Raw genomic sequence first — 71,606 nt, forward strand, 5'->3', positions numbered from 1 at the left:
TTTATTTGTCTCAAATTATACGTCTGCTTTGAGAACAAAATTTATCCCAAATTATATGTCGTTTTATAATATTAATGTTACATTTTTCTATTACATATCCTTAATATTTATTATTCTCTTCTTTTAATTTTAATTTATCTTGCCACATCATTTATTAAAGACAATTTTGTAAAACAACTCATAATATCTTTTTCTCATGCAAAATTAATTGCTACATGTCAAATGACCAAAACGTCATATAATTTAGAACGGAGGGAGTAACTAGTAGCGACTAATATTTAAAATTTTATACTTTTGGGAATGAAATTTCAGTCACTATCTCAGTCACTAAACACATCGGTGACCATTTTTAATATTTAATACTTTAGCGATCGAATTTTCAGTCACTAATTCAATTGCTAAACCTATTAGTGATAGATTTTTATATTTTATAGATCGAAACATCAGTCGCTAAATAAGAAATTTCAAATTAAAAAATTAAAAAATTCTAATGTGGCTATAGTCACACCATGTCATATGGTGGATCTGTCCATGTTAAGTACGAGATATAATTTGATAATACTTTTTTTTGAGAGAATATTATGATGTATAAAATGTTTGCTAAAGTCGGACATTTGACAAAAGAGTTGAGGTTAACTATCAAATAAGTGAAAAGCTCATATATTTAAGCCTTAAAATTTTGAACAATGAAATCCATTTGGGGTGGTCAAGTGGTATTGGTTTGGGACCTGGGAGTGTACTCCTCCTCAAGGTCTCATGTTCGATTCTCTCTGGTGTCAATTTGGATGGAATAATTTAGCTTCTTCTAAAAAAAATAAATTTGAACGATGATGTGATATCATTCTCACTTGTGTAGTTTCCCTTTCTTTAATGTGTTAATTCAAATCAATGTTGGGCCGTCCAAAAGGCTTAATGGTGGTATCATATCTTGATTCAACATCATGGGGGAGCTAGAGTGGTCCTTGGTCGTAAATCACAGACATGGAGAGTCTCATATCATGTTATATATATATATATATATATATATATATATATATATATATATATATATATATATATATATATAATATCTTAAGGTTTTGGTTGAAGATATGATGTCAATCTCACATATGATGATTCAACCCATTGTATGCTCCCCCAGACCTTTAAACATTATGATGAACTGTTTTGTTATTTTTAAGATGTCATTTGCTTAATTTTTTTATTCTAAATATAAATTTTTGGATGTCGTTCGCTTTCATTCAATATTTTTTTTATCCAACGTCTAATATTTCAAATACCTTCACTTTTAGTCTTTGGTGCAATCTGACATTAGGAAAGTACATATGTGTTATGTTGAGACGACGAAGTGACATTTTAAAATGATGAGTCATTTTTTTGAAAAAAATTACTACTCATAAATCTCCAACTCCTTCAACTAAACCATCAAATACGAGTAAGTCACCCTATTCCATATACTTCCACGAACAAAACACATAATACTTTTTTCCTTTACCATTTCCCTTATGATAAAAATTTATTTTTCATACGTTTTCTTTTTCTAAGTGAGAAAATGGTGGTTGAAAGCTTAAATCTTTGCTGGTTGAGTTGTTAAAATTCAACATCACCTTTGACGTGCGCAAGGTATTGAAAGCTTAAATCTTTGCTGGTTTCCATGCTAAATTTACTCCGGCTAGATGCGAACCATGCACGAGATGGACCGTTTTCAAAGATGGATCCTCCAACTCAAAAGGAAGCAAATCAGGCCTCATCCTGGAGAGCGACGAAGGAATGGTGGTCAAAGCCTCACCGTGGTTTTCCTTCCCTACAACGAACAACGAAGCAGAATATGAAGCCTTTATTGAAGGCCTCACTCTTAATTAACCTTGTCTTAGGCGCACGAGAGGTAAAAACTAGAAAAAAAATTATCAGTTAGTGGTCTCCCAAGTCAAAGGAGAAGCACAAGTGAAGGACCCGTTGCTCCACAAGTATCTAGTTGTGGTCAAGGAAAAGCTTGCTTTTTTAACTCGTATGAAGCCTTCCATGTACCTATGGAACATAACACAAGCAGGTGTCCTTTCAAATCCGACGAGCACGCGCTCGACTAGGATCAATCATTCTTTTATACAGGAAACTCCGGAGAAACATGATTACAATTTACAACCAGTTGAAGCAGGTTGCTTTTGTCACGGACGAAGCCTTTCAAAGATCATGTATTAATGATGTATAACCTTAAAGAGTGTCAAGTGTACTTTATTATAGAGAGAGAGAGATATGTTTTGATGTGAGGATCATGCTATTAGAAAATCATTAAGTAAGTAATTGGATTTGTAAGTGCTAGGTGTAATTTTCATTTCTTGTAAGGTAAATGTTTATTATACATATATAGATCTCAGAACTACGTAAAATTTAACTAGGAAAATACTAACATATTCTCTTGGTGTATTATTTAGGCAACTAAAATGAGTATCTTTTGCATTGAAATTTGTATAATTATTAACTTTGCTTTTGTTTGACTTATATTTTTAAGATAAAATTTCTTATGATGAATTTCTTAAACAATGCATTTAGAAAACTTGTTAGCATAATTCATTAAATTAAATATAAGAGTAAGAGTCTTGCTACGTGTGCTTATTAATTAGACATTCTCTAAGAATCCCAAATTTAAAAATATTTATTCAAAAAGTTAAATATTAATTTTAATGCATTGAATATACAAATTTTTATAAAAACTTATTATTAGAGGTTCTTAATGAGTGTCATTGGGACACTCGTTAGTATTTTCAAAAGAGTAATGTTGAAATTCTTATAGTCAATTTAAAAATTAAAGATGTTGTTAGATCATACGAAGGGAATTCTTGACTTCGAGGTCATGATGTCCACAAATACTAGACAAAACATGTCTTCATGTCTTGGGCAGTTACAACTTACACATCCAAAATTTATTATACCGTTTTCATTTGGCTAAAATCGTTGCATTCACCACAAGAAAATCAGGGATTTGCTACGACTCTAGCAGAAGCTAATTCATAGCTAAATCGCATTTAATATTCTTCCTAGCTATTTTGCAGCTAATCCATAGTTAAAAGTTGATTAAAATTGTTTTTTATAAGTTGGATATATCACAGCAAATCTGTAACTAAAATTTAAACTATATTTTTAGGTTATTATCAACCAATCCATAACAAACTGAATAATATACATAAATTTGTAGCTAAAACTAAACTTTTAAGGTTCTTTCAAATTGATTTAAGTAGATATGTTTCGTTAATGTGAGAGAGAAGTTACAAAAGTAAAAACACGAGATATATAGATCATACTTTATATCCGATCTAAACAATACATTTTAAAATTTTGTCACTTATCATATATAGCACAACATTGAGGCAATACAATTTTTTTCACATGTATAAAAAGGGAAACATCGACAAAGTTGCTTACTATAGCTCCATCAACATTTACTATAGTCTATCAAGTTGGCTTGTTCCGCCTTGTCTTTTACTCTCGGAATCACTTCGTAAGCTTCTTGAGGAAGCAAGATGGCCTTATTAGCTTTATAGAAAATCAAACAAGCATTTTGTGTGTCTGTGATCTCATTATTTGGTTATCCATTTGATAATCTTTCGTATCAACTGGAAAATGTTTCCACTTCTTGGCTGTGGTAGGCATCCTCATGATCACCCAAGATATTATATCAAGGTAATAGTTTGTCGAACAAATCTCTTGCAAGTGGGATATAATGCAAGCGAGAAATTCAAATCTAAATGAAACAAAACAAAGAGAGGCAGTGAATTGATGGTCCAATGCTAAAAACCAGCAACAAAAATAAGACTATACAAATCAGTAAATCATAGATGAAAATCATAAAAATGTATAGTCAACTTTGACAATCAAGTACAACTAATAAATAGCGTTAATGTATAGAGCACAGCCAGATGATGTATCGAATTTCTGACCTTTATTTTCAGCCAATAAAAATGGCAAATCTTCCTTAAACCAGTTGATCGAAGAACAATTCAGACTTCTAAATTCATTATCTTCCTATTCTACATTTATTTTAAAATGTAAATTTGAAATGTCTTTATGTTTCATCAAGCAAAGTCATGTGTACCTGAGAACAACTACAAGAATTTTCAAACATATTGTTTAAGGCGCTTCCTTATATATGAAGTTTTTGATCTTCTGCTACACCAAATTAAAAGAATCTTGATTTAAATTGATGAATACAAGACATAATGTATACAGTATAGAAGAGCTCCAAAAACAATAAAAATAATGCTAAAATTTCACTTGAGTATGAACTTGCAGTATGAACTTGTTCTCGATGATCCATTCAAAGAGAAAAACTAATGCGAAAAATTTCACCAGTATAACTTCTATTTATAGAACAAAGAAATACAGAAACGTGCAGAAATAGACCTACGAAACATAATATGAAAATGAGCAGAAATGTGCACAAACAAAACTACGAAAAAGAACAAGGCAAGATGCAAAAATAAATGGAGCAAAGCCAAAATCAAGCTTGACGGGATCACCAAAACAATAGCTATCTATCTATGTATAGTCCAGCCCTATCATATCAGAGATAGAAATATACTATTACACTGTATGAAACCAAAACATCAGCAAGTTGGAGTCAATCCTATTTCATCAAATTATACAATACTTTTGAAGATTTATGGTTGTCTCTCATGTGATATCTAACACATCAAAGTAACAAGACTCAACATGACTAATATCAAAGAAATCAAAACTGCATGTGTAGTGTCTTCATAGAGTAAGAAAATTTCAACCTTTCGACAATCCACTTACTGGAATCATGTTGAATCAGCAGAAGTCTGAACTCTGAACATGTATAATTAAAAAGAGAAAAATACAGTTAGTGATGGATTATTACCTATGGTGAGTTTCAGCTATATCAGTCACAGTAAGATAATGGTAAGATGTATGAACAAGAGTGAAAGCTTCTTGCATTTTTATATTTACAATTTACAAACACTCTGCCATAAAAAAAAATTGAATGCAATAATGATAACTATCATTTATCAACCATGATCTATGAAGTTCATCTGATTAACAAACACATCATACCTACTTAATATGCATATATTGGAAATGCGACTTTTTTTTTTTTAAAAAGCAAAAATGATATATATATTCACACTAGCAGAAGACATACCAAAGAGGACGCTCAAAAATAGAGTTGCTGTCAAACAATTACACAAACAGGTAGTCAGCCGATACCCAAACAAGTTAACGGGTCCGACCACCATTGCTGACAACCAAAAACCAAATCAGCATTATTAGCCTTCAACCACCAATATGAATGAAATTTAACCTTTTCAATAAGCTCCACATTATATTGGAAATGCAACTTATAGAGTAAATCCAACATGAATCATGTAATTCTATCTCAAACGGTAAAGTGAGTTTCCTGAACAAATTCAGCAACCTAAATTCAATTTTGCAAAAACTTAATTGAGAAATTGGAAAAAAAAATTACCAAAAAAGCATGCAACCTCATCGATGAAATTACAAGAAACACGCCGTATTTATATTAAGCAGAAACTAGAGTAAAGATGTGGGGTCAATATCCCCACCCCATGACCAAATTAACTCTTAGAAATGGATAATTGCACTCTTGTTTATCTTCTGCACAAAGAGAAGGTCTCAATAATCAGATCAAAACTAAGAAAAATTGAACTTGTGCAGAAACTTATTTCATAGAGGCTACACTAAGGGATGAAATTAAACTTCACCATACTCTACTTCAACTCCCTTGAACATAGTCTATTAATTGTGATTCAATTAAAACAACAAATTATTTTGTGTTGCAAACACATTAATCATTGCCCGAATTTAAACTTCGCACTAATCCAAAGGTCTCTAATCGAGTAAAGTCTCAAGTCGCCAAAACATCATCAGAATTTATTCAATATTCTTTGACTACCGGTAGAATCAATCAAGACAAAAATTTAGCATGGTTCACTAGCTAGATCAAAACAAGTTGATGTGAAAGCTTTAATACAATTTATTTCAATGGTTAACAAAAGATTGATTCCATCATTGGAATTACAATTAAAGTACAATCGGAAAAACTACATGAAAATCACAGCACAATTGGAAAAAATACATAACGATTAAAGCCCATATTACCAAAAGAGATAATAGGAGTATTACAGTGGGAGTATTCTTTATGCATGAATACTGAACACGTAACATTATTTTAGGGAAATAAAGTTTTCACACAATGACTCAAATATATTACTTTTATTTACTTGCTGGTAGGCCTCACTTGCAAGCTGCTAAAGGAGCACCACAAAGGCATTTATTATGATCAAACGAACTCTTTGCAAACTTGTTCAACCCAGTAGGTATCGCACCACACAGTTGGTTAAAGCTGACATTAAACTGCGAAAGAGACGGTATGGAGCCGAACGACGCGGGAATAACACCGGATAACTGGTTGTTAGACAAATCAAACTCCTGTAAGCCCTTCAACTGGCCTAGAAAAGTGGGGATCGGCCCACTAAGACTGTTGGAACCAAGGTCAAGTTTTTGTAGTCTTTTGAGTTTGCTGAAAGAGTTAGGGATTGGTCCGGTTACTTTGGGCATTTCAGCCAATGAGAGGAAGTTAAGATATGGGAGGTCGCCAAACTCTGCTGGAAGCGTACCAGAAAGACCCCAGCCACGGCTGATGGTGACGACGGTGATTCGGCCAGGTAGGGGTTTGCCACACCCGACGAAGCTCCAGTCGCTACAACAGTCTGTACTGTTGTCCCAATCGGAGAGGCGGCCGTTGGGGCCGCCGAAATGGTCTCTGATTTTGAGGAGAGTGGCTTTGTCATTGGCATTGCAGGAGAACTCAACATCATCAGCATTTGATGTGGAGAAGTAGATGGAAGAAAGGAAGAGAAGTGTTAAGTGGAGTAGGAGAAACTTGTTTGGAGGAGTCTTCATCTTAATTTTGGAGTTTTTTTCTTATGAAGAGGTGGTTTGAGTTTGGGTTGAGAGAGTACTCAAGTTTGGGTGATAAGTATGGTTTTAATCTTTGCTATTTATAGAATTCGTAGCAGCCAGGATGTATATCTGTTTTAGTGAAAGTTGGTCAAACAGAAAGGCTTAAAATAATGAGATATGACCCTTTGAATGCATCCAACCATATATACATTGACGTCTAGGGAGGTGTATGTGGAGTAAAGGGCTGCTACCACAATATATCATTAAAGAGAAGGGAACAAAAAGAGTTATGATACATAAACACCCTTAGGTGGTAATACACCTCTTGACATTCACATAAAAATCTGACATGTGGTCATATGGACCCCGCACAAGTACACTTTCTGTTTCTTCTTCTCTTCTCTCTTCCTAATATATGGGGTGTACAAGGATGTATGCAATTAAAAGGTGTCTATGTAACATTTTTCGAACAAAAATAACGAGGGGACATAAAGCCGCAACCTCCTAGGAATTGATAAACCTATAGTTAGGCACCAAGTCTATTCTTTACATAGTATTCTCTTATGTAATACAAGGCAAAAGAGTCTAAATTGTTAGAATTTGAATGTATTTACCAATGGAGGCTAACTTATGGGCACAAAGGTTGCCCTCTCTATAAATGTGTGAGACTATAAAATTCATGCCATTGAGCATAAATTTACAATTAATTACCATGACTTAAGTGTACTTTGGGTCTCCTAAGTTTAAAATGTTACGATTTTGGTATATTAATAAAAAGAACGACAAATTTAATCCCCTATGAATTAATCATTTTGTAATAATCATCATTTTTGCTAATTTTGACTTTTTTTCAACTCTTATGCGGCATGCCACATGTGTAGATACTGATTTTTAAAAAAGAAAAAATGCCAAATAATTAAGGGTCTTGCTAACAAGTACCCTTAGGGCATTTGATAAGGATACAAAAATAAAAATAATTGATAAATTTTAATTATAAAAAGTTACATTTTAAAATTTCAATGAATTAAATGCACCATTTCCAAGACAAAAATTATTTTTTAATCTTCTTAACAACTTAGGGCACTTGTTAGCATTTTCCTATAAATAATAATGAAATAAAATAATTGAAAAATAATATATATTTTTAAAAACCCATAATTTTTTTTAAATGCTCATCCTCTTCAAATCTTCAATTTCATCATCATCATTCTTCATACATTCATCGTCGGAAAATCCAAAAATAATAAAAATAAACTAAAATCATCATTTTCATACCAACACCTTAGTATTCTCACTATCAACCCTTCTTTCTCTGCCTTTTTTCTCACTACCAAAACCAACGAAGATAGTGGGATAGGTGATGCGGTGGTACGAAGGTGGTGGTCACTGGTGGTTTAGGGCGGCAGATATGATGGTTGGTGAACAAAGTGAGAATCACCACCACAAAGATTTCTAAACTCGGAAAAACAAAAAACTAAGAAAACAACAAAGATTTTTCAAAAATAAAACAACAAAGAACCTTAAACAACACAACACTCAAAAACGAAGGATGGCTCTTGGAGATTTTGCACGGATTACAGGGCTTTGAACACCATCACTATCAAAGACAGTTTTCCTATTCCAATTGTGGATGAAATCTTAGATGAATTGCTTGGTGCATAATATTTTTCTAAACTTGAATTAAGGTCTGGCTACCACCACATTCTAGTCACACCTGAGGATAGACACAAGACTTCCTTTCGAACACATCAAGGCCTTTATGAGTGGTTGGTCAAACCCTTTGGGTTATCTAAGGCCCCTGCTTCCTTTCAAAGTTTGATGAACCACGTTTTTCTGGCACAACTTCGCAAATCAGTATTGGTGTTTTTTTTTTACATTCTCGTCTATAGTCCCTCTTGGACTGATCACTTGAGCCATTTGAATGAAGTCCTACAACTAATGCGCACGCACTCTCTGTTTGCTAAAATGTCTGAGTGTTGTTTTTGTTTTCAAAAGGTAGATTACTTGCGTCATACCATTTCCAATCAAGGCATTTAGATGGACAAGACCAAGGTTCAGGCAATCCTTGATTGGCCTACTCCTACAAATCTAAAACAATTGTGTGGCTTCTTAGGACTCTCCGGTTACTATAGAAGATTTGTGTGCCATTATTCTACAATTACCGCTCCATTAACTAAACTCTTGAAGAAGGAAGCGTTCGTATGGAGTTCCTCTACAACTGAAGCCTTACAAGCTCTCAAGCTAGCTATCACGTCTGCACTGGTACTAGCTCTCTCTGACTTCACAAAGCCTTTCATTCTAGAGACAGACGCATCCGAAACAAGCATTGGTGCCATACTCAGTCAGGATAAGCCCCCAATTGCTTACTTCTCAAAGAAATTAAACTCCTCTATGCAAAAGAAATCTGCCTATGTGAGAGAAATTTATTTAGTACCAGAAGCAATGGCCAAATTCAGACATTATATTCTGGGTCACAAAGTTATTATACGAACTGATCAGAAGAGTTTGAAGGCCATGGAGGATCAAATTAATTTTGTCTCAGGTCAAAAGAGAAGAGCAAAATCATCAATCGTAAAATCGCAACCAAAATCGAATGGTTTTACTCAACTACTTTTGTATAATTGATATAAGAAATTGTAAAATCGCAATCAAAATTGATGGATTTTACCAACAAAAAAAAAATACTAAATATATGTTATAAATGATTTAGTTTATAAGAAATCGTAAAATCTCAATCAAAATCGATGGATTTTTCCTATTTTGGAATTCTACTGTGGATTTGAGTTGTTAAAGGTGAAGAAAGTCGCAAAACCTGGATTTTAGGATTTAAGTCAGGATTTTGACAACAATGTTTCTGGGAGATTGATGACGATCCAGTGTAGATTGAGAGGGCGATTGAGAGCTATTTGCTACAGATAAAGAACACAGTATGGACTATGGAGCTATACGTTGCAGAAAGCTTATAGAAATGCTCATTCTTACGAAACACATACAAACGAAACGCACGAATAGACATGGTCCGTTGATTTACGCAAACACACGGGCATGATTTCTCTTAAAATGGATTTAATAATTTCTTTTTTGTTAAAACAAAATGCACTCACATTCTAGTTATTATTATGCAAATTGGTTTGTAATATTTAGCATCGCTGTTAATAAACTGTTTTTTTTTTTTTCTTTTTTGAATAAAATTACTGAAAGAATAGTATCTTCCAAAATAAACAAAAACTCAAGAACTAAAAAAATGTTGTAAGAATGCAAGAATGGATTGTGGAAATTTAGAAAATTATTAATATGATATTATATTGCCAAAAAAGATAAAAGGAGTAGTATTACAGAGGGAGTATTCTTTTTGCAGGAATACCGAACACATTGCATTATTTTATGGAAATAAAATTGTCACATAATGACTCAAACATATTAAACTGCTAAAGGAGTATTACAGAAGGAGTATTCTTCATAATACTTTTATATATACTTGCTGGTAGGCCTCACTTGCAAGCTGCTAAAGGAGCACCACAAAGGCATTTATTATGATCAAACGAACTCTTTGCAAACTTGCTCAATCCAGTAGGGATAGCACCACACAGTTGGTTAAAGCTGACATTAAACTGCGAAAGAGACGGTATGGAGCCGAACGACGCCGGAATAACACCGGATAACTGGTTGTTAGACAAATCAAACTCCTGTAAGCCCTTCAACTGGCCTAGAAAAGTGGGGATCGGCCCACTAAGACTGTTGGAACCAAGGTCAAGTTTTTGTAGTCTTTTGAGTTTGCTAAAAGAGTTAGGGATTGGCCCAGTTACTTTCGGCATTTCGGCTAATGAGAGGAAGTTAAGATAAGGGAGGTCGCCAAACTCTACTGGAAGCGTACCGGAAAGACCCCAGCCACGGCTGATGGTGACGACGGTGATTCGGCCAGGTAGGGGTTTACCACACCCGACGAAGCTCCAGTCGCTACAACAGTCTGTACCGTTGTCCCAATCGGAAAGGCGGCCGTTGGGGCCGCCGAAATGGTCTCTGATTTTGAGGAGGGTGGCTTTGTCATTGGCGTTGCAGGAGAACTCAACATCATCAGCATTTGATGTGGAGAAGTAGATGGAAGAAAGGAAGAGGAGTGTCAAGTGGAGTAGGAGAAACATGTTTGGAGTAGTCTTCATCTTAATTTTGAGAGTTTTTTAGTTGAAAAAAATATGAAGAGGTGGTTTGAGCTTTGTGTTAAGAGAGTACTCAAGTTTGGGTGATTAGTATTAATTTTAAGCTTTGCTATTTATAGAATTCGTAGTCGCCAGGATGTATATCTGTTTTAGTGAAAGTTGGTCAAACAAGGAGGCTTAAAATAATAAGGTTATGACCCTTGAAAGACATCGTAATCAAAGATGTATACTTCAACCATGAATACATCCAACCATATCATAAAATAAGGAGGTTTACCTGGTTGGGGCTTTGCCCCCATTCATAAAAATGAAATAAAATAATGAGGCTTTTATTGAAAAGTTGATTGCGGACGTTGTTTCTAAGTTCATAGACTTTGTATAAACTATCTAATCTAATTTTATATACGATCTCTCCATAATTTTCATAGTGTTTACAAAATGTTTATTTTTATTTTTTCTGAAGTATCTTAGTTGATAGAATTCAACGTTTTTAAGGTGAATAAGTTAGATGTCCGGGATTCGAACCCCGACCCTACATATAAAAAATGTTTTTCTTTTACTCAAAGAAAAATGGTAAATGTATTTTTAGTTTGATAAAATTTTAAAATTAATATTTTGGTATGCTCCTCCTTTCTAACACCCTTGTTTTTCTCTCTATGCTCTCTCTTTCATCTCTTCATTAAGGGGTAGTTTGGATCAATTTTTTTTAGGCTTAATTACATTTTTGGTCCTTGCATTTTGATCAACTCACGAAATTGGTCCTACCTCTTTTAAATCGAACAAAATCGTCCTTAAACTATATGTTTTTTGCAGTTTTAGTCCTATCTCCCTATTTTCAACTCCATAAACGCACATAAATGACAGTTTTAGTCCAACCACCTATGCTCAACCATGAAATAAACAAGGAATAAATCTTGTGGGTACAAGGAATCTACTTTGTTTAACACACAAACCAAGAAAAACCCTAATTTCTAAGACATGTTTCAGGTATGTAACATGTCTCGGAAATTAGGTTAGTGTGCTGAATAAAGTAGATTCCTTGTACCACATGTTTTATTCTTTGTTTATTTCATGGTTGAGCATAGGTGGTTGGACTAGAATTGTTATTTCTGTGCATTTATGGAGTTGAAAATAGGGAGATAGGACTAAAATTGCAAAAAACATATAGTTTAAGGACGATTTTGTTCGATTTAAAAAAGATAGGATCATTTTCGTGAGTTGGTCAAAATGGTAGGACCAAAAGTGTAATTAAGCCTTTTTTTTATTATCTGAAATCACCCCTTGAAATTTATTCTTCATATTTAATCTAATAAATCATTTTTACATAGATCTAGATTTTTTTTCTTCTTAATTTCATAGTCTAAGTGCGATATTGTTTGTCAGTTGTTCGCAAATTTATCCTTTACAATTTTAACTATGTAAAATTAAATACTTTATCAATTTTAATGAATAAATGTCATTTTACTTTTGTCAAAAAAAAAAAATAGCAGAATATTATGTACTTTATTTAGGTCTCTATCTCAATCCAACTATCACTACTAGAAAAAGCGAAATTAGCGAGGGAAATTAGTGACGGAAAAAATGAAATTCCTCACAAATTCCTTGGTCGCAAAATTTAGAGACGGAATTAGAGAGGGATTTCATGTTTTACCTCACTAAATATCCCTCACTAATTTTTGATTTTTTTAGTAGTGTATGGACTCTCATATTTTTAGCAAATTTTTTATTTTTGTTATCTTTTTTTTTTGTTTATTATTAAATTCAATTGTTACTAATAATGGTGAAGGTCAACCATTGAAATATTTTTGAGAGGTTCATATTAGACGAACCTAAATTTTCTTTAATTAGGTCAACCATTGAAATATTTTTGAGAGAAAATTAACCCTACTTATATTAGTCCTACAGTTTTGTATTACGACTTAATAGCATCATTTTTTTTTATTTCAAATTCTATATGATCGCCCAACAAATGTGCTCTGCTTCAAAATCCTTTGTTGTTTATCACTTCTTGGTCATCAAGCTTAAGAAAACATACAAAAACTAAGGGGAAAATAGGTAAAATTGGCTTTAACTAGTAATAAAATATAAGGACTTTATATTTTCTTAAATTTCGGAGTTACGCGTAACAAGTTAATAAATGTCGTGAATAAATATGTAAAATAACTAAAGTTTAACACTTATCAGAAACCAGACAGGTCGGTATCACTCGAGATGGATGATGGTTGTAACGTGGTCTGGGTTTGGGTCAAACTTGCTGGTGCACCCAATGATGGGCTAGTCAATACAACAGTCCAAGTTATTGTTTCAATCAGAGCGTAAAACGACACATTTGAAGTAAGTTTTGATTTGTAGGAGGGTGTCTATCTCTTGGCCATTGCAAAATTCATTTCCTAAGGTCAGGGAGAAGGCTAGGAGAGTGTTAGTATTTAAGTCCATGAGGAGAGCTCAATTCGAAAGAGTTGGTCTATCTCTTGGCCATTGCAAAATTCATTTCCTAAGGTCAGGGAGAAGGCTAGGAGAGTGTTAGTATTTAAGTCCATGAGGAGAGCTCAATTCGAAAGAGTTGTCTATTAGGTGAGAATGTCTCATTGCTTAAATACCACATCAAGCATTTTTATCTACTCGATGTAGGACTCCTAACATTTTCAGGTCGTTTAAGAGTCAACATCTACGGCGGCTTTCACTCTATCGGCATCTACGCCCTTTAAGTTTCATTGTTGGAGGTTTGTCTCTTATTGCGACAATTGAAGACTTTTGGATTTCTGTTATGCTTCATTGTTGGAAGCATTGGTTTTGGCCTCTATTTGAGTGCATCCACATGGATTGGTTTTCTATGGTTTGAAGACACATCACATGGCTATGCATCTCCATTGGATCTTTTTTTTTTTTTTTGACATGCCCTGTAGTTTACAGGTTGCTTTTGGTTATTTTCTCGGCTCAGCATTGGAGGGCGTCCTTTTCTATATCTCTTAGAACCTAGGTCTTGTTGCTTCATGGTACCTTTGGTGTGAAGTTTGTTCAACATATGATCTCCTTCCATTGTAGATTTGGGGCCTTCCTTGCAATTGTTTTTCTCTTGGATATCATCATTGATTTTGGATATCATTGTTTTCTTGTCTTGTGCTTCTGTTCATGATGGTTCAGTCATGTTGACTTATAAATAAAAAAGAGAGTTTCTTTTTAACATATCAATTCAACGGTTTTTATTAAGTTGACTTTGGACGCAATAAATATGAATGTGTTCTATTTCAAATACAGTTTTTAAGTCGTTTTGTTAATATTTTAATCACGTCAATTATGCGGTCCATATTCAATATCTAAAGTAAGAAATTCAATATCTTACAAACTTCAATATTCAACAAAATAATAATTTGTGTTGAAATACTATTTGACTTAAATTTTAAATTATAGGGTCCAAGTTCACTGTGTAAATAGGAAGAAAAAAAGATACTAAAAATTGATATTAAATTTTTTTCATATAGAAACTGATATGATTGTAACTAAATACTTATAAAGATATGTGACAATATTAATAGAGCATATTGTCGAGGTTAGTGTTTAACGTAAGAGATTATTTTGACTAACATAGTGCACAACTAGGAACTTTTTTAGAATTTGGATACATTGAATGGCTGTTATGGTTATTGGTTACAAACTCGGACAAAAATATTAAATATTATCCCAAATATAAATAAAAATTAATTTAAGTGTATAAAAAATTCTAAAACATTGTAATCAAAGAAATAAAACTATGTCTTTGTATCAGTTGGTATGGACAATGCATAAAATATGCAAGGTCTAGGGTTCAAAGCCCGACCACCAAAAAAAAAAAAAAAAGTAAAATTATTAAATTGAAACACAATAAATACGGATGTGACCAATTCCAAACAATGTGTCCAAGTATTTTGTCAATATTTGTGTTATAGTATTTTTTTTGATAGAAATTCGTGATATAATTTATTTATTTTCAAAAATGTGATAAAAAAATATTATTTTTCAAAATAATTTAACATTGAATATTTATAAAAGAAATCATGGCAATCAACAAAAATAATTTGACATTTAAAATTATAAGGTCCATATTCACTATGTAAAGAGAGAAAAATAAGATACTCAAAATCTTTCAATTTTTAAAATTTCAAGAAGAAACTACAAAAAGTAAAAAATTTAAAACAAATCCCTAGGTAAATCCGCAGGAAAAAGGACAAAAACATTCCAAAATCTTCCGCGGGAAAAGTCTCAGCAAAAGTTACAGTTGCCTGCGGATATTCTTGCGGTTAAAGGATCCGCATGAAATGTCCTCAGTGTACCGGAAACCGCAGGAAATTCCTCAGCTATTCCTGTAGATATCGATAGATCCTAGTAGTGAACAATCCACATACTGGAACCATGAGAATTTATGCTATATCCGTCATAGTAAGATAATGGCAAGATGTATGAACAAGAGTGAATGTTTCTTGCATTTTAATATTACAATTTACAAGTACTCTGCCATAAAAAAATAAAATGCAAGAATGAAAACTATCATTTCTCAACTATGATCTATGAAGTTCATCTGATTAAGCAACACATCATAACTGCTATTGCATTAATATGCATATATTGGAAATGTGACTTATAGAGTAAATCCAACCGGAATCATATGATTATTTCTCAAACGGTAAAGTAAGTTTCCTGATCAAATTCAGTAACCTAAATTCAATTTGTGCAAACACGTAATAGAGAAATTGGAAACAAAAATTACCAAAAAACATACAATCTCATCAATGAAATTACAAGAAACTAGAGTGAATATGTGAAGTCAATATCCCCATGAACAAAGATCATGTACTCACTAACCAAATTAACACTTAGAAGCTGATAACTACATTCTAGTTTATATTTTGCACAGAGATAGTCTCAATAACCACATCCAAAAGAAAAAAATCTGAACTTGCGCAGAAAGTTAATGCATAGAGGTTAATTAAACTTCACTGTACTCTACTCTAACTCCCCTGAACATAGTCTATTAAGTATTTAACTGTGACTCAATTAAGACAACAAATTATTTTACGTTGCAAACACAATAATCATTGAGTGATTTGGGCCCTTCCTTGCAATAGTTTTTCTTTTGGATATCATTGTTTTCTTGTATTATGCTTTTGTTCATGATGGTTCAGTCATATTGATAAGCTTCTATCATGAACGGTTAAGAGTTATTGTGCTTCTATCTTGAGTGATTGAAAACTCTTGATGGTTAAGTGTTGTGCCTTCAATGGCTTTGTGGATGTTGGCTTCTATCGGATGGCAGTTAAGCGTTGTTTTGTTGCTTCTTCCTCCAAGTGGTTAAACCTTGAGTTGTGGTTTCCTCTTGTTGAATAAGCATTTGGTTGTTTCTATGCTCTTGGTCGATGTATTTCCGGCATCTTTCTTTGTATTTTCATTTGCTTGATGTATTTCCTTGTATTTTCTCATCCCAAGTTGGAAGTGGTTTGAACACCTTCCAACTTGCGGGGGACTATTAGAGATATAGGTTAGATACTAGTTAGTATTAGTCATGTAGTAGTATATATAATTGTAATCACCTCATTAGAAGATATCTCTTATCATTTGTAATATTCACTTTTATCATCAATAGAAAGATTCTCTTAGTTTTCTCTCATTCCTTCATTGGATATCATGTTTCCTAACAGCTAACAAGTATCAATGTTTCCTTCAAAAAAAAGAAAAAAAAAAGCACCAACGTTAAAAATAAAAATTCACTAAAATAAAATTGATATAAAATGTAAATTACACAATGGTCATTCACTAAAAGAGTGTTTATTAAAGACACAAAGGAGTTTTTAGTAAAAAAAAACAAGTGGGAGTAGACTTGCTAACTTACTAACCTCATATTTTTAGGTGGGAGTAATTCTTTTTCTATCCAACAGACCAACCCGCCCCCAATATACGGAGGTGAAAATTGGAAAGTTGATTGTGACTTATAAATAAAAAAGAGAGTTTCTTTTTAACATATCAATTCAACGGTTTTTATTAAGTTGACTTTGGACGCAATAAATATGAATGTGTTCTATTTTAAATACGGTTTTTAAGTTGTTTTGTCAATATTTTAACCACGTCAATTATGCGGTCCATATTCAATATCTAAAATAAGAAATTCAAAATCTTACAAATTTCAATTAAAAAAAATATTATTTTCAAAATAATTTAACATTGAATTAATATATATAAAAGAAATCATCGCAATCAACAAAAATAATTTGACATTTAAAATTATAAGGTCCATATTCACTATGTAAAGAGAGAAAAATAAGATACTCAAAATCTTTCAATTTTTAAAATTTCAAGAAGAAACTACAAAAAGTAAAAAATTTAAAACAAATTCGTAGGTAAATCCGCAGGAAAAAGGACAAAACATTCCAAAATCTTCCGCGGGAAAAGCCTCAGGAAAAGTTACAGTTGCCTGCGGATATTCTTGCGGTTAAAGGATCCACATGAAATGTCCTCAGTGTACCGGAAACCGCAGGAAATCCTCAGATATTCCTGCAGATTACATTTCGCAGAACAATCCGCAGGTATATCCATAGATCCTAATAGTGAACAATCCACATACTGGAACCATGAGAAATATACTGCTACTGATGGCTCATTATCTATGGCGAATATGTGACGTCAATATCCCCATGAACAAAGATCATGTACTCACTAACCAAATTAACACTTAGAAGCTGATAACTACATTCTTGTTTATATTTTGCACAGAGATAGTCTCAATAACCACATCCAAAGGAACAAAATCTGAACTTGCGCAGAAACTTAATGCATAGAGGTTACACTAAGGCCTGAAATTAAACTTCACTATACTCTACTCCAACTCCCCTTAACATAGTCTATTAAGTATTAACTGTGACTCAATTAAGACAACTAATTATTTTACGTTGCAAACACAATAATCATTGCTAGGGCTGGTCTAACAGATTAGGAGGTCTAAAGCAAAATCTTTAATGTGGTCTTTAAAAATTATTTTTTTAACAAAATATTTATATAAAATCAATTTTGTGGAAACCAAAATTTGAATTCATGACCAAGAGTAATTGAGGTCTTTTTCGTAATCAGTTAAGCTATGCAAATGTCTGTAATTTATCTGTCATATAATATATTTATAACCAAATTGATTTTTTAGAGGCTTTTTTTTCACCCAAAATTTTGAGGCTTAAAGCCCTTGCTTTGATTGCTTGGCCCTTAGGTCGGCCCTATTTGCCCAAATTTAAACTTCGCACTAGTCCAAAGGTCTCTAATCGAGCAAAGTCTCAAGTCGCAAAAACATCATCAGAATTTATTCATTGAAAAAACTACATGATAATTAAAGCTCGTATTACCAAAAGAGATAATAGGAGTATTACAGTGGGAGTATTCTATATGCATGAATACTGAACACAGAACATTATTTTAGGGAAATAAAATTGTCACACAATGACTCAAATATATTATTTTATATACTTGCTGGTAGGCCTCACTAGCAAGCTGCTAAAGGAGCACCACAAAGGCATTTATTATGATCAAACGAACTCTTTGCAAATTTGCTCAATCCAGTAGGGATAGCACCACACAGTTGGTTAAAGCTGACGTTAAACTGGGAAAGAGACGGTAGGGAGCCGAACGACGCCGGAATAACACCGGTTAACTTATTGTTAGACAAATCAAACTCCTGTAAGCCCTTCAACTGGCCTAGGAAAGTGGGGATCGACCCACTAAGACTGTTGGAACCAAGGTCGAGTTTTTGTAGTCTTTGGAGTTTGCTGAAAGAGTTAGGAATTGGCCCAGTTACTTTGGGCATTTCGGCCAATGAGAGGAAGTTAAGATATGGAAGGTCGCCAAACTCCGCTGGTAGCGTACCGGAAAGACCCCAGCCACGGCTGATGGTGACGACGGTGATTCGGCCAGGTAGGGGTTTACCACACCCGACGAAGCTCCAGTCGCTACAACAGTCTGTACCGTTGTCCCAATCGGAAAGGCGGCCGTTGGGGCCGCCGAAATGGTCTCTGATTTTGAGGAGGGTGGCTTTGTCATTGGCGTTGCAGGAGAACTCAACATCATCAGCATTTGATGTGGAGAAGTAGATGGAAGAAAGGAAGAGGAGTGTCAAGTGGAGTAGGAGAAACTTGTTTGGAGTAGTCTTCATCTTAATTTTGGAGTTTTTTTTCTAAGTTAAAAAAATATGAAGAGGTGGTTTGAGATTTGGGTGATAAGTATGATTTTAAGCTTTGCTATTTATAGAAAACGTAGCAGCCAGTATGTATCTGTTTTAGTGAAAGTTGGTCAAACAAGTAGGCTTAAAATAATGAGATATGATCCTCTTCAAGACATAATAATCAAAGATGTATACTTCAACCATTGATGCATCCAACCATATCATAAAATTAGGAGGCTTACTTGGTGGGGGTTTTTGCCCAGCCCCCATTCATAAAAATAAAATAAAATAAAATAACGAGGTTTTTATTGAAAAATTGGGTCACCTACGTTGTTGCTAAGTTCGTAGACTTTGTATAAACTATTTAATCTAATTTTATATACGATCTCTCCATAATTTTCATACTGTATATGAAATATTTAATTTTTTGACTCAAAGAAAATACGGGATTGAAAAACGGTAAATGTATTTCTAGTTTTATAAAATTTAAAATTAATATTTTGGTATGCTTCTCCTTTTCAACACCTTTGTTTTTTCTCTCTATGTACTCTCTTTCATCTTTTAATTGACGGGTTTGGATCAATTTGTAATCTAAAATCATCCTTTTTAATTTTTTCTATATTTCAATTTAAATAAATTATTTTCACATAGATTTAGATTTTTTCTTTGTGATTTCATAATCTAAGTATCACACTATATTGTTCGTTGTCTAGTGCAATGTTGCACTATTAGGAAAAGCAAAATTAAAGAGGAAAATTAATGACGGAAATTTTAATTGAATGTTATCTTTTCTTTGTTATTTTTAGTAAATTTTAATTGAATGTTATTTTTGTTATCTTTTCTTTGTTATTATTAAATTCAATTGTTATCAATAATGCTAAAGGTCAAACATTGAAATATGTTTGAGAGGTTGATATTAGACAAACCCAAATTTTCTTTAATTTTTTGTCTGCAAGATGTCTTTTGTCAACAATTTTAATATCTGTTGTTAAACTAGCTCATATATATTATTCAAAATTTTATACGTATGTTTTACATAACATTTAACATATTAACATTTGTCATTAAAAAAATATATACACCTCTATGCTATTATAAAATGATAACTCCAAAATATATACACCTCTGTTGATCGCTTTTTGGTCATCTCAAGCTCAAAAAACCTACAAAAATTAAGGGGAAATGGGTAAACTTGGCTTTAACTAGTATTAAACTATATGGACTTTATATTTCCTTAAATTTCATAGTTATGCTTCATATTACTTGCAAAACAAGTTAATAAATGTTGTGAATAAATATGTAACATTACTGAAGTTTGACACTTATCAGATACTAGATAGGCCGGTAACACTCGATGTGGATGATGGTTGTAACACGACCTGGGTTTGGGTAAGACATGCTGGTGCACCCAATGATGGGCTAGTCAATACAACAGTCGAAGTTATGGTTCAATCAGAGCGTAAGCCGACACATTTGAAGTAAGTTTTGATTTGTAGGAGATGGCTATGTCTTGACCATTGCAAAATGCATTTCCTAGGGTCAGGGAGACGACTAAGTGTTAGGATATATGCCCATTAGAATAGCTCAATCCAAAAGACTATTTCATTAGGTGTGAGAACCTCATTGCTTAAATGTCATATCAAGCACTTTTATCTACTCGATGTGATGGTAGCCCTTTCCATTTTGACGGCTTCACTCACCTATCAGTAATCGACGGAACACATTAATCCAACTTATAGGTAGCTTTTTTCGTGGAACTCTCAATGAAAGCATCAATTGTTAGGATTTAAGCCCATGAAGAAAGTTCAACCCAAAAGACTAATCCATTAGCTAGGAGAGCATCATTGCTTGAATATCACATCAATCACTTTTATCTATTCAATGCGGGACTCCTAACAAAGAGGAAAAAGCATGAGGATGTTAAAAAAATAATGGACTACTTTAATATTTTTTGTTTTGATATTTTTGTTTCGTTTGGATGAGAAGTTAAACGTAGAAAACTACTATTTATAAACATCTGAGTTAAACGACTATTTTAACCTATTTTTAATTAAGAAAAATTATGCTAACATGAGATAGTAGTGCAAGAAATAACTTTTAGTGCCAATAACAACATCAAGGTGATATAAGATATCAAAAGTTATTTCTTGCACTATATTTGTCTTAAGATTTAACGAACTGTATATTGTGGTACAATGGGAGAGGTGGCTGAGACACTCAAGAGTAATTAAAGGCCTTAAAAAATGTCTGTGGACATAGCATTTTCCATTAAGAATCTGATGTGTGAATATGCCACGTTTTTGTGACAATGGAGAGTGGATGTGAAGGAAAGATTGGTTGACCCTTAAGGTGGGTAATCCATGTGAGAGAAATTGGGATATGGAGAGTTAAATTAAAGCTATTTAATACTCCCTTTGTCCGACCATCTAAATAAAATTACGAGTATTAAAAAAAATTGTTTGAGTTAATAGTAGCAGAAATACCATATCACTTATTTTTTTACAAGAGAAAATACTATATCACTTGTAAATTAGAGTTGAGTAATCATATTTAAACAACCATTTAATAATAATTTTTGTGATAACCTTATTTTACTATTTTTTATTGGTAAAAAACAGTAGCGAAAAAAATATATAAAAGTAAAAACACCTAGTCACTCTAAGATCACCTGTCACTCCCCATAAATGTGAATGGTGAACGCTTATACACCAATTTAAATTTGAATTTGTAGCATTTAATATAGTCCATTATACACCAATTTAATTTGACGGAGGCTTGTTGAAATAATTGATGATTAATCTTAACTACCCTTATCCTAATCTAGCTGCGTGATTGTCTGATTGATGTTATTTCAACGCAACAAATTTCAGTTGTTGCTAATAGAGTTTACACCGTAGAGGTGAAGTGCACCAATGTGTTACGTGTATCTCCAATGTCCGTCTGTATATATAAAATATAAATAAATAATAAAAAATATTACATGCTGAAGTCATAAAAATGACTTTTTTGATGAAGTAAAATGATCAATCATTGAGTATTTGTGTATTTAATCTATGTCACGTTAGATTATATGGTGTATTGTACATTTGTCCATAAGGCGTGTCATTATATCTTTACTTATTGCAATTGTGCCCCTGATTAAATTAAAATTAAACATAGATTCTCATTTGTTTTCCATTTATACACTAAGATTGAAATGCTCTTTAATATTTTATATGAGGGCTGCTTTGTAATAAGGTAAAGTTTAGTTTTAGAGTGGTCCATCAACATTACATTAGCCGACATGACATCGACAGTTATACTATTGACTAAACAAAATAACTTTTCTAGAAAAGTCAGATTTCTGACTCCACCGTAGAAGTCTCCGAAATATAAACCTCTGTCTTTTTTCTTTTTTTTTTAAGTTGCTAATGTAATTAATGTGTTTATTATGTATATGAATATCACTTCTTCCGTTTCACAATACTTAACTTGCAGCTTTTGAAGAATAATTTTATTTCACTTTATTTGTCATTTTTAAGTTTCAATGCAATGTTAATTATTGGATTCTCAGTAATACTCAGATATATTTATTGTAGAGAGATAAATAATTGAATGAAATAATAAATAATTAACGGTATTATAGAAAGAAACACATAATTTCATCAAAAATAACAAAATTTATTTGATATCTTGGTATGTCTATATTCCTCAAAAGCAACAAGTATTTTGAGTACTTGTCCTTTATTAGTATGTGTACTAAATTTGATTTTTCATAAGAGACAGATTGATAGTATTAATTAGGAGTATATTAAAAAAAGAAAAATAAATAATTAATGCATTTATTAATTTGTATATAGACTTAAACTTAGAGAAAAAAAAATCTTAAACAGTGCATATAATTAAAGACGAAGGAGTATAACACAAGGAAAATAGCTACCACTTCCGTCACATAATAATTGAGTTATTTGATTATTTTACACATTATAAGAAAATTATACAAGTGTGTGTGTGAGAGAGAGAGAGAGAGAGAGAGCCTTTTAAAAAAAAATGTCTTATTAAGTATTTGTACATTTACCATGATCAAAATACAAGTGAAATATATCAAATTAAGAGTGATAAAATTAGTTTTTTTTTTTTTTTTTTAAGAAGCTAAACTGACCCCCTCAAATTTGCACCAGAGAGAATCAAACCTGAGACCTTGAGGAGGAGCATAGTCCCAGATCCTAAGCCTATACCACTAGGCCAACCTAAGTGGGAGAAGGTAATTATGGTGTATAATTGGAAGAAAGTAATTAATATTGAATTGAAAAGTGAAATAGATTATATATTTTGGGATAAAATTTTACAAAAATGACTTAATATTTTGAATTGAAAGCGTGAAGCAGAAGAAGAGAATGGGAAGTGTAAGGTATGAAGGAAGTGACTGAAAATGGCACATGATTGACACATGGGTCACTTTACTATTGTGATTTAATCTAAGCCATTCTTTTTAATCTAATGGTTTCTATTTATTCTCATCATTCTCACATATAACTACCATTCTCATGTGATATGCCCCATATTTATATGAAAAATGATCTATGTACACCCCAATATACACCCCTTATGTGGCATGGGTATTTTGGAAATTTCACACAGCTTTCTCTTTCTCACCCTCTTCTCTCTCTTAGATCTCCCTTTCTTCTCCTTCCCACTCTGCCTCTCACTCACCCGTCACCACCACTGGCTGCCGCTGCATTCTTGCCCTTCGCCCCACCCCTCTCTTTGATGGCCGGCCCTTTGTCCTCCTCTCTCTTCTCGTCGGCTACCACCACCACCACCTTCATCACCACAACGGAAAAAATTCTAATTTCTGAAAATTGCAAGGAGTGGTTCTCTGATAGTAAGTGGGAAAATTCTAAACCAAGCTTTATTTTAAACCTTAACTAGCCACGATATGGATATCATTGCAGCATCTGGCAAAGACATTGAGTCCAAAATCAACAAGGAATGTCTGAAAAGTGCGAGTCTCATGATCAAGATGTCATCCATTGAAGTTGACTATCACTTTGCTCTTGCCATGAAAGCCTCTTTAGCTGAATATTGGGCCAACATTCAAGCTTGTTTCCTTTCAAAAATTTATATAATTTAACCGTTTAGATTTTATCAGAACAATCTGTACTTTCATTACACTATAGGTTTTGTTGCTGTTGTTGAACAAATAATAAAAAATAAACCTTTATCCATATGAAGCTTCTTCTTTTCTTTGCAATATCTAATCTCTGAAAATTTATGCTAATTTATATCTTCTAAAAAAATGTATATTTTCAATTTGCAGGGATTGTTCTAGATCTTCTAAAACGCAACATGGATGGGGGAGAGAGAGAGTCACGTGATTGTCAATGAGAAGAGAGAAAGAGAGCACGTTCCATTCTCTTTCTTTTTTTATTTTATTTTTGGAATTACATGTCATGTCTTTGGTAAAACTGTTTATTATTATAATTGACAAGTAAGGGTGGTACAAGAGTGGTACCTCCACATGGGGTTGTCTACGTATAACTGCTCTATTTAAATATAACAAAAAAAGGTAGCAGAAGGACAGCAAACCTCTAAACCTTCAATAAAAAGAGAAAAACTTACAAAGAGAGAGGGGATTAGGCCAATACTTTCAAAAAAAAATACAAACATAAAGTTTGGCATGTCAAGCTTGTTATGAATAATTTTCCTAGAAAGAAAAGCTGGAGCTGACATTCAAAAAAAAAAAAAAAAAACCTTGCATGGACAAGCCTATGTATGCAAGGAATTCGTCACATTGATTTCCCTCTCTAAAGATAGGGGAAACCATAAAATTCATGCCAAAAAGTAACTTCTTACAATTGAACCATCTGTTACTTAGGTTCCAAGGAACAATAGAGTCATTAGAAAATGCCATCACAACTAGCATAGCGCGTCAGTCTTCAACCAAAAACTAATTTGATTTCTCTAATAAGCTATTTATATGGCCCACATAGTACCACATAACTCAGCTAGAAAAGCATTACTAACTCCAAGATTCTCTGCAACGCTAAGAATACAATTTGTATCACAGTTTCTAAATATAATACCACAGGCAGATCATAGGGAGGATGTTGAAACATCTGTGTTTCCTTTGATTCAATTGTGAAGAGGGGGGTGCCACATGACTTCCTTTATCTCATGAGCTCTAGGAGGATGAATGTACACGTACGTTGAATTTCTTGAGAAATTGAAAGTCAGACATTGATGAAGTTGAGGTTAAGGGTTAATTGTTTCCTATCAATGCTACACTTGATGAGATTAGGGTAATAGCTGACTTCCAATGGATCATCTTTTTGTTAAACCGAGCTTGATTAGGGTAATAACTGACTTCCTTGATAAGATAGGGTGTTGATTATTGTTGCTTTAATCACTATCTTGGACCGAGGACTCCATCTTCATTCAAATGTCTTCAATATTATTAAAGTGAAAATTTAGGTTAACTATTGCAGAGAGCCAAGTCCAAATTTTGACAGCATAAGTACAATCAAAAGTTGGAGGGGTAAGTTCTTAACCTACGTGTGAATTCGATGCAACTCAAGAGTTGGAGGGGTATAAAAACCCCACGAACTCATCACTTAAATGAGTACCATTTAACTGATCCATATATAACTAATTGTTACTTAAATCCAACAAATAATGAGGGAATTAAAAAATCCTAACCGCCGCTAACATTTTGCAATCGAAACCAGGTTATTAATCACAACTATTTTGCGCAATCAGACTTAACTTGCAAAAATGATAACCGACAAAAATGTAGGTTATTACCTTCAATTTTAGTTCTAAATCAAGTTTCTTTTGGTTGATTGCATGGCCTATTTCTCCTCCTTTTGTGTGTTTTTAATTTTTTACTTTGTTGGTCTCCTCTGCAAATTATTGCATGATTTTTGAACATTTGACTTGCTCTGAGTATGTTTGGTTATGTAGGACTGGAGACGGATGAAAGGCGAGTCACAAGTAAAGCTTCAAAGTGGATTGATACATGTTTTGTTGAATTCAATTGATGGATTCTTGCTGGCCAATAGGCGCCAGAACCATGTATTTAGAGGCGCCAGACACCTTGAAGAGGGTGCTAGGCGCCAGGAGGTCACTTCAGAGGCGCCAACTCTCTGGAAGTGGGCGCTAGGCACCCATGCAGTAGCACTGCGATGGTTCGTGATTTTCAAGTTGTGCACTGGTGCTAGGCATCCCAGTCGGGTCAAAGTGCCCTGTGTCAGGCCTGTTATGCTATAAATACATTTTTAATCAGATTAGAAGGATCTTTTTAACCAATTTTGAGTTTAGAAACTTGTGACCAAGCAGAGAAAACATAAAGGAGGCGGTTTCCACCACCATTGAAGGAGTTTTATCAAGGATCATTCATGGATTGTTATTCTAATTCTTCTTTAATCTCTTTCTCTTGTTTATTTGTAATGAGTAACTAAACCCTCCGTTTTTTGGGATAAGTAGACCTAGATAAATAATTTTGTCATGTGATTTGATTATGATTATTGATGAAACTTCTTGAATTGTTTTTCTTATCTCCATGCTTAATGCTTTTATTGATTAATCACCTTTAAATTGATTTACGGTTTATATTGTGAAACGGAAGTTGAATTTATAAACTCTTTGAGATAAGAAATTCTTGCCTTTGTAATATAGGAATAGATGCAAACCTTTGAAACCACTTGAGAATTTTTGTTCATTCATGCTTAATTCTAATCTTAAATTCACTAAGGAATTAGGAGTTATTTTAGAATGAATGGTTCTGTCACTAAGGAATTAGGGCAAGAATAAATCAGAGAATTCGGTAATAATTCGATAAGTAGATTCAATAGTCATATTTGAGTTGTTAACTCAAGATAGTCATCTATCGAACCTCATCCTTGACAATTTTATTATTATAAAGTTCAAACCAATTTTTTTTGCTTAATTTTCATTATTGCTATCAAACAAATCTCGTACCTTTTTGTTCACTTAAGTAACGAGTATTATTCGACAGTATAACACGATCTTCGAGTTCGACACTCGGTCTTACCGATTTAATTTTACTACTTGCACAATTTCGTTAACTTGCGAAAATCGTTATCAAAAAACTCCCCCCATTTACTTTTTTTTTTTTTTTTATTTTTTTTCTATTTAATAATAAGTAATGCTAGTTGCCTAGTTGGAACGATAATCCATGTGGATACGATACTCACTTATCACTTTATTTCTAAATAACGATTTGATACACTTGCCAAAATTGTCCATCAAATCCTTAAAGTGATTTGATTTGTGATTAATGATTTAATCAAGATCCGTTCATCGTGATATATTTTACTAAGAGGATTAAAATTTAAAAAAATCCCTCTTAAAATCCCAACAAGAAATAGCAGAATTCCAAGGATGGACTGATTTAGATTATACATGGGATTTTGATAACAGGAAATGTTTTGATGTTGGGATCAGGATCGGTATCTTGGTCTTATAAGAGGCAGTCTATTGTCCACAACAGAAGTTGAATTTGTAGAAGTAGCTTCAAGTGTCTGTCACGTTGTTTTGCTTAGAAGGATCCTCGATCAATTAGGGGAGTCACAAGGGAAATGCACAGTGATACAATGTGATAACATATTAACATCTCATCAATAAAGCTATCCAAAAATCTCTTAATACATGGAAGATGCAAACACGTAGATGTGAGATATCACTTTCTTACAAGATCAACTTGCTGATATCATGACCGAGCCCTTAAAGCTAGAAGCTTTTTGCAAGCTATTAGGGAGAAATTATGCAACTGTGAAATGTCTAGCTTATATTGATGTATATGTTCCATTCTGATAGTTTGTAAACTGAACAATTTGATAGAAGGTTCACTTTGGGGGTGGGGTGTTTGTTAGATACATAAGTTAACTTTATAGGTTACTTGCTTCACATCAACGACAATCTTCGAATCTCTAGAAAAATCGTAATTATCAAATCCTAACCCAACCACCCACTGCAACGCTTCACCAACATCCACCAAGCATAATGGGGAAAACCAGGTGGTTTTTGTAAGGACAAACTAAACACTCGTCGACATCTCGAAGGAACATACCCATACCAACCTTATTTTGAGAGGAAGAGAAGGAAGTATCAACATTACATGAAACTCTATGTGGAGTAGGTTTCTATCATCTTACGTTGTTCGTAATGCTCGGTCTTGATGTAATATTTGCTGCTAGTATATCTATGGTTTTCCTCATCTATTGCGCAAGTTTCCACTCTTCTAACATACGTCGGGCATGTTCAAAAACTTGTGTTGTTGTAATATGAAGTCAATATTTTTTTTAAATGTTTAGCATGTTATAGTATGTAGCTAATAATTAACCCACACAATTTTTTCTTCTCTTCATTGATTGGCAAAGTCATAAGGGCGTTCTTGAGAGGTGCAAACAGATCTATAGAGCTGAGCCTTCAATTTATGGGGGCCTTAATTTTTTTTTATATGAGGCCCAAATTATGGAATACACACACACACACACGATGTCAAACATCATTTTTAAATCGATTCAACTGATCTTAAAATGTCAGCGACAGTTCATTGCATCTATAAAATGTCGAGCGGCAAGAAAGAACATTGTTATAGAACACAAATTAACACTAGGCTATAGACACCTATGTGCTTTATGGTCAAAATACCAAAGTATATATGTAGTATTAAATAACCCAAGATAGTTTTAATTATATAGTTTAGCAGGGCCTCTAATTCGATAACTCGTTTCTAGCAGTTGAAAAGTTGATCAAGATATTCATTTGAAATTGTATTTTCCTTCTCTTTCATATTATTGATCAGAATATGAATTTATTTTATTATTAGTAACAATAATGATTATTTTTTATATTTACGAATGTTATTTTCAATTTAAATATAGAAGATTGTTTTTAAAAATTTGCATTTTTATTTTATCAGGAGCCTATTTTTACTATGAGAGTTGTACCTCGAATTTCGTAGGGACGGCCCACATAATGCGTCATAATTGGAAAAGCCACAAAATCCTAATCTTAAATCCTTATAGAATAACAATATTGTGAAGAAAACATATCAGGTGATATTGCATTGATAGTTCCACACTCATTTATAGAAATATGTTTTCTAAAACTCTTCTCAACTTCTAAGATCAGTGTGAATCTTTTAATGAATGTTGTGTCAATATCAACACGCTAGCTTTCATTGTATACAAACAATAACAGAAACAAACATCAGATCTTTCAACTTGAATGTATTAAGCCTTGCAAGGTGATAAAGGAGCACCACAAAGGCATTTATTATGATAAAAAACATGTGAATCAAAATTGAACCACCTTTTGGGAATTGGGCCACAAAGCCTATTGAAACTAACATCAAGGTTTGTTAGGCTCTTGGGGAATTCGGGTATTGAACCAGTGAGCTTGTTATGGGAGACATCAAGAAGAGACAGAGCCGGCAGGTTTCCGAGAGAGGCCGGAATTGGGCCAGAAAAACGGTTATTTGCTAGGACGATTAAGGTGAGCTTTTTTAAACGGCCCAAGAACGATGGAATTGGTCCACTAAGTCTGTTTGTGTCGAGCACAAGGAGGTTAAGGTTTGTCAGCTTGCTCAAGGAATTCGGTATTGTACCGGTGAGATGGTTTGCGCGAAGGTTGAGATTATTAAGTCTAGACAGTTGACCAAGAGATGATGGTATAGAGCCAGAAAATCTGTTGGCGTAAAGCATGAGCCCTGTTAGCCTCTTGAGCCGGCCCAGGGAGGGTGGGATTGGGCCGGAAAGTTTGTTTGCTCCAAAGTTAATGCTAATGAGGTTCGTCAGTTGGCTAAGAGATGATGGAATTGGGCCGGAAAGGCTGTTGGAAGAGAAGTCGATAAAATTTACGCCCTTGAGTAGGGTTAGAAAACTAGGAATTGGGCCTGTAAGGTTGTTTAGGCTGAGGTCGAGATGGACAAGGTTGGATAACTTCGCGAGGGATGAAGGGATTTCACCAGACACATGGGGTAAAGCGGAGAATTGGAGAACTTGAAGAAATGGGAGATTTCCTACCGAGGATGGAAATTCGTTGTTGATGTCATCCGCATTAATGACTATAAGCGAATTGACACGACCATTCGTGTCACACGCGATGCCTGTCCAGTTCTGGCAGCAGTTCGTGTTAGGATCCCACGTGGTAAAGACGGAAGCATTGTTTCCGAAATGGGATTTGATCTCTAGGAGAACATTTTTGTCATTATGGTTGCATGCTTGAGCAGATATAAAGAGGTTCAAATAAGAGAGACAAATAAACAATGTGAATATGAAAGAGAGAACATGGGATTTTGGTGATGAAGATTGCATGATTGGAATTTAATTTTTATTTTTTTTTGTGTTTGATGAGAAGATGCAAGAAAAGTTGGGAACATAGTTACTATTATTTATAGAGAATGATTTAAATGTATAATGCTGGCATTATTGATCAAGTTGATGATTTGAAGCACAAGTGGACTGGTTATGAGGCAGCGGGAGGGCACATGATTTTTTTTTGTTAATATGACATTAAAATGTTGCTTATCCCTAAACAACGTGATTGCTGAATATTACAGTCCTTAAAACAGGCATTCTAGAAGATATGTTGACGAAAAATTGTGAAGAGTTGATATAAATTTTTGGTGTAAGAACCTAGTAGGAACGATACCTTTTTAATATTAAAAAATTAATATGACTTGATGGACCCATACCTTTTTAATATTAAAAAATTAATATGTAGTGATATAAAGTTACAATAACGTTAGTTATCGTGAATTTAAATTTCACGACTTATTCCGACATGTGTTATCCACCAAGCCATTTTTGTTGACTTTCATATTAGGCTTGCTTTCTCATTGGTGCATTGATGTTTCATTGTGTATTTGAGAAAACATCATTCGTTGAATATAGCACTACTGATAAAGTTATTGACAGTTGATTTGTGAGTCTCATTTAAAAAATTTGTGTGAAATATTAAGTTGGAGGGATTGACAGTTTAAAAAATTTAAATGATTTTTGTACACCCTTTACACAATCTACATGAAGAGATTAATTAGGTAGGAATTATAGCATATTCATTCTTTCTTCATAAAGTACGTAGGGTCGCCAAATTAAATGCCTTGACGCGCATTGATCCAAATAAATTGACCATTCAACAATGTAATGCAATCAATCTGTTATCCAAAACACCTCCACCATATGAACCTATATAGTATAACCAAGTTTACCTGTCCTAAAATGGTTGACTGAAATTACACATTATAGTGGGCGTAAGACTTTGGAACTCTTGCAAATCACCCAACTATAAGACATGGTTTCCCAGCTGCCTCAGAGTCCACTTATGCGGCATAGCACAAACGTGTAAGATAGAATGTAGTACTAACTATATATATTCTCCCATGTACACAACTAGAAAATAATCAACCATGGAAATCACTTACAAAAATACCTCTGCTCTCTCTTTAATCTTCACTTTCATTCTCTTTATTTCCTCTCTCAACCTCTCTTTCTCCACCACTATATGCAACACAAATGACAAAAATGTCCTACTTGGGATTAAATCTCAATTCAACAATGCCTCAGTCTTCACAACATGGGATCCTATCACTGACTGCTGTAAAAATTGGTCAGGCATAGAATGCAATTCAAATGGCCGTGTGACCATGCTTGCAGTTAGTGACACCAATGACGTCATTGGCGAGATCCCAACCTCGGTAGTAAACCTTCCGTTCCTCCAATTTTTTACATTTGCTGTCTTTCCCGGTGTCTCTGGTACAATCCCTCCAGCCATTGCAAAGCTCACTAACCTTGTTCACCTCGACTTTAGCTTGGACAGTCTCACAGGCCCAATCCCTGATTTCTTAGGTCAACTCAAGAACCTCGATGTCATCGACCTCTCTGGGAACAGGTTTACCGGCCAAATCCCTGCATCACTAGGTCGACTCACCAAGCTTAGAAGCGCTAACCTTGGCTCAAACCAACTCTCCGGCCCAATCCCAGCCTCCTTAGGCATGATCAAGAGCCTAGAACAACTCTACATATACATTAACAACTTATCTGGCCCAATTCCAGCTTCTTTAGCTCAACTTCCTAAACTCAACGAACTTTCCCTATTTCAAAACCAGTTAACCGGCTCAATCCCTGAGAGTTTCGGCTCATTCAAGAACCCTGCTCTAAACATCGACCTTTCGTCCAACAACTTATCCGGGCCAATCCCAAGCTCTTTCGGCAAGGCCAAAATCACAGCATTGGTACTCTCGAAGAACAAGTTCTCTGGAGACGCGTCGTTTTTGTTTGGGAAAGATAAGACTGTTTTAACAACCATGGATTTGAGTAACAATATTTTCAAGTTCGATTTTTCCAATGTCGATCTTTCTCCTGGCTTGAAGAACCTAGACATAAGTCACAACATGATATTCGGGTCCCTTCCCGAAAAGCTTGGACAACTGCCGTTGCAAAGGCTTGATGTAAGCTTTAACCAGCTTTGTGGGCAGATTCCTACCGGACGACGACTTAAGCAGTTTAGTCCAACAAAGTTTTCTAACAATACGTGTTTATGTGGTCTACCATTACCAGCTTGCACTTGATTAATTTGGTTATTTGATTTGCAAAAACTGAAATAAGGAAATGAGTTGGTTGTGAATGGATTACGACTTTCTGATTTGTATGGATTTGAGATTATTGATGTTAATTATGTCAATGTACTATAGTTGTGTAAGTAACACCGAGTTACCCTTACGTTTGAAACAATGTCTATACATTTTAAAGGTGAAATAAGTGATTTTAAAGGTAACGATGAGATAACCACCAAGTAGAAGTCAATTTCAACTTATACATTTTTTACTCTCTACTTATATAAAATTAATCAAACCTTGAACACAACTTACTCTCAAGATTAAAAATCTTAAAATGATTATGCCGGTTATTCCAATTTCAAATGCTTATAATCTTTCGTGGTATAGCAAGTGTGTGTTAGAAAATGTTCACTTCTAAAGATTGTGCGACAGTTCAAAGGTATGTCGTCGTATAGTTTTTTAAGGTTTTATGACTTCAATCTCATTTGAAAAACACACGATGGAACAACAAATTTTGACATTAAAAGGTAATGAGGAGATAATTAATCATTAAATAGAAGTCAATTTCAACTTATTCCATAGGCTCGCATAAGTTAATTTTGAAGTTGTTCCTCTAAAGTGAACAAATCATTTTTTAGCGTAAGGTGGACAATATCAATTGTTAATTAACAAATTAAATGTTAATATTGTAGATACTTAATAATAAATCACGAGTGTGTTACAATAACAACCCTTGATTTTCTCATTTTACACTTAACTCACTTTAGAGGATTTTGTTAGATATATTATGCCTATAAAACTTGAAAACCTCTCTGTTTTTTTTTTAAGGAAGGAACTTGAAAACCTCTCTGTTAGTCTGCTTTATATAATGAGTTAATTTATTATTGATAATTAAATTCACAACATTGGAATTTAGTGGATACAATAGTTTTCTACTCAAACTTTTCATTGATTGAACTAAAATGATATAACTTTAGTGATAAATGTCCTATTAAGTGAAGGTAATTTTACTTGGAAGTTTACTTGTAATATTAATAACATTTTTAATATTTTTTTTATAAGCAAAATGTATTAATGAGAGTATAAGGAGTACTCTGGTCTAAACCCATTACACAATTATTTCTCATACACTTTAAAAACAAGTTAAAGGACTATTCCACCAATCCGAAAATAAAAATATTTTTACTCCTAACTTCTATACTAATAAACCAAGACCATAACAATCTTTAGATGTTTTTTTATTAATCACCTCCGCAAGATTTGTCACCTTCTCATTGAAGAGTATATCATACCTCTACAACCAAATGCACTAAATAAGACAACTTTTTTGGGATCCTACCCTTAACAAGAAAATTGAAAGCCAAGAAGTTCTCAACCACATCGCAATTCGACTCTTCAGGATGCCATTCCAACCACTTGAAGATACAGTGCCCAACTGCCATGACAAAGGACTCAGAGAAAACACATCACACTATGTTGTTTTGTGATATACTTGTGTTATTCCGGAATTTTGAGTAAAGAGAGATCTAACTTCATGGTAGGAGTTGTCTGCCGCTCATTCAAACACACTTTTGATACCAAGTTTTCTTCAACATAACGAATGGGATGAGTTAATTACCACTAGAAAAATTGACATTTCTGGCATAATATTGAATAGATCTTCTCGAATATTCACAAAAGAAGGTGGTTTGTGAGAAATTCAACAAAGACGATATACCAGCAAATTATGAGAGAAAGAATGACACTGAATCACAAAATAGACATCTTTATTACCATAAATAGAACATTCAAGTTGGTACAAGAAAAACAAAATAAAATTTTCAATTACAAAGTCAAACTTTTAAGCTGCCACTCATACACCGAAGAAGTTACATATATCTACAACTGTTCTGAATTTTCAAGAACATAACCGAACTTATCATGGTAGCAGCTTATCCTTTCCATAGATGCGCTGAAGCTCAAGAGTAGCAGCTTGGTATGAAGCTGAAAAGGAGGAAAACATATTAAAATTAGAAGTTGAAAAGGTTAAATAATCGATGTTGACTTTAATATCTGATGCAAGGGTGTGCTGGGCATGCAAACTGAAAATTCCTTACATTTCCAAGTACGGAAGTTCCTTTGGTTGATAGTGGCTCCTGTCACAGTTTGAATAGCATCAAAAAGCATCTCCTGAGGACTGTTTTTAAGCTCTTGAACAACAGCATAGACGGACTTTCCATTCTCAAAGAATATGTGACTGTTAGGATGTTTTGACTTGGCCCCAGCGTGACGCTCAAATTCATATGCATTAAGAGCCTTCATGACAGAATTTTTGCAGATCATTGCTAGGATTTATGCAAATTCATATGCATGAGCACTATTGCTAGGAGTTATGAAGATTATTAGAATGCAAGTAATATAATATGCTAACCTTTTGCCCCTTGCAGATATCACATGAACACAGGTACCCAGTTCCTTTTATGACTCCTTGAAGATTTTTCTGCCAATGAGAACATCAAAAGTTTTAAAATGTTAGTAAGAAAAACTACAGTAGCTTCGAAATTCGAAAGTAAGACAAGTAAAATTGAAACACAGTTTACCTCCCTTGACCATGTACAATATTTTACCGGAATGCCATCAAAAATACCAGTTGACAACAAACTTTTGACATTTGAAGGGAAGCTGTTAGTAGAAGGCTTCTTCGCTGTCTTTGGTTCTTTGTTTTTAACAACAGTTTCATTTTTAGCATTAGATTTTGGAGTGCTATTTACAGGTGGATTAGGGCTTGATTCACTCAGATCCTTTTGGCTCTCGACACCTTGAGCTGAGTTCTGGTTGCCCATTAACGGATCAGAACTATTAATCATTCCAGTGGAGTCATTCAGTTGAGGGTTAACATGAAAACCTCCAAAAGAAATGGAACTGCTGTGACAATTACTCAGGTTTTGACTCACAGGTAAAGAACTAGAGCTGCCGCTATCAAAAGATGGAATTGTTGAAGCAATGTTTGAATCCACCTTATCATAGGAAGGAGCCATAGTTGTGAAAGTTTCTCCTGATTTACCATAGGTTGGACCCATTGATGTAATGCTCTCATGCCCCATGGAATATGAGGTTCCTAGAGATATCAAATTGTCATCTTCCTTTCCATATGACTGACCCATTGTTATGAAATTTCCATCGCCCCTGTCAAAGGACCGACCCATTGATAAAATATGTTCATCTCCCTTGCCATAATTGTGACCCATCAACAAAAAATTCCTGTCCCCTTTATTGAAGATGTGACCCATAGCAATGGTGTTGTCGCTTCCATTGGCGTAAGTTGGGCCTGATGTAATATTGTCATCATTCTTATTGTAAACAGAACCTATCGAAAATATATTGTTATCAGCTGCTGGCGTGCCATGGTCGGAATCTCTGACTTGATTAACTTTAACTTTCCTTATACCACCAAAATTTAGAGATGGTGAAGGAACTCCTATGGAATGAGACATTGACAGCCCAATAGATGAATCATTACCATTCTGATTCCCAAAATCATTTCTTCCCATGTTTATATTTCCACTTCCAATTGACGGAATGTTTTTATCAACTGAATTGTTAGACCGTACAAAACCAGAACCAAAAGGACGGTCAGAAAATTGGCCAGTGACCGGGTGAAATCCCGAACTGGTTTCCCATTGAGAAACATTCATTGTTGAAACTGGCATGTCACTAACACCTTCAACTGCTTGTTTCTTGTTGCTGAACATTTGAGGTTCACTTGTATCCACAAACCACTGATGACTTCTCTTTGGTTCGACTCTTGAAGAATTATCAAATCCAATATTTTCTTCAGCTATGCAGCCAACATCTCGGGGACTCCAGAAGCCTTTATTCTGAAATGACTAAGAAAACCATAGCTTAGAGTGCTTATCTTACATGATTTATCACAAAGTGAGCATAGACTCAGCCAATGCATTTTTACAGAAAACATAATATTCCGTGTATGGAGTTTGAAATCAAATATTACTGATTACAAGCCATAAACTAGTTAAAAAAAATAACATACCGAATCAACACAAATCACAAAGCCCCCATCAAGTAAGAAATTAAAAGAAAGGGGAAGGCTCGGAAGACAGATGGAACTCCTTCCTTACGAAGAAAACCCTTCAATCGGATAGGAATTTAGAACAAGAATGAAACACATTTATTGAAGCATCTGTTTTGTGAATCTTCAGCCAAATTTTGTAAATTAAAAACAAATCTAACTTCTACCTTCCGATTTAAATAACTACATAGAAATAACAAAGTGAAGAATCTTCGTCAAAATGGAATCCAGAATCCATTTCAAGCATGCACACAAGTCATATTATTATTACCTCTGTGTTAACATCACACATTCACAATAAAAATTTATTAATCCAAAAATTAGTCCAAGTTTAACCTCGCAAAACAATATCAGAGTTATGCATTTGTAAACTTCATAATACTTTACTCTGATCATTGCATAACTTCAACAAAATTCAGTTCCACAGAGCTACTTATAAATCAAAAACGTCCACTCACAATTCAGTTAATAAACCAACAAATCATCAAGATCAACTACAAATGAATGTATCAAATTCAAAGCATGCTTAAAAAAAGGGGATTAAAAAAATAAAATAAAGAATGGAGGAAACTCCCTCCGGTCACTATTATAAGTAAAAAAAATCATTTTTAGGTTCATTGCATAACTTCATTTCAAGGTTCATACATAATGTATCCGGTTTCAAATATACACCAGATACATCGTTATTCAATAAATTTAAAAAGTAATTTTTTTCTTACAATAATGACTAGTATACGCTGACACCACTAATAATTTTAGAAAATTATATAATTCAGTATAATTATGTGTGTCGGTGTCGTGTCGGACACCACATGTGTCTGATACGTGGACACAAAAGCCTGACCCGAGGAGTGTCCGTGTTTCATAGTATTATACTTACTATGCAGTTCATCAAGCAATTCCATACAACAACAAAATCAAACATCAAACAACATTTGCATGAAACAAAAACCTTTCTCTAAACTTAAAAACATACCATATCTCTCTCTTTGAAGATAACGATTTCACAAACTCGCTAGTATAATGCACAAACCTTCAAACTCGATCAACTACACCATCAAATCAAAATCTGCAGCAATGATCAAAACAATATTAACATGAACACAAAAGGAAAAAAAAATAAGTATTAACAATAAGAAGGGAAAAAATGAAACCTAGAAATGAGAAAATGGAATCAAGAAATTGAAGCTACGATTGCTTTATTGAATTGAACAAGTTCAAATCACCAAACCGGAACTAACGCTGGAGAATTTCCCGACGGTGGCGCTCCGCCGTTGATAGTGACACTGAAAAAACGAAGTGTTTTTGTGATTGTTGCAAATGGGTTTTTGTGGATGGATCAAAGATATAGTGCGGTGCCTTCTAGAGTAATTAATTCTAAGCCTTATCTAACCGTACACGTGGCATAGTTCGATGCAATCTGCATGAGAGTTTGTGTCAAGAGGTTAATCTGGACCGTTGAAACTGTGTGTCGTTACATTTGCATGAAACTGAATCCTTAGCGTATAGTGGAAACACGCGTGGGGGGTGTATGGTTTGTTTAGTTACGATGACATGGCATGTTGTGATTGGTGAAATTAGAAACACTTTCAAGTATGTAAGAAGTTTAATAATTGAGGTTTGGGTTTGGATATTACAACGTTTGGTTTAAAATTAGTGTCGTTTTAGTAAAAAAAAATATTTTAAAAGGAATGTCATTTTCAGTTTTCAATATAATAATAATATTTTTTTTAACTGTGCTCTTCAATTAATATTATATACACTACTTTCAAAGTATTATTTTTTCTTTAATAGAAAACAAACTAATAGTTGATTAGGATAATTTGGTTTGAGGTAAATTGTGACTTGTGAGGATAAGTTGTTTCATATATATTCAACAAGATTGGTGTATATTAAATGTTTTTTACAACAAATATAGCATAGGAAATTTTGGATCTTTTTCTACGAATTTCCAAGGAAATAATGTGTTAGAATTTTTTCGAGGAAATTATCGAGGAATGGTTTGCTAGACAATATTTTGCAGACGGTGTCATCTGACACGCTTTCAAAAATTTATCAAGGAATGGGTTTATAACATTGTTTTTGCGTGTAGGGTCGGTGCTTTCCAACGAAATTTTTCTTCGGTAAACCCAGCCAATCACAAGCTGCCACGCACCATGTTTTCAACTTTATTCTGCATGTGGGGCCAGAGTTTTCCGACGAAACATTTCCTCGGTAAATCCAGCAATCACAAACCCCCTTTGACTGAGAGATGCTTTCTGACAAAAAATTTGTCGGTAATTTTCTCGGAAATTTTGGTAGGAAAATTCAGTATTTTTTGTAGTGTGCAATGGTGATCAGTAGTAATGAGAGTGGTGATCAAAGGTTGATGGAGTAGTGATAGCCAGAGGTATAACCATTGATCGGAGTGGTAATTGTCAATGGTTGAAGTGGTGGTGGAGGTGATTGAAATGGTGGTTGGCAGTTGGGGTGTTCGCGGTGTGGTTTGGTTCGATTTTGAGCATAAAAATCATCCAAACTGTGAGATAAAAAAGTATCCAGTTTGGTTTGGTTGATTTTTAAAAAGTCATCTAAATCAAATCAAACCAATGCGGCTTGGATTGGTTTGGTTTGGTTTGTGCGGTTTATCGCGATATAAAAAAATATTTCATTAACTCTAATATTGCCGACTTGTTACAAAATAAACATATGACATTTTATTTTGCTCTTTACTTGATAAAATATGACTATACATGAATTGCATAGCTCCTTTTGTCAAAAAAAAAAATGAATTTCATAGTTCCTAAACTTTTATTTTCAATACCAACAATGTATTGTTCTGCCTTAATATAGTCATGTATTACATGTATCATAAACTGGCAGAACATACCACCAAAGTTATATGGTTGATCAAAATAGGTAAAATTATAACTAACCATATTAAAATCAAACACAACTTATGTCAAAAATCAAATATGACTGATCGAAGCACAATTAAACAAAAATATCATGGAATCATCGTCACTCATTAATACTTTAATTTTAAGGGTTAAATAAGTAAATAATCCTTCTAAATATACCAGCATATGATTTTAGTCCCCCTAAAATATTCTTTAGGCTTTTGGTCCCTCCAAAATTGTTCATCCATGAAATTAGCCTCTGCTCTACATTGAGAATAGGGACTAATTTCATGGATGAAAATTTTTGGAGGGACCAAAAGCCTAAGAAATATTTTATAGGGACTAAAATCAAATGTTGGTATATTTAGGGGAACTATTTACTTATTTAATCCTAATTTTAATAAGAACTGCAGTATGTTTTTAGCAATCCAGTTCTCCAATATATTTTTAATTAAGATTTTTGATTCTTATTTTGATAAAAACTGCAAAAAAAAACTGGATTACTAAAATCTTACTTTGATTGAAGAGACAAATTAATTTTAACTTTGACATACTGTTACTATCAAGTCGTTTAAGATTTTGGAGCACTAGAGAATTGTTTGTCATTAGCACCTATGTCACTTTATTGAAGAATCGTTCAGAATTATTCATTTTTTAGACGTTTTGTTCAAAGATAAACACCTAATTTAAAAAATATAAAAAATAAATAAATAAAAAAAATTTGTATTTCGCATAATGACAATATAAAAGAATATTTTTCTACATCATTCAACTCTTTGATGGCTTCTTAAAGTATCATACAAAAGAAACCCTTTTTTAAGTGTGACAAAAACCCAAAAAAGAGTGGGTAATTTGTGTGGGGTGCACAACACACAACAATGATAAATCCTTACTGCAGTACCAAGTATTTATAGATTATCAATATTTATGTTAGGGTTTATAAAAGAATGTTTTTTTAGGTAACAAAGTAGCAGATTATGAAATATCACGATTTAAAAAGTTGTATTGGAATCAAGTTTCATCAGTTAATCCTATAATTATTATTGTCTTTCCTTTGACCGATTATATACTTGTAGTGTTTCAGTTATACACTTTCATTTATCGTTAAACATACATCTAGATGTCTCGCACATAGTGAGAGATCTATTTTATTCCATAGCTTTTGATGACTCGCGTAGTTAACTAATCAAATATTATTACATTTCGATAGTGTGTGATTGTAAACTTAACTCAAATTCTCGCAACTAGCATCTACAAATGCTTATATTCCCTGTCCTTTATATAAAAAGACTATATCTAGCACTTTAATGATCATATTCCGAGTATAACGTCAGAAAAAACATCGATATAATGAAACAAAATTTATATATAATCATCTGGATCAAGTATTCACACTAAAATCATAATTAAATATGTCTATTTCCCAACATAATGAGAGAGAGTTAGTTACACAAATGAGAATGCAGTTAATGTACAACTATGTTAAGATTTTAACTAGTATATACAACCATGTTAAGATTTTAACTGAATGTTAAAAACAAAAACTTGCATGCAGTTAATGTAATAAGCTCTTAATATCATAGTCTAGAAATTGGGTTTTGAAAACGAATGTTCCTTGATAAGCCAATCACTTCCAGCGGGTCGGTGCCGGCAGAGACGTGAATTTCTCACAGTCCTTGACTCAAATTTTTTCAAACTCTTGGACAAGAGTTTTCACACACCCAACTAAACCAGCCTTAAATGTAGATGAGCACCTTCCTTTACCCTTGTTAACATTTTGAACCCTGCCTTTGTCGAAACAACCAACTTGAACACCTTCCATGTATGCTTTACATAAACCTAGAATATGATGTGCTCTGTTGTAGAAATGGCCCATAACAAGGTCTTTAAAATTCTGAAAACCAAATATGACTTAAATCAGTTGCTTGAACCCCAAGAAAGGAAAAATATTTTAACTACCTAGCGATGGGAGTGTAAAAAATAATATTATAACATAATTAAGTGTTTGTACAACTTTTTGTATTATAGCCTAAAAACCAATGAAATCAACAAAACTTTCTAGTTCTAGAGATATAAAAGAAATGAACCAAGAGTAGAACCAAACCTTAGGAGAACTTCTTATCATATACGTCATTGTCCTCACTGATAGAATGAACATATCCTCATTATACCGCAGAGCCTCCTATTTTCACCATCTCGTGGGCCAATACCGTCTAAAAATCCAGACTCATTAAAGTAAGGCTTTGCATTCAAGATTAGACCTTGTATGGAGACGAGAACCTGATGCATTGTCGAAACACCTGGAGTCCACATCTCATCGTCGTCGCCAACCCAGGTGTTAAGTAGACTGAGGCATACATAGCCATTTTCATACAAATTTGGATTGAGCCCAAGACCACCAGAGTGGTAGTCGAGTTGCTGCCACAAAAAAATTGACCGTTTATCAGAATTGAATTAGAAAGACAGTCAGATAAAGTAGTTTCAACCACGTACCGGGGGTTCATCGGGATATTCAGGGGGAAAGTATAAATCAAAAAAGAAAAGACCATCATGGTAAGGAGTCCCTTGTGCTCCAATAATCACAGCTCTCATGAGATCCATCCTTGATTCGTAGACTCTCACAAATATTGTATCTGATGAGCATTAAAGAAAAAAGTCAAATAAATGGTCAGGTTGAGTGAAAAGCCAGAAGCAGGTTTCACATTATGGTATTTATATGTTCTTGATTCCAATTTCAGAACAAATATATGGAGTGGACACCGTCGGGAAAATTTTGGCAATCTATCCATAAGGATTGGATGCAACCCATATGGTAAAGTCCATCAGCTGAAAAAGAAAATTGGATACTACGTGTGATGTGTGATATGACATGGAAAATAGTACAAGATATTTCGTATCAAGAATACTAGACTCACCCGGCAAATGCTTCTCCAAAATCCTCCACTCTTCCTGGATTTTTTTAGCCCAATTCTTTGGATTCTGCTCAGGAAATAGGTTATAGGTAAATCCATATAATCAAGATCAGAACTTAGAAGAATTTACAAGAGAAAAAAAACTAACATGCTTCATGGAAGAATTTTTTTTAATATAGTGATGGTCTGAAATGTCAATGACAGTGTCAAATTGCTTAAAACTTTGAAGTTTCCTCAGAGTTTCACTTTCTGGTTTATCAGTAGCTTTCATTTTCAGGTTCATCGGTGATTGGCCACGCCTAAACGGCTGTAATGCACCTGATTTCTTCTTACTAGGGGCAGCTGAAAACATATGAAGGTAGTCATCATCGTCGAATGATGGATCAGAACCATTGGCCATCAAGATTAATTAAGTTATGTGATACCGAAGTTTGACGATTAAAAGACTGAATCCCACTAACTCTTCCAACTTTTTCCATGTGAGGCTGCCAAAGAGTAAAACCAAACGATCTCTTAAAAGGATTGCGAAAAAAATGATATAGTCATTTAAAATTTGGAAAATATAATATCAATCTACTGCAAGGAATAGCAAATAACATCATACAAACCAGAACTTTTTCCATGTGTGTCTTCCCCTTGTTACGTTTACGAGATATTTGACCAAGTACCATTAAATCATCATCGTTGTCGTCAATGTCGATCAGATCACAGACAACGGACTACAAAAGTAACAAACAACGATTACTTGTTGGTAAAGAAAAAGACAGACTTTTAGAAACGTTTATAAAACATAGATAAAATAAAATGGACCTTGTAGTCAAATATTAGCCCTTTATTTCCCCTTATATTTAAAGTTAAAGGTACCAATAATATCGAAGGAAGGAACCTCCTTAAACAATCCTCTCTATTTCGAAAACCAAAACAAACATCCTTAAACTTTAAAACTATACCTTGATAAACCAACAAAAACCTTATTTTATTTCCTTTATTTTTCACAAACTCGCTCGTAAGTAAGAGCCTAAATGATTTTTCTAGGTTTCTAAAAGTCTATCTTTTAAAACCCAAGAAGAAAAACAATTTAACATCTGTATAAACTTAAACCTAAATCACAAACAATATTTCCAAAGGATTTATTATAAGAAAAATAAAATAACAAAATCACTATTAGGTATATATTAAAGGGTTAATATCTCAAATAGCCCTAATAATTTGGGCGAGCTCTGATAATAGTCCTAGTAATAATAAAAAAAAAAAAAGCACAGATTCCTCTGTAATTCTTCATATTTTACCCTCATCGGGTAAAAAATAAATAAAGAATTCGACGAAGTTTAAAAATAATCTATGGGATATTTGAGGTGTTAACCCTATATTAAAATAACCAAAATCAACAATGTTGCAATCAGAACATTCTACTACAAACAAAGCTCACATGAAGCAACAACAAAAAAACAAAGGTTAATCACAATCATAAGAGCAGTAACGGTATTAATTAGCAAAGGTATTGCTTTAAAGCAGAATGGAAAAATCTGGGGACAAAAAATGATCATGGTTGAAAAGTGAAAACCATGTTTAAGATTTTTATAAAAATCAAAACTTTAAAAATATTTGTGGCACCCCATAAGGAAAAAGGAACAAAAAAAACTAAACAAAACAAAGCCTAATAAGAATTTGAGAAAGAAATAAAAAAAAATGTTTGAAACCTGTTTCCTGTGTTTTTTCGACTCTGGGATGGTATTGGTGAAATGGAGGAGGAATTTCAACAACATCAGGGTCCATGAAGAAGCAAAATGCTTAATCAAATGAAACCCTTTCCCTTTTTTTTTTTTACTGTATGCGACGAAAACCAGAGAAAGAAAGAGAAGAGTGAGTGAGAAAAATGATCGTTTTCAGTTTGAATTTGGTGAACAACAGAGTTTAGGAAATAATTAGATCAAATTAGAGACCGTCGTTTTGTGAGCTTAGTTTAGTTGCTAAGAGTCGGGTATTCCTAACCGACTCGTCTTAAGAGGAGTGATCTTTTACATAACGATCGTCTCAAGAATTGTTCCACTTAGGAATCTATCTCGGGTTCTCCCGAACAATTCGTCCTTGACAAAGTTCTTTAATCGCTTGAGCTCAATTGCTTGGTTAATTTGTCCTTTAATTTATTTTTTTACAAAAATAAACGATATTCATTAATTCAAAATTGATAGAGTACATCGATACAATACAAATTCAAAGTATCTAAAAATAAATAGGATAAATATGCGAACAAATTCACAACATCCATATTAATAGCATAATGTGATAGAGTACATATATGCCTACGAATATGCCTATGAATATGACTATGTGGTGGAACTCATTATCTATTTATTTAATGAAATGGAGAGAATGATTACATCGTGTATAGAACTTCAATTTTAAATCATTTTTACTCTCTTCATCTGTTAGGGTCTTTAATACATTTTCTACTAGTAACAAAGACTTAAAATTAGTCCATAAGTCATAACTTAACTGGTAAAAAATATCGAAATTACTTGATTGGTCGTAGTCAGGGTTTAAACTTTGATTCATCTCCTTGTGTGTGAGTTTTCAATGATTATTTTTGTTTGGTCTATCTACCAAAAAATAAATGACTTAAGATACAATTTATTGTGAATTATTTTATGAGTAAATTATATTATATTGGCCTCCCTTACAATATATCATTCACCTCCCTTCTATTTTTGTAAAAACATTGACCTCCCATAAATTTAACACTCTTATAACTCCATTTAAAAATTAAAATATCATTCACCTCTCTTCTATTTGTGTAAAAACATTGACCTCCCCTAAATTTAACACTCTTATAACTCGTTTAAAAATTTAAATATCACTCACCTCCCTTCTATTTCTCTAAAAGCACTGACCTCCCCTAAATTTAACACTCTTGTAACTTCGTTTAAAAAACCTCCAGAAATACAATTATATTGTCATTTTTTTTAAAATTGCTACCATCTTCTTGTTCCTTCAAATAAAAGTGTTTATTAAACCCTCTTCTCATTTTACTATGTACATCACATGATGTCTCATTCATAAAGCTCGTTTTCTACGATCCCACAATAATTTATCAAATCATTTTATTTTATTTTTTTCAATTGTATTGCAATTTGCAATAGATTAGTTAAAAATGGCTTAACACAAATCACATTGCTTTAACGTATGAAATCACAAGGGAAGTTGTTGATTCAATCGTTAGACTTAAGGTTACAATTGCATATCAATATCATTTCAGATTCAAATTTCAAATTGTAAAAGTAGGGGTTTTAAAAAAGGAAGAATAGTAAAATGAAAGGGTCCAAGATCGAAGATGAATAATTAAGTGGAAGTAGCTAAGGGATTTGAAAGGAAGCATAGTAAAATGAGCTTAAGAAATGTCAATGTAATTTGTCCTTATTTTAACTGTTCTTCAGACTATGGATGTAAATGGATATACATGGATGCGGATAGTGTGATATTCATGTCCGCTCCGTTGGATAAATATGAAATATGTATCTTATCCATATCCGTGTGGATATCCGTTTAGCGGGTAATCCGCAGATTTTGAAGTATTCGCGCGTTTATACAGATTTCCATGGATAACATTTATTTATAAAACTAAAATAAAAAATTTGTTTCATCTTTTTTATCTAAAATTTAGAAACAAAGGTTCTTTACATGCATTTTCTTTTCTTTTTAGCAAAACATTATATTCATAGATTACAATAACAACAAAAATCATTGACTCAACAAAAACATACATAAAATCTTTTACATTTAATAAACATAAAGTTCTTTGATTTAACAAAAGTATTGGTAAAGCTCATCATATTCAAGAAAAACACAATACCTAGGATTTTTTCTTAGGAAGTTCAATGATATTAAGGTTATTTATGTAATTTACTCAGTTTAATAGTGGGTATGGATATCCGCAGGTGTGGATACCATTAAATCTGAATCCGTGTCCATTAATTAGGGGGTAGTTAAAAAATCCGTTTATTTTATTCATGGATATCCATTAAAGTATCCGCTCCATGTCCGTGGCGGATTTTATCACGCGTGCGGATTTTTTTGTCATCCTTACTTCGGACACACTTGATGTTGATTCAGTCATAAAACTCAAACAAATATTGAGCTAAGTTCAAGTGAAGTTAGTCCCAACTAATATTGGCAAACTCTCAAATTTGTTGGTCGAAGAAATCTTCTGCTATTATGTTGCAGATTGGTGTTTTAGTCCTTGTGGTGCGGATCTGTTTGGGGTTCTTGATGTTTGCCAATTTTAATTTTAATTGGTTGAAGTGTTTAGGCGTATTAGGAGATCACATTTGTATCTCAAAATCCTCGTATATTTGACTCCAGATTTAGAAGTTGTTGTTTATCGCATTTTCTATGGTTACTCCAGATTTAGAAGTTGTTGTTTATCGCATTGTCTATGGTTACTCAGCAATGTGTTAGTGGAATGAAGCGAGATCATAAGATGTCTCTTTTAATTTGATCCTCACGTTGTCATAAACTACAATGCTATTTCCATTCCAGTTTTTTAGTGAAAATAAAAAAAAAAAAAAAAAAAACAGTTTTCAAATAAAATTCTTTATTTTTTAAATGTGATAAGCTAGAACGCTGAAAATAAGATAAATGTGAAAAATTAAAAGAGAAATGAAATAGCGATGAATGATTGATGGATAATAAGAAAATGGAGAAATTGATTTTTTTAATTAATATTCATAAATTAATTTCCAAGCCACCCAACTATGGTGCAATAATAGCATGCCACGCATAAATTACATCAACTTGGTCAACATGAGTGGAAGTTGTAAATAATAAAGGGGTTAACTTGAGGGGTTTTGCACTTGGAGACTTGAGACGTTAAAAGAGCAATTCTTTTTTATTTTTTTTTTGAAAGGCAATTCAGCCTTAATTCTATTGCCTTATGATAAAATCTATACAGAATTGAAAGTGGTAACAGAATAATTCAATCTTAAAAGAAAAATTATTCATTGGATAAACACCAATGCATTTCAAGATTACAAAGTATAGATTAAACAAAAAAGTGAAAACATCAAACGAATCAGTTCACACGCCTTTCCGTGTTACCTTTTAGCAACGAAACAAAACTATCTCAGCAAGTGTATGTATGAACTTCAGATTTGCATGAGAAAGGTCAAAACTCAAGCTATATTATTTCCTTATGTAAATTTAAACAAATCAAGTGAACTATACTCTCCTCAAAAGGGATGAATTTGTAAAGCTTTTCAAAATGGGAAGTTGACTGGCTCGCGTTGAAGGGCCTTCTCGGCAATCTCAGCTTGCTCCTTCTGGTGAACCTTGAGGAAACCGGTGGCTGTAGCAGCAGATGGAGCACGACCAACATATTTGACATCATCAAAACCACCCCTACCTACAGCTTTCATGGAAGAGACAAGTCTGGGTAAAATGTAAGTGTATCCACCCATGTTCATTGGCTCTTCTTGACACCAAACAACCTCTGCATCTATAAGAAACAAAACAGGAAGAAAAAAAAATGTAAGACAGATAGCCATGAAGTTAAAAAGATTAAAATAAGATCTTACCATCTTTAAACCTTACAAGTTAAAACAATTTATTGAAAAACTATCGGCAGAACTATTAGCTATTATTATGATTAGTTAAAAGATGCAACAGGATAGGGAGAAACTTTAAATCTTACTGCCTAACAGAAAGGACAAAGCTCTAAATACATGGATATCTTCTAAAACTAAAAGATACATACTTGGATATCGTTTAAGTTCTCGTTGGACAAGGTCATATGGGAAAGGACAAAGCTGTTCCACCCTACATATTGCAACATCTGATGCATCAACCTTAGATCGATGATCATCAAGTTCATAGTAAACCTGCAGGAGATAGTTGGTTTTTATAGTCAAAAACAGCATGCTTAGAAAATCTTGAAACCCTGGTATAAAAACTAGTTAATTGAAGACAGCTGGTTCTATGGCCAACACACACCTTTCCAGAGCAGAGTACTAAACGTCTAATACCCTCCTCAACAGTGTTGTGGTCATTTCGGTCTTTTATGAGGCGCTTAAATCTGGTTCCCTGTTTGTCAAAACCCGGGTGCCCTTGGACATCATCAAACTCTGATAGGTTTGATCTGCAAGACTTGCTACGAAGCAAGTTCTTAGGGGACATTACAATGAGAGGTTTTCGGAATTCTCTATGTATCTGCAAGAACAAAAACAAGAGGATAAGATAAAAAAATAAGGAACGTTAATTAAAAAACCAACATCAAACCCATTAATTGTACCCACCTGCCTCCTTAGAACATGGAAAAAGTTGGCAGGAGTTGTGACATTCACAATCTGCAAATTACACTCCTGAATCTGTTTCCGAAGAGTTGGATCCATCTCAGGGATAATATACGGATTGTCATCAGCCATCTGCCATAAAATTAGAGAGAATGAGTCATCTGACCTCAAACTAATTGCAAAATAATAAAATTATTGAACATCTGTTACTTAAATACCATACAAATAAATTACAAAGACGGACAAAGCAGTGCAACAAGCTTAAAAAGCAGTTCCAGAGTAAGCATCAGGATGGCATCGCTTGAGTTAATTATTTTCTTGCATGCACAAGTAAAAATTCTAAACTACCAATCTAAATTCATATAAGTCTGGTTTCAGGTTCAGTGTTGTTCCATTGACATTATTACTCTTAGTATCCCAAGCTATTGCAATTAAGCATAAATCAGTATTCAGTGTTCACTTGTGATACAATGAAACATATATACATCTCAGGAGTCGGGACAAAACAGACGAAATATTTGATCGCCGAGGTTTTTCTTCTATGATTGAGCCATTTAGTTCAAATTGGTACATCAATTTCAAAGTAGCCAGATATAAATAGATTCACAGAGATTAGCAATTTGTTTGTCCTCAATATCATCAATCAACAAATTCAGCATAGATAAAAATGTGGTCGACTAACAATATCCAAATTCGGCAATTCAAAAGAGAACCTGAAGAAATTATACAATCAATTCAAAAGAGAACCTGAAGAAAGCGTTCCAATCTTGCACTTGAATGCTCAGGGCCCTGGCCATCATAACCATGAGGAAGCAACACAACTAGCCCAGTCTGACGGAGCCACTTGGCCTCACCAGAAGCCAAGAAATTGTCAAATATCACATGAGCCCCATTAGCAAAATCTCCAAATTGTGCTTCCCAAATTATCAATGAATTGGGGTTTTCCATTGAGTAACCCAATTCAAATCCAAGAACGGCGAACTCTGAAAGTGAGCTGCATATAGTTTCAAAGACTTATTAGAGAAGATGCTACAAATAGAAAATAATCCATTATTTGTTCAATACAAGTATCAAATGTATTACACTTCAATTTTTATAATATTTAAGATTAATCTTGTCATCCAGAAGAAGGCACATAACAAACCAAGACCTTGTAACACTTAAAGAACACAGTCATTAACATGTATAACAAAGTGCACGCTGGAAGAGCATGGAACAGGATTTATCTTATCTTAATAAAGAAATGCATACCCAACAACAATAGTTGATGGTATACAAAAAGGCTCAACAAAACCAGAGAAAGCAAGAAAATGCCAAAAAAATGTCAGTTGCTATTAATTTCTACCATAACTGATTTCTTTAGACAAAATGACCTGGCTTTTTCAATTAAGTGCAATGAACAAGATGACCTGTTCCGAATGCAAATCATATCAACGATGCACTTTATTAAGTTTTGGAGGAAAAACAATGTTGTTAGCCCATTATTATTAAATGATCAAGATCTAATTCCAATAAAACTACCTTTCGCTGCAAACACAGTCCAAGATCTGTTCCCATATTATTCCAATTTCCAAACTAATATTATGAAATGTAACCCGATATTTTTCTACATTATTAAAATTTCACTATAAAAATTTAATTGGCAAATACAGTTTTAGCAAAGATTTAGGAAACAGCTAAAACCAAATAACAATGATATTTACAAAACAAATTTCTTTTATAAAATAGTAATTAAAAATAAAGGAATGCATAATAACTGTTTAGGGAAACAAGATAGCTGTAAATTGGTTATATGTTTGTACCTTGAACAAGTCAAACCCAAAGACAAGCAAAGACATGATACAGAGTTTATATCTAAGGAAATCAGGATACCGGTCAATACAATAGTTAGAAACCTGACATAGACAAGATAGATATGTGTGCATACCTGTTGCTAACAGTAAACATCTCTTCATCTTGGTTCAATATAACATTGTCAAGGGGGCAATATTTCTCCCCAGTTGTCTGATCATGAACTACTGAGTGACGGTGACTAAAAGTTCCTCTTTCAACGTCCTGACCACTCAATCGAACATGGTTACCTTCAACAAGCAAGGTAGCAAAAGCAAGTGCCTCTCCAAATCCCCAGTCAATATCTTCCCCAGTCTCAATCATTTGCGCACGCTGTTCATAAATCCTCTTCACTGCTTTATGAGGTGTGAAATTTTCAGGGATAGTTGTGATTGCTTTCCCAACAGTTTTTAAGATCTCTGGCTTCACACTGAACGGGGAGTTCCAAGTATTTCAGACATATGATACAAATAATAATAATGAAGAATCAAGCAAAAAATAATATTTAAATTTACCATACCCAGTGTTTCGGACACGGGAAAGCTGTTCAGGTGACTTGAACCCAAGCCAGTATGCTGATAGCCAATCTCTTCTTTTTGGAATGTAATCTTTGCTAGCTTGAAATTCTTCATTTAGAATTGAGGTGACCTTCTTGTGTATCTTGTCAATGTCATCTTGTGTCAGCTCCCCTGTTTCCAAAAGCTTCTTCTGATAGATTTCAAGAGTTGAAGGATGGCTTCTGATGACCTATATTAATCCAACAAAGTTGCAAAACTCATTAATTGACTTATCGAAAAGCAATATGAATACAAAAATAAGAAAAGCATAATAAACAAAACGGCTAACCTTGTACATTTTAGGCTGCGTGAAAGATGGTTCGTCAATCTCATTGTGGCCAAATCGACGATAACACACCAAATCCACAACCACGTCTGAATGGAAAGTTTGGCGCCACTCAGCAGCAAGTTCACAGGCATGTACAACTGCTTCCACATCATCACCGTTAACATGAAAGATGGGAGCATCTAAAGCTTTAGCAACGTCTGTGCAATACTGTGAAGACCTGCCAGACATTGGATCAGTTGTAAACGCAACTTGATTGTTTAACACAATATGAATAGTCCCACCCGTAGTGTAATTAGGAAGAGCACTTAAATGCAGGGTTTCATAGACCACACCCTGTCCGGCAAAACTACCATCTCCATGAAGCAAAATACCCATGTTTTTTGTCCTGTCCACGTCATTCGAGTAATACTGCTTAGCTCGAGTTTTCCCAACAACAACGGGGTCAACAGCTTCCAAGTGACTAGGATTTGCCACCAAAGACAAATGTATCCTCTTGCCACCTCTAGTAGGACGATCATAAGATGTTCCCAAATGATACTTAACATCACCAGTTCCCGTGTAAAGCCCAACTTCATCCTCAGGCGAGAGACCACCACTGAACTCACAAAAGATCTGACGCAACGGCTTCCGGACCACATTACCCAAAACATTCAATCTTCCCCTGTGTGCCATTCCAATAACTATGCTCTCAACCCCGAGATCAGATGCTCGATCAAACATTTCTTTCATACCAGGAATAAGAGTCTCTCCTCCTTCAAGCCCAAACCTCTTCGCCGAAGTCCATTTAGTAGCCAAAAAATTCTCAAACAACGAACTCCAAGCAAGTCTATCAAATATAGCCTCACGACGCTCCCTGTTAAACTGCACCGGTGTAGGTGTCTCAATTTTATCCCTAAGCCAATTACACTTCTCACGATCCGAAATATGCATATACTCAAACCCAATACTCCCACAATAAGCCTGCTCAAGCCTTGTCAAAATCGACCTAAGCGTCTGAACAGGCCTATTCTCAGACAAAAAACCCGCCATCCTCCAAACACCCAAAAAAAACTCCCGATCAAGATCCGCCTCACTAAACCCATAAAGCGCCGGATCCAAATCATCCGGTATCTGTCTCGCTTCCAAATTCAACGGATCCAACTTCGCCTTCATATGCCCATTAACCTGATAAGCCCTAACCATCAACAACAACCTCATACTTTCCTGAATCGTTTGCCCCGATATCCCAGGAGACGTACTCGCTTGCCCAACAAAATTTCTAAAGAAATTATCCCACGACTCGTCGACACTATTCGGGTCAGCCTCCCATGCCCTCTGCAACTCCTCCAAATACACACTACTAGTCCCATCTAAAAAACTGTCTGTTAACCTCGACAACGGAACCGCACGCGGAACCGGTGCAGCTTGCTGCTTAAAAACAGTTGTATGAAACTTTCTACCATGTGTTGATGGTAAGATTCTTGACCTAGATACAAGATATGATGAAGATCTGTTTTGTGAAATGGTTCGTTTTATAGCATTTTTTGCTATACTAGCACCAGCTCTAAACCATGCCATCACTAAATTCTTAACAAAATTTCAACGATCTTACAGCTTCAATGTTGTTAATGCATCTATAATAATCAAAACAGAATTTAATCAGTTAAAGTAAAAATTATTAACATGAAAATGCAAAAATACCAAAAAAAATTGAAAAAAAATTGAAAAAAATGAAATCGATGATGTATATGGTTAAATAATGAAAATTAAGGGATTTAATCGATGGATTTGAAGAACGAACCTGAAAGGAAGAAAATGAGAGAAAGATGGAACGAACCCTAATCGCGTGGAAGCGAAGCGGTTTCTGTGAGAAAATGAGTGAGAGAAAATAGAGAGAGAGATTTATGATTGTCGAAAATGGAAAATTCAACGCTTTGATTTGATAAATTGATTTTTTCAATTTTCATTCACACTACTCCTTTTATTCTCTTTTCACTTTAGTAACCTAGAAACGTGTTTTTTTTTTTTTTTACATTTTTTTTTTTTTTTTTTTTTTTTTTACTTTCGCACATGTTTCCAACTTACCTATCAAAGGTGTACGACTAATCCAACTCGTACGTAGCGGCATACGTACTGGCCAAGGGTTGTTTCCCCTAAGAATCAAACCAAGTATTCTCTAGATACGTCCTTGAAATGAGCTCCTTATCATTGGATTGGAGTCCAAGCAACTTGGCAGGAGGGAGAATACATTTTTATTTTGGTCAAAATATAAATAAATAGTATGTTCAAAGTTGGAACCCCGATCTTTCATATCACAATGTATTCTCCCTCCTAAGGTTCTCTTTAGATTAAACTTATTTTCAGCTTATAAAAAATAGTTTATGTAAATAAATAAACTTTTAATTTAATTTATAAACTCTCACCAACGAAAATTGTATCTTCATAAATGTTTTTTCATAAAGTACGTTGACAAACTTATAAATAACTAGCGAAAATACGAGCACTCACGTGCCCGTCTTTCCGCTCTTTTTTATTGTCCTAACGTTTGAAAATTTTGAACGATATATTTTTTTTATGAAATTTTGATTTTGATTAAAACTAAAGAAAAACATGATTATTTATAATAAATCAAAGTGTGGACCACAATGATTTAAACCAATAAGAGAGTAAATATTAGAGAGAGTGTTCAAAAGAAACATCCATTTTTCAACACTCTCTATAGCACTCACTCTTTTATTGGATGAAATCAATGTATGTCCCACCACTTTGTGTGAGTTCAATTTTCAAAGTGTGGACCAGAATGATTTAAACAAATAAGTGAGTGAATATTAGAGAGAGTGTTCAAAAGAGAATGTTGTTAGCATTACTTATATATTTGTATAGTGTTTGTTACATTTTTTTAATATTTAAAGTTATTTTTATCTATTTGTTATATGTGTTATTTGTATTGAAAATTGAGAGATTTTTTGAAAGAAAAAATCAGCCCAAAAGAGCTGAAAGGGTGATTTTCTCTATATATAATATAGATACATAAAAGCTTATTTATTTGCATAAATTATTTTATATAAACTCTAAAATAAGGTAATATAAACGGGGCCTAATTGAGTTACATTGACAAAATAGTTTTCACGTTTATTTACTTTATCTGTTTTTTTACATGTGTCTCGATTAATATTTTTTATTTATTATTTTAAATAGATAAAAATATAAAATAAAATAACTAAACAATTAAGCTCTTTTTTATATAACAATTGAGATTAATTGATTAATAAGTTTATCAAGATAAATTGTTTCGGAGAATAATTTATATTATTTGTTAGACTTTACTTAACCAGGACTCATACCTCCATTGGGTTAACAACAAAAGAATATAAAATAAATATAAGCATTCACTTTTATTGTGTCCTACACTTTTTTTTTTAATTTGATACTTCTTCTGGCCTTAAATAAGCGCTCATTTTATTAAAAATTTAACCCTAAATATAAGTCAGTTTTCAAATTATTACCTATTATATTTTCTTCATGCTAGTAAAATAATAATGAGTAAACAAAAATTTCAAAATAATAGTGACATGTCCCTGACGATCGAGGAAATGGAATGGTTGTCCACGATCTCTAGTGTAGTGGTGTGACAGAGGTTGAGTCTTTACAGTGGAGGAGAAAGGTGTCTGCAAGAACGTTATAGCACTTCAACGTTCAAGTCAGTGTCCAAAAGAGGTGGTTGTATCAAAACTGGTAAAAGTGAAGTGTACCTTGAAAGTTACGATGAGTCACCCTTATATGAGCGCAGATGACGCCAACTGTCTCCGTGAAGTGCAACACCCTTAATGATTTTACAACTGATTACACAACTTTTTTGTGATCTTGATCTAACAATGATCTATCTATTCTATTAATTACTTTTTCTCTTTTTCTCTCTAAGTTCAATATGATAACATGAAGGTGAATATGAAATTTTCAAATACACTTAAAGATGTGCTAAAGATATAGTGTAGACTTTAGTGTGTTTGTGATTGCTATCTAAGTTGTGAGACTTGATGAACAAAATTAGCAAGTGCACCAAATCTTAACAAGTAACAAAGTAGTAAGTTTATCGTTCTCCACAGGGACTGTCGTTCAACTTAGTAATTAATAAAACGTAGGCTTAAATGTTCTTTTGGTCCCTTAACTATTTAATTGATATCGCTTTGGTCCCTTAACTAAAAAAAAGATTGTTTGAGGATTTTAAGTTTTTTTTTAGTCTCGTTTTGGTCCCTTCTGTTAGTTTTCCGTTAATTTAAATAAAAAACGTTAAGTGTGGACACGTGTCACCTTGTCATTGGCTCTGAGATTTTTTTTTTTATAAAAAAAAATAATTTTTTTTTAAATATATATATTTTATTTTTTTGTAAAAAATTCTCAGAACCAATGACAAGGTGACACGTGTTAACTCTAGGACACGTGTCACGTTGTCATTGGCTTTGGGATTTTTTTTTAAAAAAAATATATATATTAAAAAATAAAAATAAAACTCAGAGCCAATGACAAGGTGACACGTGTCCAGGAGTTAACTTTTTTTTAAAACCCTAACGGAAACCTAAAAGAAGGGACCAAAACGAGACTAAAAAAAAACTTAAAATCCTCAAACAATCTTTTTTTTAGTTAAGGGACCAAAGCGATACCAATTAAATAGTTAAGGGACCAAAAGAGCATTTAAGCCTAAAACTTATTTCAAAAGACGAAAGTTAAATAAAATTAAATAGCATTGCAGAGTTGAATTTCCCTGCCCAATACAAGATTAGCTTGGTGATTCAAATGATCAACGGTGATTAGGGCATCCTTAAATCCCCGCTTCGTCTTGATTTGAATATCTTTTAAAAAACAAACAGCTTATGTTGTGCTTACTTTGATTTCATGAATCCAAGGGTAAAACTCATACGAAGTTTCATTAAATAATTATTGCCGGACTAACCTAGTTTTAGATTATGTATGATGTTGTCTAAAGAAAAGAGTAATGACAAAGGGAATTCAAACCTTTATAAGAAGTGTTAATTAGAAAATCTAATGGAATTGATATAATTTTGGGTTGTCAAGGCCTACTTTTATCCGACTGTTCAATCTTCAAGGTCACACTCATACTTAACCAATTGAAAAAGAATTAAAGAACAAACATAATCTAATTTAAATCGAGCACAATCAAAGCATAAACTTAATGAAAAACTTTAATCAAGAAGGGGTTCATCTTGGAACTCTAATCAAGAAGTTTAGTTGCTCATGGCAACAAACATCATAATAAAACAATAGAAAAACATACCCTAGAGAGAACAAGAGAATGAAGAATCATGCCTTGAAGCTTTGATGTTTGACCCTTTCTTTGACCGTCAATGTTTATGAATGTGTAATAATGTGTGCAAGGGTCTTTATTTATAGCATATGGTTACTTAGGGTTTAAGATAAGAAAACTGAGCTTTTTGCATGGACCAAGCTTGAAAAAACAAGCAAATTCCACTTTCAGTCTACAGCTGGGCGCCTGAGCAATCCCCTCAGGTGCGATTTCTTGTGTTTTCGTCTTTTTTTTTTTTATCATTTTTCCGTCTAAAAACTCTTAGGAACTTGGTATGATTTTTCTTCACTTTATATTGTCCTCAACAACCTTTTAAGAACATTAGTTTTCAATTTCATATCGTTGATCCTTCACGTGATGTCTTGCTTTGTTGATTTACATGATTCCGCATTGATTTTGTGATATGCCTTGTAGTGCTCTTTCAAGAGGAATCAATGGATATTGTTGTGTTTTCAAGAAGATAGAAGGAAGACAACAAACATAATATTGTAATGGAAACGTTAAGATTGTTATGTAAAATGCATAAGGGAATTTTTGACATTGATGAAACAAATTTTTTCAAGAAAGTACATAAAATTACATAGATAGTGAATCATGTCAAAAAGAAAATATTTATCACGGCGACTCTACTGTTTTGATATGATAGAGAGTGTTGGAGAACTTATTGATCAAGGGTACATCGAAGGAAATTTAGAATTAAAAAAAAAGTTTAATTTAAAGATGGAAAATCAAGTATTAATCTTGCAAAGGCAACAATTATTGATGTAACTCCTCCGTCTAAGTTTCTTTGTGGTTCAATTAGAACACCAAAACCAAATTTACAAAACCATTATTATATAGAAGCCATGAAAATGAAACTGCTTAGGTTTTTTTTTTTTTTTTTGTATGCACTCCTTTATTTTACTTTTTTTTTTTTTGAAGGAACTCATTTATTTTACTTATTTCTTTTAATAATATAGTTATATTTTGATAGGTTCTTCAACATGAGAGTTTATGCTTATTATTGCATCAACTGCAACATGACTTGCTCACTTTTCAAATAAATAAAATTTTGTTGTTCCTGAAGTGAAGACCCTTTCGTAATAACCATGGGATAATAAACATAGAAAATATTATTTCCCAACATTTTGTTCAACTATGCTCCTTTTGTTTCAATGTTTTTATTTTCTACTTCCTGGAGTGCATGACTAGTTCAAAAGGATAGTGTTATATAACTAGTGAAGTTTTTACCTCTCCTTATTTATAAATTGTAATTATAACAAATTGGAAGTGTAATCTCACTATTCACATCATAGTTTTTTTTTTTCTAATAACTTAGTGGCTAGAACTCACACAATTAAATGTGGAGAAGTGGAGTGTCCGGGGTTCGAACTCCGGCACTTGCATAAATTATACAATGTCCCTATCAACTGAGCTAAGCTCACCTATTCACATCATAGTTAATAAGATGTCACAACATTTAAGGTTTTGTTTTGTTTTTTATTTAATTTTTCTTGTTGTTAGAGAATGTTGGAATTAAATAATGGTTTGGGTATAGAGCTAGGGCGAAAATAGAGTACTTAGTGATAAAATAATATCAATTGTAGTGTGAATAATGTGATATGATTCTTTACATAAGATTAAGCACTCAAATATATATTTTAAACCAATAAAAGATGGCCAATTATAACAAATAAGGGAACACATCATGTAATTAATCATAAGAGATAATTTAGTCTAGGATATTCTATGATTGTGGAAACTCTACCAACATCAGGTGTGTAAGAATATCAAGTTGTTCGCATTCCAAACCATATCGAAATCCCTCCACATATCCGGCTATGGTTCTCAAAAACAAAGTGAAAGTTATGCATGTCTCAATCTCATATAAGTTGTTCTTGAAACACCTCCTTTGTCCCTAACGTAAATGTTAGGCCAGTTAAAAACCATAGAGAACTGAAACTCAAAATACATATAATATTGTGATTTCAAGTCATGTTAATGAGAGAGAGTAGGCATGGCAATGGGGTGGGGTGGGGACGGGTTTTACCTTCCCCGTCCCCATACCCGATTCTCGTATACTTATCTGTTACCCTACCCATATCCAACGGGGATGAGAAATTGAATCTCATCCCCGTCCCCGACGGGTTCGGGTATCCCCGCCACATCCCGTCCCCGCATTGAATATTTTTTTAATAAAAAAATAGAAGTCTTTTTGCATCCCCAAGAGCAACGTTGTAATACATTATCCAACAATAACCTCACTTTCACATTTGTTAGACAAAATGATTTAGTTGATCCTTTAAATATCAATGGTAGTTTTTATTAACATGACAATTATCAAACAAAATAACATAACATATCAACATAAAATAAATTTTTACATTTGGGACGGGTTTGGGTATAGGTTCGGGGTGGGTACCTATATACCCATTATCCGTCCCATACCCGTGTTTTGAGATCGGGGAAAACCCATACCCATACCCAAACCCAGTCAAAACGGGGAAAATCCGTCAAATTGAGTTTGGTTCGGATGGGTAACCACGGGTATGGGTTTTGTTGCCATGCCTGAGAGAGAGAGAGAGAGAGAGAGAGAGAGAGAGAGAGAGAGAGAGAGAGAGAGAGAGAGAGAGAGATCTTTAGAAATGATTGATATATAACTAAATCTTAAAAGTTCAGTTGATGTTTGGAATACTATGAATACTTTTGAATACAACAATAATTGTCTTCACAAAATTAACCTATTGAAAAACCACATTTAAGTTGAAATCAATTTTTTATAAGAGAAATGGGGAATTAAGATTTGAACTCTAGGCCTCTTAAATGATAAATGTATGATTATAAAAAAACAAACATTAATTTAGTTGAAAATTTAAATATATTTCTATAAAAAGAAGTTGAGGAATAATATATCATGTTGGACGGGATTTTGTGAACCCCAAAGTTAGGTGCAACTGTATATAACTGGTTGTAGTTTGTGGTTGTCCCGCTGCATCTTATAGAACAAAAAATTTGTACAATCAAGCATCATTATAAATTTAAAGAGCATTCAAAAACATACATAATTGTTAAGTATTAGTTAAATATTTCTTGAAAAAAAGTCATAGATCACCTTAAACTCGACCTAGCTTGAGAGTTAAAGCGGGGATTTTAAAATGAATATGTATATTGCTATCTAATACATACAATGAAACAAAGATTTTTGAATCTATCCGAAAGACTGAAAACCTGACATTTTATCCGTTTATCCAGGGAAGAGAAATGTAATGCTATTCGACCATAGACAATGTCACTTTCATCAAGTATTCTCGTTTTGAGTACCCTGAAATGGATCAAGATGTAGTTTGATCAACCAGAGTTCAAATTATTAGTATTTTGATGGAAAATGAAAGCTTTTAATTCTTAAATAGATCTGAATTAATATTCAAACATAGTGCAATAAACTCTATTTCATTTTCTAAGAAAGTTTATACAAGATACATTTATCATTAGTGAAAACTAAAAAATACAAACGTTCCTCGAAGGCATATGGTCTAGAAAATTTAATAAAAAGAATGTTTACAATGAAATAATCACTTGCATTATCAATCGATAATCTCTTGATATTTACCTCTAAACTATTTTTTATCATAGAATTTCCAAGACCAATTTATCTCTTAGGATTGGTTATATGATTTGTTTCCCTTATTTATTATAACTGGCCATGTTTTATAAAAATAGAGCTAGCTGCATAATCTCATGTAAGGAATGATATCTCATTATTCACACTGATATTAGTATAATTTTATCACTAAGTACTCTTTTCCCCCCTCTACACCCAAAATGTTACTTAATTAAAGTGTTCTATAACAACAAGCAAAATTAAATAAAAAAACAAAACTTGAAATACTTGAGACATATTTATCAACTATGATGTGAATAGTCACATCACATTTCCAATTTGTTAGAATTACAGTCTATAATAAAAAAGGTAAGAACTTCACTAGATATATTACACTATTATTTTGATATAGTCTTTGTGTTCTGGGAAGCAAAAATAAAACATTGAAAATTTAACATATCAATGATATTAAACAACTTCAGACATAAGAATGGATACAAAAAGAGCATGGTTAAAAAGAATGTTGGCAAAGAATATTCTCTATATTTTTTTTTATTTACTTGACAAGAACATAGTTTCACCAATAACAAATGTTCTTTTCTTTGAAAAGTGAACATGTTTTGTAGCGGTTGGTGTAGTAACATGAATTGTACTTTTCCATCATAAGGTGGTCCAAAGAGCAACTAGTTTTTAAAACCAAAATCTTCAAACTACAAATAACAAAAACTAATATAATTTGGAGATTAAAAGTGTCGATGGAAAATATCACGAGTACTGAACATCAATTTTTTTTATTTTTTTTATAAAAACTACCAGAAAATTCTGAAAAAAGTATATTTGTATAATAAACTACCATTATTTGAACGCGGCCACTTTTATATGGGGATGACATATATGCTAGGTTAAAGTTAGGTTAGGTTATTTATTTTTTTGGTGAAAATGTTTCATGTTATTTATATTATTATAAAATGAAACTTAGTCATACTTTTTAAATATTAAAATCATATATTTCAGCGTTAATTGCTCAAATGTCCACCGTAGTATACCCAAAATTTTAAAACTTCCCCTATAAAAAACGCATAATTTACCCCTGTAATTTGAAATTCTTCCTGTTTCTATTACCAAGTAAGCCAGTCACACATATGATGTTGACATGAGAAGGAATATTGCAACGTGGATTTTTTTTTGGATGATGTGGCAATTTTTTTCCCACAAATATTTTCTTGGATAAAATTAATTTAGGGGTTGAAAAAATGGATAATTTTTTTCTTGTAGACATAAAATCTAGAAAGTAACCTAGAGGTTGAATTGTTTCATGATTTTATACAGACATATTTAAAATAAGGTCTCTGAATGACAATTTAGGCGAGTGTACCAAATCGTTACCCAGTAATAAAGTGATAAATTGAATATCGTATCTACAGAGACTGTCGTTCCAACTAGGCAATTAACATTACTTATTTAAAGCAGAAAATAAAATAAAGGTAATGGGAGGGGGGGCGTGCAATTTGATTTCTTCGCGTTCCAACTAGCATGTTATATGTCTTATTAAAAATTACATCATAATCACTATCACATAATTGACTTATATCAAACATGTTATGTATAAGTCATCGACAAAGGAACCGTTACTAATACATGGGAGAGATGAATTCTCGATCGTTCTTGAACCAATGAACCTGCCTCTTTGGTTCCCTAAAAAACCCACAAAGTCTTTATGCTTCAGTGTCAGGCTTTGGAACATATGAAGCAGGAAATCTTAGAAAACGTTCTAGATATGAAAATAAAACAAAATTTAATAACACGGAATTAAGAGTTAAAATTGAAAATAATAATAAAAATGAAAATTCAAAACTAAATAAAATCAAAATCAAAATTAAATGAAAAATATAAAAATAAAGCGGATATCCTAAAAAAAAATTGATGAACAAAATAGTAATGAACTAATTCGTTGACAAGTAGTAAAATTTAAAATTTTGTGTCCACAATGATTGTGTAGTGTCGACTTAAGGACTACGATAATTATTATGATATGTAAAGATTGGTGTGTGTGTGTTTGGGGGGGTGGTGGCAATCATTTGGTTGCCTTGACTTAAGAAATGAGGTGAAACGAGTGGGTCATGTCGGTTTCCCTTCTCAAAACTATTTGGTATATAAGCACTATGGACACATTTGTACAATTAATCATCGAAGGTCTGAGAGATCGTCAATTTACATTCATAAAATATTATTGGGTTATTTCTAAAGATAATAAAGGTTGAACCGTTAAATAAGGTCAAACCTCAAATTTAGGCTTAATACTCATTGAGACATGGATCGATTTATGAACATAACATTAAGAATAGCAAAGATTTTTTTATGACCTAACCAAGAGGAATACCTACTCATGCTTCGTAAATATAAATTATTGAATATGAAAAGGAAAACATAAATAAAGGATCGTCGATTGATGATTCATCGGCTCTTGAATGGCCCCGGTCGCGCCTAATCTATCGAAGTTGTGTTTTCCCCTTCGTCTGCTCGTCAAAAAGGTATTTTTTTCGTTTAACTAGAGGCTCACTATTTATAGGCGAGTGTTTCCCTAATTTTTAGAAACAGTTGGCCCACAATGTGGGTATTCAAGTCGTGACGCAAGCAAAGACTTTGCCTTTGCTTCTGATCTTGTGACATGCAACTCATAGTGCGCGACACGAGTTGATGGGGCTGAAAATTGATGATTCCTTTTTTGAGCTCACGACACGTAGCTCGTAGTGTGCATCACGAGTGAGGCCGAGGATGAATCAAGTTGTATTCTTCATTCCTTGTTCCATTTCTTCTCACTAAAACGTCCGTATGACTATGCACCAAGAATCAATGATGATAGCTTGTGAAAAACCATAGCACATCACAAAGTTGTCTGGTGTGAGTGGATTTCCATGATTTCAAGATTATTTGTTTTAGTTTTTTTTTCCCTTTCATGACTTTTTATCGAATCATTTACAAAACTCAACTAAAATACAATGAAACTAGCCACTTTAACTATAATATGACTCTAAAAAGGAGTTAAAAACCCTATATGTTACTAACATTCTCCACTAATTATGTTACTTTAACATCTTAGGTCGGAGGCTTGAGAGATCGTCAATTTACATTCACAAAATATTATTGGATTATTTCTAAAGATAATAACGGTTGAACAGTTAAATAAGGTCAAACCTCAAATTTAGGCTTAATACTCATTAAGACATGGATCGATTTAGGCTTAATCTATCGAAGTTGCGTTTTTCCCTTCGTCTGCTCGTCAAAAAGGTATTTTTCCATTGACCTAGAGGCTCACTATTTATAGGCGAGCGTTTCCCTAATTTTCAGAAATAGTTGGCCCACAATGTGGGTATTCGAAACGTGACGAGAGCAGAGACTTTGCTTTTGCTTCTATCTTGTGACATGCAACTCATAGTGCGCGACACGAGTTGATGAGGCTAAACATTGCTGATTCCTTTTATGAGCTCACGACACGTAGCTCGTAGTGTGCATCGCGGGTGAGGCCGAGGATGAATCAAGTTGTATTCCTCATTCCTTGCTCCATTTCTTCTCACTAAAACGTCTGTATGACTTTGCACCAAGAATCAATGATTTCCATGATTTCAAGATTATTTTTTTTGTTTTTGCTCTTTCATGACTTTTTATCGAATCATTTACAAACCTGAACTAAAATATAATCAAATTAGCCACTTTAACTCTAATATGACTCTAAAAAGGAGTTAAAAACCCTATATAATTTCATGTAGTCAGTCATCGGAAGAAGTTCCAACATTTTCTCAACTTGAAGGTAGTATTGTTTGATATACATGTTTATTATCAACTAAAACCATTAAAAGTTGGGTATAATTGTAATAATAGTACATGGCAAAGAATAAGAAAGGTTGTCTCACTACTAACTTAAGAATTAGTCTCATGATAAATCCAAAGATCCTAATTCGTGAAAAGATAAGAAAAAGAATCAAGAAAGAGTAGTTGACTAACAAAGTCAAGGTTGGTGCATTAGGACAAAAAGTGTGGCATTATTAAACGTGAAAGAGAATAAAATAAGATGGAAGGACAAGTTCAATTTTGTGTCATTTCAGGTCATCAACTTTGACTTCATAATATATATTGGTGTCAACTTGAGAAATATTTACCTTCAAAACCTTCCAGAAATTCTCTTGGTGTTAGCATAACTGAAATGAACTATACCTTATAATAACTTAATTATCCAAATTTTATCCTACGGAAAAAAAAATCTTACTTACCATGAAATCCCTTATTTCTCAAATTTCATAATTTTTTATAATCGTCATACTTGTACCAGACGAGGGAAAATGAGACCCTCACCACTTAAATGTATAATATGTGATCAATTTGAGTATCAAAATTGGTTTATTTTACGCTTTTGTTAAATTGCTAAAAGGGGTGTCTAATTATAAATAATTTATTTTGATTTTTTTTGATAAAAAATAATTATTTTGATATAAGCAAAAGAAATAGAAGAAAAACTTTTGATAATAATCCATACAAGTGAAAGAGGAGATTGGAGTAAATAAACCAATTACACATATCCAATAATCCAATAACTAAGTACAAATGCTCCTATTTCTTATGACATGACAACAACTGTAGCTACCAGATGATGGCAAGGCCAGTGTTGAATTTGCAACCTCTGAATGCAGATACTGATTCTTCTGATGAACCACATGAACCGAGTTTTGAGCATCTTGATCTCGACTGGCTGCTTTCTCTGGTTGATTCATGTTGATAGTCAAGACTTTTGAGCGGGAAGCTCGTATTCTAGATTTGTTTTTTTAGGCAAAATCTGCATCTGTCTTGACTCTTGACCCAATGCCCACCAATGTGTTGAGGGCGTCAATGCAAAGATTGTTGGCTGAAGGCAATCTGAATTCCCTGGACCACCCAATAAAATAGTATCATTATTAACAAAGAAGCAACAATTACATGCATTAAAATTCCCGCAAATCTCATCAATAAGTCCAAAACCATGTCTATATAGTGTCAAATAAGTGGTAAAAGTTTGGTCTTGTAACTCTTAGAAATCATGGTTGGGCCTAACACAACCCCACAAAACCAGCTTAGAAATCGTGGTTGGGTCTAACAGTAACATCATAGAAAAAAGTTGAAATCTCTTCAAAGATAACTGTAAAATGTTCATTAGTGCTTCTTTAATAAAAAATAATTTCTACTCCTCCAATTTTTAATTTTTTTTTAAAAAAAGTCTATAACTACCTTGATACACACAATGGCCTTACAAAAAAGAAATATGAAAAATATATTAAAAATGAAGAACAAAAATATTTCATCACAATTCACAATACCTAGGCTCTAGAATGTGTCAACAGACCTTTGCTTGGTATCTCTTGCTTATTGAAAAGAAAACCTCTCTAAATTCATGTGTGTCTTTGCATTCAGCAAAAGTTCTTTCAATATAAATAATAAAACTCACATGATCAATGAAGTGATTTTCAACCATGTTACGTAGTACTACTCACTGTTTCAAAAAGCTCAATACCATACTCTCAGACCTTTGCAGGTAGGCACAAAGCCTAGAGGAGAAGAAAATACCATTTATTGGAATCAATGAATTATGGATATAGCAGTAACATATAGTATAGACAGATATAGACAAACACAGATAATGTTCAATGTCATATAGTCAACATATGTGACTATATAATCAATCATACATTAACTGCATAGTCCCTTAATTGATTTTAATGTCCAGCCAACCGAGGTGAAACCGTAGACAAACATACCTTTTTACTTTCATCCATATCAGACTTGTTATCCGCAGGGCGCAGGCCACTATCTTTGTTTACATTGTCAGAAGCATGCTATTCAATGTTGCAAATTCAATTCCTAATATTTTGACAGACAGAAAAAAGATAAGTAAAAGCAAAATTGTAAAAAGAAACGCATACTACAAAAAGTGAAGGAAAAAAAAATCATTTTGTCCACATAATTCATCTCGAGAGAGGGACAATCGACGGCAACACCATGTGATTTTTTTAGGGCGACAACATAATTTGGTGGATCAAACATACAGCTGAAATGTAAGTATACAACAAATACTCTCAAACATCAGTGCATAAATAAGTAAATTAAAAACATCCGAAGAATGCCATTCAACTATAGAATTTAAATGTAAACAGAGAAGGAGATTGTTTTCTGTAACATCGCAACCGAGCAAGATGCCAATGGATTCAAGGTAATAAGTTGCAAAAACAAGTAACAGTGCAAGATTCACCAGGGTCCGATAAAACCTCAAGACTCAAAGACGTACTGATATATAACTCATCAACGAATTCCTCACACCGGCAGCAAAGTTTGAACCTATGTTTATGTTGGCAGAAAACTTTCCTTTCGTCAAAAAAATAGAGGATGCAATTGAAATTAGAAAATCCATCCACAGTATGAACTTAAATTAAGCAACATCTAAACAAATTCATTAGGCAATAGCATATAACCCAAGTCCACATTAGCTATACACAATTCAGAGTGATTCAAATCAATCTTCAAAACTGAAGGTTCCTCAAAAATATTTACTCCATACCGAGTGATTCATAATGCATTTGGTAACAGGATCAAATATTCTCGACTTAAATCAATTCTGGTGGTAATAATAAAATTGAATGGGAAGGAACCATCAGAAAATTGCGAAGTTAAACAACTCTTTCCCACATCTGAAAGGCTTAAATAGTTAGTCTGAAAACTATTTTAGAAATTAAATTATGACAAAATAAAGTAAGAAAGCAAAACCCAATTATTTGAGACCAATATACATATGCACACATTCTCACACTGACATGAATACCAAAAAGGAAACATGCATGATATGTATAATTTGTATATTTTGGAGAGTATGTTCATATAATTTTACATTTTGGAGACACCACTGTGATACTAGAATCTTTCCAGAAGCACATACTGCTTTTCACAGTAATCAATCTGCCTTTTTTTTCCCTTCCTGAAGTACTTATAAACAAGGAGGTTCTATGATGACTAAAATTTCAGAACTTTTGAGGACTAAAGTTCTGAAATGATTACTTTTGGAAATTTAAAACATTAAAGACAGCAATATACGGAGATGCATATTGCAGGTGCATATTGATTTATTTCATATATAACATAGACACACAACAAAATATTGCCCCTCTAGTATGGATTAGTTACACTTACATGTATCAAATCAATGTCATTGGTCCCCATGAAAAACAAATTTTTCAGTTAAGATCATTGGTCTCCTACACATGAACAAAAACCATCCTTAACAGCTGGTTTGAGGTTCTTGAGCCGTTCACCTCACCAATAATCACCACAAGAACACAAACCATCTTTAAAATGATGAAACCGATTTGCATCCCTTACAATTATCTCTCTTTCAAATAGCTTCGATATAAGCTTTATTGCTGAATGACAGTTTACACACGCTCGGAGATTCTTCGTTATTCTAAGAGTAGTTCTAGGAGCAGTACTAATAAGTCCATAAGCAACCGCTATTCTCTCGCTATGGATACAAAGATTCTCCTCCTTCTCTTCATAATTCAGATCATGCAAAACAGATTCTGTATGTGGGACAAACCCAACCTCCTTTAACCGTCTTTCTTGCCTCTGAAGCTCATAAAAAATTTCCTTAGCTTGTGGATGCGACATGTCACCTGCATGAAATGTATGTAGCTTCTCGTTGATATCAATAACACTATAACCAAGGTACTTAGTCAATCCTTTCTCCTTCATCAGAACCCGGATATATGCAACACGATCCCACATGCGAGAGGAAGCATAGAGATTAGACAGTTGTACATAGTGTCCTGTATTATATGGATCTAATGAGAATAGCTTTTGTGCAGCATATTCTCCCAATGTTACACAGCGATGAATCTTGCATGCACTAAGAAGTGCTCCCCATACACTTACACCAGGTTCAATCGGCATTTTCAATATAAATACATAAGCTTGTTTCAAATAACCTGCACGTCCCAAGAGATCAACGACACACGAATAGTGTTCATTGCGAGGCTTAATTCCAAAGTCTCTCATGCAATGGAATAGCTCCCACCCTTGTTTTATAAGACCAGAATGACTGCATGCTGTGAGAAGCCCAATAAATGTGACATCATTTGGACACACCCCTTCTTGTTTCATTGCATGATAAAGATAAATGGCTTCCCAACCTTGACCATGCAATCCATATCCCATAATCATGGCACTCCACATAACAACGTCCTTAACAGAAGCACGATCGAATACCAATCGAGCAGATTCTACACTTCCACATTTTGCATACATATCGATGAGTGTTGTATTAACAAAAATATCACCTCCATATTTACTCTTTCTGACATAGTCATCCATCCATTGGGCCAATTTGAGGGAACCAACTTGTGCACAAGCTAAAACTGCAGACCTTAGAGTGATAGAATCTGGTTTAATATTTCTCGAAATCATTGCCTGAAATAGCTCTACCGCCTCCTCAGCATGACCATTCTTTGCATAACCAGATATCATTGCATTCCACATCATCACTTTATTAGGAGTCTTCATTTTATCAAAGAAAGATTTTGCAACAGTGACCTCTCCACATTTCGCGTAAAATGCTGTAAGCGAGATGAGCAAATCCGGCTCCTCTTCAAGACCCATTTTAATGATACAACCATGAAGAGATCTTCCTTGCTCCAAATCATCTACATCAGTATAAGCTCTCATAACACTCACCAACGAAATCCAATCCGGTTTAACATCAGTCTTTCTCATTTGATCAAACATTCTCAATGCTTCCCAAGGCTCCCCATTCTGTCCATATCCAGAAACGATTGCAGTCCACGAAACAATTGTTCTATCATATAACCTATCAAACACCATTCTCGCCATACCAATTCGACCACATTTAGCATACAACGCCACAAGACCATTCTGTACAAAAACATGCGACCCAAATCCATAAACAATTACATGCGCATGAACCAAACAACTCAAACCGAAATCCAACAACTCACTACAAGCTTTAAGTACACAAGGAAAAGTGAACTTATCGGGATGCAATCCCACCCATTTCATCCATCTATACATTTCAATAACATTCCTATACATATTATTTCTCGAATAAGTTCTAATAATAGCATTCCACATAAACAAATCCGGGTCAGGAAATTCATCGAACAGCTTACGTGCGTAAAAAATTTGTCCAAGATTTGAACTTTGATTAACCAATTTGGTCATGAGAAATCTATTATGTTGCAATCCAGAGAGAACTAGTTGGTTATGTACTTGATAAAGATGTGTAATGTGGGTGGAATTATCAATAAGAGATGCATAGAAAGAATGTGATTTGAAACAATGGTCAAACTCATGAGGATAATGAAGTGATAAAGAACAAAGATGTTTCACAAACTTGTGTATTTCAAAAGGTGTGACATTTTTGTGTTTTGTAATATATGGAGGTATGGTACAAATCAAAGCCATAGAGTTGTGTTCTTCCTTATTAAATGTTTGTTAGCAAAGCTTAATACAAATGAGGTAAGGTAAACTTCAATTAGATCAATGAAGCATAATCCATATCGTTAATTTCGTTCCTTAGAACCCCAATAGTAGTAGAGGATAGTTCACAGAAAATTGAATGAGGTAATTCAAGTTTATGAGAATTTGGAATTTTAGATAATTTTATGGTTTGTTTAGATGACGAGTTTTTCTACTTGCACCCTAGTTAATCATGGTTGCACCCCAAAATGACAAGATTACCCTTTCATAAAATTTGATTTTCAAAATGCCTATTCCTTCTTTTTTTTGTTACACCCCAAAAATCCTCTTCCAAAACCATAATTCTCCAATCGATCGATTGTGTTCTGCGAAGATTTTCAAAACCATACTTTCTCACGTCCATTCATGATTTCAAAGCAAATTCGAAGCAAATCAGGTTAGCAAGTGTTGTTCTTCAATCGATTGTGTTTTTCTTGTTATGAGTTCTCAACTCTTGCGATTAAGTTAGGTCATGTACACTCAATTTAAATTTAAGTAGGTCATGTAAACTCAGTTTAAGTAGGTTCATGTTAACTCAGTTTAAGTAGGTTCATGTTAACTCAGTTTAAGTAGGTTCATGTAAAGTTTACATGAACCTACTTAAACTGAATTTAAGTTAACCTTGCCAATGTAAATTAAAACTGTAATCGTACAGTGCATCAGTGCAGTTGAAGGAAAAAAATTGAAACTAGCAAATAGAAGAAGAAATTCACTTACTTATATCCAATTGAGTATGGATGAAAAATATTTTGATTCACTTTTTAATTTTCATGGAGATTGATATTGAACATCAAATTGTTTGATCGATCGCTTTGTGGGGTGAAAGAGGGTGAAACTCACTGACAATGAATAAAATTAGGGTTTTAAGAAAATTTATATAAAAGGGCAATTTTGATATTATAAAAAACTTTTAAGAAAATTTGGGTGTAACCAGAAAATCATGGGGTGTAAATAGAAAAACTCTTAGATGACTCATTAAATGCATAGTATATATAAAGTCGGGGTTGAACAACCCACACCAAAAAAAAAAAAAAAAGAGATAAATTGCGGATATTATAAAACGTTTTTTTAACATAAATTAAATGTGATTTAAGTATTATATGATTATTTATCATGTTTTTATTTCAATTTTCAAAAAAGTATTTTATAGTGTCCATCTCGTGAGCTTAGCTCAGTTGGTTTGGACAATGCGTAATATATGCAAGGTCTGAGGTTTAAACCCTCGCTACTACAAAAAAAAAAGGTATAAAGAAGAAAAATTAAACCCTCACCTCCCCTCCTAAATACTCATCCAAACACACCCTAAGGGTCCGTTTGGTTCGAGAGTTTTGAAGGGGAGGGAAGGAGAGATCTTTAATTTGAAGTGTTTACTTCAATTTTTAGAAGGGGAGGGGAGCAAATTTTATTGCACTGCCAAACGTATCCTTGGATTAATTTAAAATCTCAATATTATCCTTATAACAACATTTATTATTATTATTAGGTTATATTATTTTTGAAACAACTTTTATTGTTATTATTATTAGGTTAT

General features: G+C 33.4%; 9 protein-coding genes across 11 annotated transcripts; 1 reads left to right on the forward strand and 8 right to left on the reverse strand.

Annotated features, from left to right (window-relative positions):
• Positions 1-5,992: 5,992 nt before the first annotated feature.
• Positions 5,993-7,016, reverse strand: LOC112416385 (polygalacturonase inhibitor 1). Its single transcript, XM_024770080.2, has one exon. It carries the CDS (start codon positions 6,937-6,939, stop codon positions 6,271-6,273), a length of 669 nt encoding a protein of 222 aa, XP_024625848.1. The 5' UTR covers positions 6,940-7,016; the 3' UTR covers positions 5,993-6,270.
• A 3,191-nt stretch (positions 7,017-10,207) lies between these two features.
• On the reverse strand, positions 10,208-11,185 carry LOC11440324 (polygalacturonase inhibitor 1). Its single transcript, XM_003621761.4, has one exon. The coding sequence runs from the start codon at positions 11,097-11,099 to the stop codon at positions 10,431-10,433; it is 669 nt and encodes a 222-aa protein (XP_003621809.3). The 5' UTR covers positions 11,100-11,185; the 3' UTR covers positions 10,208-10,430.
• A 7,406-nt stretch (positions 11,186-18,591) lies between these two features.
• Positions 18,592-19,257, reverse strand: LOC11437801 (polygalacturonase inhibitor). Its single transcript, XM_003621763.4, has one exon. The coding sequence runs from the start codon at positions 19,255-19,257 to the stop codon at positions 18,592-18,594; it is 666 nt and encodes a 221-aa protein (XP_003621811.1).
• Positions 19,258-29,504: 10,247 nt separating this feature from the next.
• On the reverse strand, positions 29,505-30,587 carry LOC11445613 (polygalacturonase inhibitor 2). Its single transcript, XM_003621767.4, has one exon. It carries the CDS (start codon positions 30,585-30,587, stop codon positions 29,505-29,507), a length of 1,083 nt encoding a protein of 360 aa, XP_003621815.1.
• A 1,001-nt stretch (positions 30,588-31,588) lies between these two features.
• On the forward strand, positions 31,589-33,058 carry LOC11445854 (polygalacturonase inhibitor 1). The gene has a single exon (XM_003621768.4). The coding sequence runs from the start codon at positions 31,682-31,684 to the stop codon at positions 32,840-32,842; it is 1,161 nt and encodes a 386-aa protein (XP_003621816.1). The 5' UTR covers positions 31,589-31,681; the 3' UTR covers positions 32,843-33,058.
• Positions 33,059-34,575: 1,517 nt separating this feature from the next.
• Positions 34,576-38,216, reverse strand: LOC11438298 (uncharacterized). Of its 2 annotated transcripts, none has more exons than XM_013592417.3 (6): positions 38,054-38,216; positions 37,876-37,968; positions 35,410-36,687; positions 35,241-35,309; positions 34,927-35,125; positions 34,576-34,813 (listed from the first exon to the last, which is right to left on the reverse strand). In XM_013592417.3, exons 2-6 carry the CDS (start codon positions 37,876-37,878, stop codon positions 34,749-34,751), a joined length of 1,614 nt encoding a protein of 537 aa, XP_013447871.1. In that variant the 5' UTR covers positions 37,879-37,968; positions 38,054-38,216; the 3' UTR covers positions 34,576-34,748. The 2 variants fall into 2 exon arrangements, with proteins under 2 accessions (XP_013447871.1, XP_003621817.2); XM_003621769.3 differs by having other exon boundaries at positions 35,410-36,696.
• A 3,081-nt stretch (positions 38,217-41,297) lies between these two features.
• Positions 41,298-43,042, reverse strand: LOC120575770 (putative ubiquitin-conjugating enzyme E2 39). The gene is made up of 5 exons (XM_039827816.1): positions 42,893-43,042; positions 42,694-42,757; positions 42,272-42,411; positions 41,883-42,196; positions 41,298-41,672 (listed from the first exon to the last, which is right to left on the reverse strand). The coding sequence occupies exons 1-4, from the start codon at positions 43,040-43,042 to the stop codon at positions 41,918-41,920; spliced, it is 633 nt and encodes a 210-aa protein (XP_039683750.1). The 3' UTR covers positions 41,298-41,672; positions 41,883-41,917.
• A 4,598-nt stretch (positions 43,043-47,640) lies between these two features.
• LOC11443322 (2-oxoglutarate dehydrogenase, mitochondrial) lies at positions 47,641-53,592 on the reverse strand. The gene is made up of 9 exons (XM_003621771.4): positions 53,431-53,592; positions 51,651-53,263; positions 51,325-51,551; positions 50,902-51,234; positions 49,722-49,968; positions 48,978-49,106; positions 48,676-48,891; positions 48,440-48,563; positions 47,641-48,181 (listed from the first exon to the last, which is right to left on the reverse strand). The coding sequence occupies exons 2-9, from the start codon at positions 53,205-53,207 to the stop codon at positions 47,943-47,945; spliced, it is 3,072 nt and encodes a 1,023-aa protein (XP_003621819.2). The 5' UTR covers positions 53,208-53,263; positions 53,431-53,592; the 3' UTR covers positions 47,641-47,942.
• An 11,440-nt stretch (positions 53,593-65,032) lies between these two features.
• On the reverse strand, positions 65,033-70,214 carry LOC25497716 (pentatricopeptide repeat-containing protein At3g12770). Of its 2 annotated transcripts, none has more exons than XM_013592423.3 (3): positions 67,739-70,214; positions 66,316-66,418; positions 65,033-65,449 (listed from the first exon to the last, which is right to left on the reverse strand). In XM_013592423.3, the coding sequence occupies exon 1, from the start codon at positions 70,019-70,021 to the stop codon at positions 67,862-67,864; it is 2,160 nt and encodes a 719-aa protein (XP_013447877.1). In that variant the 5' UTR covers positions 70,022-70,214; the 3' UTR covers positions 65,033-65,449; positions 66,316-66,418; positions 67,739-67,861. The 2 variants fall into 2 exon arrangements, with proteins under 2 accessions (XP_013447877.1, XP_039683174.1); XM_039827240.1 differs by having other exon boundaries at positions 66,843-70,214.
• Positions 70,215-71,606: the final 1,392 nt, after the last annotated feature.

This window comes from Medicago truncatula, chromosome 7 (assembly GCF_003473485.1).
Source record: "Medicago truncatula cultivar Jemalong A17 chromosome 7, MtrunA17r5.0-ANR, whole genome shotgun sequence".
In the NCBI taxonomy this organism is placed as follows: Eukaryota; Viridiplantae; Streptophyta; class Magnoliopsida; order Fabales; family Fabaceae; genus Medicago; species Medicago truncatula.

What these genes read in the sequence shown, in the direction of transcription:
- LOC112416385 (XM_024770080.2), bottom strand. Translation starts at nt 6,939, where the DNA reads ATGAAGACTCCTCCAAACAAGTTTCTCCTACTCCACTTAACACTTCTC.
- LOC11440324 (XM_003621761.4), bottom strand. Translation starts at nt 11,099, where the DNA reads ATGAAGACTACTCCAAACATGTTTCTCCTACTCCACTTGACACTCCTC.
- LOC11437801 (XM_003621763.4), bottom strand. Translation starts at nt 19,257, where the DNA reads ATGAAGACTACTCCAAACAAGTTTCTCCTACTCCACTTGACACTCCTC.
- LOC11445613 (XM_003621767.4), bottom strand. Translation starts at nt 30,587, where the DNA reads ATGCAATCTTCATCACCAAAATCCCATGTTCTCTCTTTCATATTCACA.
- LOC11445854 (XM_003621768.4), top strand. Translation starts at nt 31,682, where the DNA reads ATGGAAATCACTTACAAAAATACCTCTGCTCTCTCTTTAATCTTCACT.
- LOC11438298 (XM_003621769.3), bottom strand. An exon ending in ATTGTACATGGTCAAGGGAG is followed by an intron (nt 35,310 to 35,409) that starts GTAAACTGTGTT and finishes TCTCATTGGCAG; the next exon opens with AAAAATCTTCAAGGAGTCAT. An exon ending in GAACTTCCGTACTTGGAAAT is followed by an intron (nt 34,814 to 34,926) that starts GTAAGGAATTTT and finishes CCTCCTTTTCAG; the next exon opens with CTTCATACCAAGCTGCTACT.
- LOC120575770 (XM_039827816.1), bottom strand. Translation starts at nt 43,042, where the DNA reads ATGTTTTCAGCTGCCCCTAGTAAGAAGAAATCAGGTGCATTACAGCCG. An exon ending in GTTTTAAGCAATTTGACACT is followed by an intron (nt 42,758 to 42,892) that starts GTCATTGACATT and finishes TTTCCTGAGCAG; the next exon opens with AATCCAAAGAATTGGGCTAA. An exon ending in AATATCCCGATGAACCCCCG is followed by an intron (nt 42,197 to 42,271) that starts GTACGTGGTTGA and finishes TTTTTGTGGCAG; the next exon opens with CAACTCGACTACCACTCTGG.
- LOC11443322 (XM_003621771.4), bottom strand. Translation starts at nt 53,207, where the DNA reads ATGGCATGGTTTAGAGCTGGTGCTAGTATAGCAAAAAATGCTATAAAA. An exon ending in TCCATGTTCTAAGGAGGCAG is followed by an intron (nt 48,892 to 48,977) that starts GTGGGTACAATT and finishes TTGTTCTTGCAG; the next exon opens with ATACATAGAGAATTCCGAAA. An exon ending in AGAACTTAAACGATATCCAA is followed by an intron (nt 48,182 to 48,439) that starts GTATGTATCTTT and finishes TGTTTCTTATAG; the next exon opens with ATGCAGAGGTTGTTTGGTGT.
- LOC25497716 (XM_013592423.3), bottom strand. Translation starts at nt 70,021, where the DNA reads ATGGCTTTGATTTGTACCATACCTCCATATATTACAAAACACAAAAAT.